The sequence below is a fragment of the Vidua macroura genome, chromosome 37 (assembly GCF_024509145.1).
Source record: "Vidua macroura isolate BioBank_ID:100142 chromosome 37, ASM2450914v1, whole genome shotgun sequence".
Classification (NCBI taxonomy): Eukaryota; Metazoa; Chordata; class Aves; order Passeriformes; family Viduidae; genus Vidua; species Vidua macroura.
The window spans coordinates 355,919-410,944 of NC_071607.1; the positions used below are offsets into that span (position 1 = coordinate 355,919).

Here is a 55,026-nt window from a genome sequence, read left to right on the forward strand (position 1 = left end):
GCCTTTACGTGGAAGGGAGTGCAATACACCTGGAATCGATTGCCCCAGGGGTGGAAGCACAGTCCTACCATCTGCCATGGACTGATCCAGGCTGCACTAGAAAAGGGTGAGGCTCCAGAACATTTACAGTATATCGATGATATTATTGTGTGGGGGAAAACGGCAGCAGAAGTGTTTGAGAAAAGAGAGAAAATAATCCAGATTCTCCTGAAAGCCGGTTTTGCCATCAAGAGGAGCAAAGTCAAGGGACCTGCTCGAGAGATCCAGTTCCTGGGAGTGAAGTGGCAAGATGGGCGGTGTCAGATTCCTACAGATGTCATCAACAAGATCACAGCTATGTCCCCCCCAACCAACAAGAGGGAGATGCAAGCTTTCTTAGGCGCCATAGGCTTTTGGAGAATTCACATTCCTGAGTACAGTCAGATCGTGAGCCCTCTTTACCTGGTCACCCGCAAGAAGAACAATTTCCATTGGGGCCCTGAGCAGCAACAAGCTTTTGCCCAGATTAAGCAGGAAATTGCTCATGCAGTAGCCCTTGGCCCAGTCAGGACGGGACCAGAGGTCAAGAATGTGCTCTACTCTGCAGCCGGGAACCATGGTCTGTCCTGGAGCCTTTGGCAGAAAGTGCCTGATGAGACTCGAGGCCGACCGCTAGGATTTTGGAGTCGGAGCTACAGAGGGTCTGAAGCCAACTACACCCCAACAGACAAGGAAATTTTGGCTGCCTACGAAGGAGTCCAAGCTGCCTCAGAGGTGATTGGTACGGAAGCGCAACTCCTCCTGGCACCCCGACTACCGGTGCTGGGGTGGATGTTCAGAGGAAAGGTTCCTACTACCCACCATGCCACCAGTGCTACATGGAGCAAGTGGATTGCCCTCATCACGCAGCGCGCCCGTATTGGAAACCTGAATCGCCCTGGGATTCTGGAAGTAATTACAAACTGGCCTGAAGGTGAGAATTTTGGTCTCGCTGATGAAGAAGAACAAGAAGTGACACGTGCGGAAGAAGCACCACCATACAACCAACTGCCAGCAGAAGAAACACGTTATGCTCTTTTTACTGATGGTTCTTGCCGCATTGTGGGAATGAAATGAAAGTGGAAAGCAGCCGTATGGAGCCCCACACGACAGGTCGCAGAAGTCACTGAAGGAGAGGGTGGATCAAGTCAACTTGCTGAACTCAAAGCCGTTCAACTGGCCCTAGACATTGCTGAAAGAGAGAAGTGGCCAAAGCTCTACCTCTACACTGATTCGTGGATGGTAGCCAATGCGCTGTGGGGCTGGGTGGAGAGATGGAAAGGGGCTAACTGGCAGTGTAGAGGAAAACCAATTTGGGCTGCTGAAGAATGGAAAGATATTGCCACCAGGTTAGAGAAACTACCTGTGAAGGTTCGCCACATAGATGCCCATGTCCCCAGAAGCAGAGCTAATGAAGAGCAGCAAAACAATCAGCAGGTAGATCAGGCTGCAAGGATAGGGGTGTCAAAGATAGATTTAGATTGGCAACACAAGGGGAGTTGTTCCTAGCGCGATGGGCCCATGATGCCTCAGGCCATCAGGGTAGAGATGCCACCTATAAGTGGGCACGAGACCGAGGGGTGGATTTAACCATGGACAGTGTTTCTCAGGTTATCCATGACTGTGAGATGTGTGCTGCCATCAAACAGGCCAAGCGAGTGAAGTATCTATGGTATGGTGGGTGGTGGTCCAAATACAAGTATGGGGAGGCCTGGCAGATTGACTACATCACACTGCCTCAAACTCGCCAAGGCAAGCGCTACGTGCTCACAATGGTAGGAGCCACCACAGGCTCCTACCATTGTCAATTGCACAGGATTGAATTCAGTTAATTGCACAGGATTGAAGCTGAGCCAGGCTGTTCAGCTTTGCTGCTTTTCAGCATCTCAGCTGCCCTTCTGCTCTGCGACAGCTCTCGAGGTTTCTTGCCTTCGCCAGGCTGCAACGTGCCCGCTAGTACCACGAACTGGGCAGGAGTGGGCAGCGAGCACGGCCATCTGCCGGCAGTTTGTGGCTTGTCCAGGAAAGTGCCGTGTCCTCGGAATGTGCAGCAAATCCAAGTTCTTGGCAAGTCCGGGGGAAGTGAGCAGTGCTGGTACACTTTCTCCTTGAGAAACGGAGTGGGAAAGCTTTTCGCTAAGATGTAGGCGACTAGAGAGGCAGAATACGCAGTTCCGGTGCTGACCGAAAAGAATTGCCGGTTCCCGGCGTCTTTCGGCAAAAGCGGCGCTCTGCAGAGCACCGCTGCCGCTCCAGTCAGCTGTATGCCAAGTAGCTGCTTCTTCGCCTCCGGCAGACAGAGATCGCGGTAGCTTGCAAGAGGCGAAGAACAAAGCTGTGAAGAAGCCGGCTTGTGTGCGAAGCTTGCAGACTGCTCCAGGACGGTGGCTGCCGCTCTCCTGCCTGTTGAATTCACTCTGGGCATGCGAGTGGAAGGTGTTCCAGGACAATTTTCCTGGCTTTTACGTAGTCCTGATGCATCCCTCCTTGGAAATTCTTGCTGCTCCCCAGAGGCTCCGAGATGCAGAGAACACGGTGGCAGCTGCTGAAAAGAAGGGCAACTGTGAGTTGGTCAAGAAGCAAGAACTTAGGCAGCTGCCTGTGCTTGGCAAGGAGCAGCTGCTGGATTCTTGCAATTGCCTTCAGTGCGCACAGAAGCCCGCTGCTCTGCTGCTTCGTTTTCCGCATAAAGTCAATTACACACTGCTGAAGCTGAGGCAGGCAGTTCAGCTTTGCTGCTTTTCAGCATCTCATCTGCCCTTCTGCTCTGTGACAGCTCTCGAGGTTTCTTGCCTTCGCCAGGCTGCAACGTGCCCGCTACTACCGAGAGCTGGGCAAGAGTGGGCAGCGAGTACGCTCATCTGCCAGCAGTTTGCGGCTTGCACAGGAAAATGCAGTGTCTTTTGGATGTGCACCAAATCCAATTTCTTGGCAAGTCCGGGCGAAGTGAGCAGTGCTGGTAGACTTTCTCCTCGAGAACTGGAGTGGAAAAGCTTTTCGCTAAGATGTAGGTGACTAGAGAGGCAGAATACGGAGCTCCGGAGCTGGCCGAAAGCAAGTGCGGCTTCCCGGCGTCTTTCGGCAGAAGCGGCGCTCCGGAGCGCACCGCTACCGCCCCAGTCATCCGTGTGCGGAGTAGCCGCTTCTTGGCCTCCGGCAGCCGGAGATCGCGGTAGCTTGCAAGAGGCGAAGAACGAAGCCGCGAAGAAGCCGGCTTGTGTGCGAAGCTTGCAGACTGCTGCAGGACAGCGATTGCCGCTCTCCTGCCTGTTTTATTTGCTCTGGGCATGCGAGTGGAAGGTGTTCCAGGACAATTTTCCTGGCTTTTGCGTAGTCCTGATGCATCCCTCCTTGGAAATTCTTGCCGCTCCCCAGAGGCTCCGAGATGCAGAGAACACGGTGGCAGCTGCTGAAAAGAAGGGCAGCGGTGAGTTTTTCAAGAGACAAGGAGCTAGACAGCGGACAGGGCTTGTGAAGGTGTCTCTGCTGGATTTTTGCACTTGCCTTCAATGCGCACAGGACCCCTCTGCTCTGATACTTCGTTTGTCTCCTTCTGTGGAGTGCGCAATACTGAAGGCGAGGCAGGCTATTCAGCATTGCTGTTTTTCACCTTCTTTGCTCCACTTATGCACTTCAACCTCTTTCAAGGCTTGTTGCCTTCTCCAGGGTGCAAAGAGACATTATATGCGAAATTGAGTTGAAAAGTTAGTAGCTTAGATGTAGCCAGCAGAGGTCTTGTATCAGTGACTGCGACCTTATCATGCAAATAGAAGATTTTCCAGGACAATTTTTCTCGGTTTTCACATAGAATTGCCAAGTGCTGCCTTGGAAATACTTTCTCCCCCCAAATTCCGCCCTGTGGAGACTGCCTAGTGCCACCTGAAGCCTAGTGGCATTCATTTGACGTCATCAGAGGCCCTGACCGGGGTCGCCTGACGTCAATTGGGGTCACTTGAGAGTGAGGCAATGGCCGGTGTTTTTTGGGGCAGTTTAGGACATTTAAGGTAATTTGAGGACATCAGAATTCCTGACAGCTGTCACTTGAGCTGACCTACTGCCCTGATTGGAGTCACTTAAGGTCATCTGAGGCCCTGACTTGGGTCACTTGAGGTCATTTGGGGTCATTTGGGGTCACCTGATGCCCTGACAAGGGTCACTTCAAGTCATTTGGGGTCATTTACGGTCATCTAAGCCCCTGACTTGAGCAACTTGAGGTCATTTGCGGTGACTTGAGGTCACCTGACTCCTTGGCCGGGGTCACATGAGGTCATTTGGGGTTACTTGCAGTCATCTGAGGCCCTGACCGGTGCTTTTAGGGGGTCACTTGAGGTCATTTAGGGAGGACCTCGGTGGAGGGCTGCAGTACCACACTCTAGCCACAAGGCAGCAGCACTGCCGGATGCCTCAGCCAGGCGCTGCCACCCTCCATGGGGTGTAGGCAGGGAAGGCGGGAAAAGAAAAACAGGTCACATGAGGTCATTTGGGATGACTTGAGGTCATCTGAAGACCTGTCTGTGGTCACTTGAGGTCACCAGAGGTCCTTAGCAGGGTCATCTGTGGTCATTTCGGGTCACTTCAGGCCATCAGAGGCGCTGATTGCGGTCACTTGAGGTTATTTGGTGTCACATGAGATCATCTGAGGCCTTGACCGGGGTCACTTGAGGTCATTTGAGGTCATCTGAGGCGAATTCCCCACCTCTTTTTTTTTTTGCCGCCATTTTGAGAAGGTCAAAAGCGTCCCAGCCGAGGCACTCTGAAGATGGCGGCTGCAGGAAAATCTCGGTGGAGCTCTGCAGTACCGCACTCTGGCCACAAGGCGGCAGCACTGTTGCCCGCCTCAGCCAGACGCTACTACCCGCCATGGGGCTGCAGGCAGGGAAGGCGGGTAAAGAAAAACAGGTCACTTGAGATCATTTGGGGGGCACTGGAGGTCACCAGAGGTCCTTAGCAAGGTCATTTGTGGTCATTTGGGGTCACTTGAGGTCATCTGAGGCCCGGACTGTGGTCACTTGAGGTCAACTGAGGCCCTGACTGTGGTCACTTGAGGTCATTTGAGGTCCTGTCCAGAATAATTTGTGGTCATTTAAGGTAACTTGAGGTAATTCAAGGCCAAGACCGGGGTCACTTGAGGTCATTTTAGGTCACTTGAAGTTCTCTGAAACCCTGACCGAGGTCACTTGAGGTCATTTAGGGTCATTTGGGGTCATTTGAGGCCCTTCCTGGGGTCACAAGAGGTCATTTGGGGTCACTTGATTGCACCTGAGGCAAATATCTGGCCTTTTTTTTTTTTTTTTTCTGCCATTTTGAGAAGGTCAAATGCTTCCCAGCCGAGAGACTCCCAAGATGGCGGCCGCGGGAGGACCTCGGTGGAGGGTTGCAGTACCGCACTCTGGCCACAAGGCAGCAGCAATGTGGCCCGCCTCAGCCAGACGCTACCACTTCCAATGGGGCTGCAGGCAGGGAAGGCAGGCAAAGAAGAATAGGTCAATGGAGGTCATTTGGGGTCACTTGAGGTCACCTGAAGCCCTGACCGGGGTCACTTGAGGACATTTTGGGCCATTTTACGTCATCTGAGGCCCCGACCGGCATTTTTTGGGGTCACTTGAGGTCATCTGAGGCCCTGACCGGCCTTTTCTAGGGTCACGTGAGATCCTTTAGGGTCATTTGTGGACATTTAAGGTCCTGACTGCGGTCACTTGAGCTGACCTGAGGCCCTGACCGGGGTCACAAGAGGTCATGTGGGGTCACTTGAGGTCAGCCGAGGCCCTGAGTAGGGTCGCTTAAGGTCATTTGGGGTCACTTGAGGGCACCTGATGCCCTGAGTGGGGTCACTTGAGGTCATTTAGGATCATTTGAGGTCATTTGAGGCCCTGACAGCGGTCACTAGAGGTCATTTTGTGTCACTTGAGGTCTTCTGAGGCTAGGGCCGGTATTACTTGAGGTTATTTGGGGTCACTTGACATCATCTAAGGCCCTGACCGGAGTAACTTCAGATCATTTGGAATCCCTTCAGGTCACTTGAGGGCCTGAGCAGGGTAATTTGTGGTCATTTGGGGTTACTTGAGGTCATCTGAGGCTCAGACAGGGAGCACTTGAGGTCATTTGGGGTCACTTGGAGTCATCTGGGGACCTGACCTGGATCACTTGAGGTCATATGGAGTCACATGAGGTCATCTGAGGCCCTGACTGGCATTTTCTGTGGTCACATGAGGTCATTTAGGGTCATGTGAGGACATCTTAGGTCCTGGCTGCGGTCACTTGAGCTGACCTGAGGCCCTGACCAGGGTCACTGGAGGTCATGTGGGGTCACTTGAGGTCATCTGATGCCCTTAGTGGGGTCACTTGAGGTCATTTAGGGTGCCCACTACTACCAAGAACTGAGCAGGAGTGGGCAGAGAGCACGCTCATCTGCCAGCAGTTTGCAGCTCGCCCAGGAAAGTGCAGTGTCCTTGGAATGTGCAGCAAATCTTATTTCTTGGCAAGTTCGGGGTACGTGAGCAGTGCTGGTACACTTTCTCCTTGAGAAATGGAGTGGCAAAGCTTTTCACTAAGATGTAGGCAACTAGAGAGGCAGAATAGGGCGCTCCGGACCTGGACGAAGGGAAGCGCCTCTTCCCGGCGTCTTTCGGCAGAAGTGGCGCTCCGGAGCGCACCGCTGCCACTCCAGTCAGCTGTGCTCCAAGTAGCCGCTTCTTCGCCTCCTGCAGCCAGAGATCGCGGTAGCTTGCAAGAGGTGAAGAACAAAGCTGCGAAGAAGAGGGATTGTGTGCGAAGCTTGCAGACTGATGCAGAACGGCGGCTGCCGCTCGCCTGCCTGTTGAATTCACTTTTGGCATGCGAATGGAAGTTGTTCCAGGCAAGATAATTTTCCTGGGTTTTCACTTAGTCCGGATACATCCCTCCTTGGAAATTCTTGCTGCTCCCCTGAGGCTCCGAGATGGAGAGAACATGATGGCAGCTGTTGAAAAGAAAGGCAACAGTGAGTTTGTCAAAAAACAAGAACATAGGCAGCTGACTGTGCTTGGCAAGGAGCAGCTGCTGGATTTTTGCAATTGCTTTCACTGCGCAAAGAAGCCCGCTACTCTGTCACTATGTTCTTTGTATTCAGTCATTGCACACTACTGAAGCTTAGCCAGGCTATTCAGCTTTGGTGCTTTTCAGCATCTCACCTGCCCTCCTTGGAATTGTTGATGTGTCAGGCAGAAAAAAGGGCAGTAGAAGGGGTACGAACAGCTCAGGAGAAAAATAAGGAATATGAACCCTCACTTCTCTCCAGTGAGCCAAACCCTCCGGTTCTCACAAACTTTCCCGTCCCCATCTCTGCTTCTGCAATGCCTGTACCTCCCACAGACACTAGTGGCATTGAGGTGCTACCGTCAGCTCCCCCTTTACCCCCACCGCCGCGTCCCCCTCCAGGCATACAAAACGTTACTGTAGCACCTGCCCTGCAACATCCTCTGTCTCCCGGCCAGGAGCCTGTCCCTGGGGCAGAATCTGACCTCGGGGAGGCCATGGCTAAAGAAAGACGTGAGGTATGGGCTGCTATTGCACAGGAGGGTATGCAGACGGGGGACACTGAGCTCTTCACGACAGCACAGGAAACCCTTGCTTTTCCAGTGATATTTATGCCAAATGCTCAAGGGGGGTACACTGCGCAGGTCCAGAGCCTTGACTGGAAAATTGTAACACAGCTGCGTGCCACTGTGGGGAGCTATGGTATTACCAGTGAGCCCGCTAGGCAAATGCTTGATTTTATTTTTAATGCTCATACCTTATTACCGTCCGATATTAGGGGAATGGCCAAATTGATTTTCACCCCGCATCAACGCTTACTTTTTGAGGCACGCTGGAGAGAAGAAGCGGTAAGAAGCGCCAATTTACCTAGGGCTCAGGGCGACCCTTTAGCAGGGCTTACTGTAGCCAAGCTTCTGGGAGAGGGTGCCCATGTACGTCTGGAACAACAGGCCGCCCTAGGACCTGACAAATTAAGGGAAGCCACAATAGTAGCAAGAAGAGCGATAGACAAGGTCAAAACCCCGGGTGGAGTCCCAATGTATATGGGGATTAAACAGGTAGAGAGGAGCCTCTTGGCACCTTCGTAGATAAGATAATGGAAGCATTGTCCAAAGCAGGGGTGGCCGATCATATGCAGGATGCCCTACTCAAACAGTGTATACTGCAGAATAGCAATTCTACAACCAGAAATTTGATTACTTCCTTTCCTGGGGATTGGACCGTCCAAGCATTGTTAGAGAAGGCTGCTTCAGTGCCAGTTGGGTCTCAGGCGTTAATAGTTAATGCTTTACAAGAAATAGGACAGGGGTTACGGGAACAAGCAATAAGCTCTCAAAATCAGGTTTTAGCAGCCCTTGCTCCCCTTCAAGCTGCAGCTGCGCGCCCCTGTTCTAACACTACTGGAGAGGCATGAACAAGATGCTACCACTGTGGAAACTTAGGTCACATTCGAAAAGAATGCGGAGCGACAGGAGTTTGGTGCCGCAGATGCCAATCAAATACCCACAACTCCAATGCATGCCGAAAGAAGCAGGGAAACTCCCAGAGCAGCGCGAACAGCGGCCGCGCCGGGACACAAATGGCAGCTGCAGGAGCGAAACCTCCCAGCAACTCCAACCTGCCACCTGCGGGAGCCTCGGCTTGGACTTGGCAGCCGCAGTAGAGACTGATCTCTTGACCTCAAAACCATATAAGATTCCAACGGGAATCCATGGCCCCCTACAAATACACGGACAAACTATGGGAGGACTCATTATTGGCCGCTCTTCAGCCGCTATATTAGGCCTCTTTATGGAACCAGGAATCATCGATGCCGATTGTTGCGGCGAAATTATGATCATCGCTCATACGTCATATCCCCCAGTGACAGTACCAAAAGGTCAAAGAATTGCTCAGCTAATCCCACTCCCACAAATGACCAAGGGATTGGAACCTATGTCCCGGGTCCCTAGAACTCCGGAAGGATTTGGTTCGACAGGAGGTCTTGCATTGCTTACCCTAGACCTTAACACCCGCCCCAAAAAATCTTGCCGCCTGATTCATCAAGGACATAGCATTGTGCTTAAAGGACTTTTAGACATGGGTGCAGATACTAGCGTCATCGATCCAGGTCATTGGCCTGCGTCTTGGCCCACTCAGCCTGCAGCAACCACGGTGAGCGGTATTGGTGGGATGACACTTGCGAGCTGTACCCCGGTGCTGACTGTTGAGATTGAAGGGAGACAGGCGTCTGCAACACTTTCTATAACAACTTTACCACCTGCTGTCCAATGTCTAATTGGTCGTGATGTCCTAAGCATTATTGTGATACTTTTACTTGTTTTGCCCTGTGTGTTTACTTGCTTGCAAGGCTTGATACAACAACTTTTGCAGAAAATGCTGAATGCACACCTTGTTGTGCAAAAAGAAAACAGGGGAAGTGTAGAGATCTTGGCAGAAGAATGGTTAAACAGCAAGGGACATGAAACTGTAAAATTGGTGAAAGTATGAGGGGCTACGTGACTGCTGCAACGGTCAGCATGACCCTGGGTATAGAAATCAGGATATGTAGAAATCAGAGTTTGCAAGAATCAGAATGCTGAAAACTGCTTGGTATGTAGAAATAGATAGAGAAGAACCAAAAAGTATCAATCACAAGAACAGCAAGAGCAACCGAACAAGACAGATGCGCAAATCACACAGCAACCAATCATGAGTTTGGCTTTTGCAATATGCATGAACTAATTAACAGGTATATATAAACTTTGTAATTTGTTGCAATAAACTGAGACTTGATGATCATGATATCATGAGTCTTGTCTCCCGCGGCGCTTCTCCGACACTGCTGCTTGGTTTTCCGCATTCAGTCAATTGCACAGGATTGAAGCTGAGGCAGGCTGTTCAGCTTTGCTGCTTTTCAGCATCTCAGCTGCCCTTCTGCTCTGTGACAGCTCTCGAGGTTTCTTGCCTTCGCCAGGCTGCAACGTGCCCGCTAGTACCAAGAACTGGGCAGGAGTGGGCAGAGAGCACGGCCATCTGCCAGCACTTTGCGGCTTGCACAGGAAAGTGCAGTGTCCTTGGAATGTGCAGCAAATCCAATTTCTTGGCAAGTCCGGGGGAAGTGAGCAGTGCTGGTAGACTTTCTCCTTGAGAAAAGGCGTGGCAAAGCTTTTGGCTAAGATGTAGGCGACTAGAGAGGCAGAATACGGAGCTCCGGTGCTGGCCGAAAGCAAGTGCCTCTTCCCGGCGTCTTTCAGCAGAAGCGGCGCTCCGCAGAGGGGTCACTTGAGGTCAGCCAAGGCCCTGACTTGGGTCACTTGAGGTCATTTGGGGTCACTTGAGGGCACCTGATGCCCTGAGTGGGGTCACTTGAGGTCATTTAGGGTCATTTGAGGTCATCTGAGGCCCAGACAGCGGTCTCTAGAGGTCATTTTGTGTCACTTGAGGTCCTCTGAGCCTCGGGCCGGTATCACTTGAGGTTATTTGGGGTCACTTGACATCATCTGAGGCCCTGATCGGAGTCACGTGAGGTCTTTTGGAATCACTTCAGGTCACCTGAGGGCCTGAGCGGGGTAATTTGTGGTCATTTGGGGTTACTTCAGGTCATCTGAGGCTCGGACCGGGAGCACTTTAGGTCATTTGGGGTCACTTGGAGTCATCTGGGGACCTGACCAGACTCACTTGAGGTCATTAGAGGAAACATGAGGTCATCGGAGGCCCTGACTGGGGTCACTTGAGGTCATTTGGGATCACTTGAGGCGGCCTGAGGCCCTGACCAGGGTAATTTGTGGTCATTTAGCGTCACTTGAGCTCATTTGCGGCCCTGACCAGGGTCAGTCGAGTACATTTGGGGTCACCTGAGGTCATCTGAGGCCCTGACCGGCGTTTTATGGGGTCACTTGAGGTCATTTGGGATCACTTGAGGTCATTTGAGGCCCTGGCTTGGGTCACTTGGGGTGACCTGAAGCCCTGACAAGGGTCACTTCAAGTCATTTGGGGTCATTTGAGGTCATCTAAGCCCCTGACTTGAGTCACTTGAGGTCATTTGGAGTGACTTGAGGTCACCTGACCCCTTGTCTGGGGTCACACGAGGTCATTTGGGGTTACTTGAGGTCATCTTAGGCCCTGACCGGTGCTTTTAGGGGTCACTTGAGGTCATTTAGGGAGGACCTCGGTGGAGGGCTGTTGTACCACACTCTGGCCACAAGGCGGCAGCACTGTTGCCCGCCTCAGCCAGGCGCTGCCACCCGCCATGGGGCTGCAGGCAGGGAAGGCGGGTAAAGAAAAACAGGTCACTTGAGATCATTTGGGGGTCACTTGAGCTCACCTGAGGCCCTGATTGTGGTCACTTGAGGTCACCAGAGGTCCTTAGCAGGGTCATTTGTGGTCATTTCGGGTCACTTGAGGTCATCTGAGGCCCTGTCCAGGATAATTTGTGGTCATTTGGGGTCACTTGAGGTCCTCTGAGGCCAAGACCAGGGTCACTTGAGGTCATCTGGAGTCACATGAGGTCATCTGAGGCCCTGACCGGCATTTTCTGGGGTCACGTGAAGTCTTTTAGCGTCATTTGAGGACATCTGAGGTCCTGACCACGGTCACTTGAGCTGACCTGGGGCCCTGACCAGGGTCACTTGAGGTTATTTGGGGGCACTTGAGGTCACCTGAAGCCCTGACCGGGGTCACTTGAGGACATTTTGGGCCATTTTACGCCATCTGAGGCCCCAACTGGCATTTTTTGGGGTCACTTGAGGTCATCTGAGGCCCTGACTGGGGTCAATTGAGGACATTTGGGGTCACTTGAGGTCATCTGAGGCCCTGACTGGGGTCATTGAGGTCATTTGTGGTCACTTGAGGTCATCTGAGGCCCTGCCTGGGGTCACTAGAGGTCATTTTGGGCCACCTGATGTCATGTGAGGCTCTGACTGGGGTCACAAGAGGTTATTTGGGGTCACTGGATGTCATCTGAGGCCCTGACCGGCATTTTCTGTGGTCACATGAGGTCATTTAGGGTCATTTGAGGACATCTTAGGTCCTGGCCACGGTCACTTGAGCTGACCTGAGGCCCTGACCAGGGTCACTGGAGGTCGTTTGGGGTCACTTGAGGCCATCCAAGGGCCTGACCTGGGTCCCCTGAGGTCATTTGGGGTCAATTGAGGGCAGCTGATGCCCTGAGTGGGGTTATTTGAGGTCATTTAGGGTCATTTGAGGTCATCTGAGTCCCTGACCAGCATTTTCTGGGGTCACGCAAAGACTTTTAGGGTCATTTGAGGACATCTGAGGTCCTGACCATGGTCACTTGAGCTGACCTGGGGCCATGACCAGGGTCACTTGAGGTTATTTGGGGTCACTTGACATCATCTGAGGCCCTGACCGGAGTCACTTGACGTCATTTGGAATCACTTTAGGTCACATGAGGCCCTGATGGGGGTGACTTGACGTCATTTGAGGTCGCTTGAGGTCACCTGAGGCCCTGACTGGGGTCACCACAGGTCATTTGGGGTCTGTTTAAGTCACGTGAGACACTGACTGTGGTCACTTGAGGTCACCTGAGGCTCTGATGTGGGTCACTTGAGGTCATTTGGGGTAATTTGAGGTCATGTGAGGCTCTGACTGGGGTCACTTGAGGTAAGTTGGGGTCACTTGAGGTCATTTTGGGTCACTTGAGGTCACGTGAGTCCCTGACTGTGGCCACTTGAGGTCAATTTGGGTCTCTTGAGGTCACCGGAGGCCTTGACTGGGGTCACTTGATGTCATTTTGGGTTGCTTGAGGTGATCTGAGGCCCTGACTGGTGTCTCTTGAGGTCATTTGGGGTCCCTTGACGTCATCTGAGGTCATGACCTGGGTCACTTGAGGTCATCTGAGGCACTGACCGGGGTCACTTGAGGTCATTTGGGGTCACTTGAAGTCATCTGAGGCCCTTACTGGGATCACTTGAGGTCACTTGGGGTCAGTTGAAGTCACCTGAGGCCCCGAGTGGGGTCACTTGAGGTCATTTTGCATCACTTTATGTTACTGACGCCTTGACCGGGGTCACTGGAGGTAATTTTGAGTCACTTGAGGTTGTCTCTGGTCCGGACCAGGGTCACTTGAGGTCATTTGGGGTCGCTTGAAGTCACCTGAGGTCCTGACTGTGGTCACTTGCGGTCACTTCAGGCCCTGAGCAGGATCATTTGTGTTCATTTGGGGTAATTTGAGGTCATGTGAGGCTCTGACTGGGGTCACTTGAGGACATTTGGGGTCACTTGAGGTCATTTTGGGTCACTTGAGGTCATTTGAGTCCCTGACTGTGGTCACTTGCGGTCATTTTGGGTCTGTTGAGGTCACCTGAGGCCTTTACCGGGGTCACTTGATGTCTTTTGGGGTCACTTGAGCTCAACTGAATCCCTGACTGAGGTCACTTGAGGTCATTTAGTGTCTTTTTCAGTCATCTGAGGCTCTGACTGGGGTCATTAGAGGTCATTTGAGGTCACTTGATTTCACCTGAGGTGAATTTCCCAACCTTTTTTTTTTGCCGCCATTTTGAGAAAGTCAAAAGCTTCCCAGACGAAGCACTCCCAAGATGGCAGCTGCGGGAGGATTTCGGTGGAGGGCTGCAGTACCGCACTCCGGCTAAAAGGCAGCAGCACTGCTGGCCGCCTCAGCCAGGCGCTGCCGCCCACCTGCGGCTGCAGGCAGGGAAGGCAGGCAAAGAAGAACAGGTTACTTGAGGTCATTTGGGATCACTTGAGGTCCCCTGAGGCCCTGTCTGGGGTCACTTGAGGTCATTTGGGGTCACTTGAGGTCGTCTGAGGTCCGGATGGGATCAATTGAGGTCATTTGGGATCACTGGAGATCACCTGAGGCCCTGACTGTGGTCACTTGAGATCACCTGAGGCCTTTACTGGGGTCATTTGAAGTCATTTGGCGTAATTTGAGGTCATCTGTGGCCCTGACTGGGGTCACTTGAGGTCATTTGGGGACACTTGAAGTCATCTGAGGCCCAGACTGGGTGTCGCTTGAGGACATTTATGGTCACTTGTGGTCATCTGAGGCCCTGACCGGGTTTACTTCAGGTCATTTTGGGTCACTTGATGTCACCTGAGGCCTTGACTGGGGTCATTTGAGGTAATATTAAGTCACTTGAGGTCATCTGAGGTCTGGACTGGGGTCACTTGAGGTCACCTAAGGTCACTTGAGGTCACCAGAGGCCCTGACTGTGGTCAATTGAAGTCACCTGAGGTCCTGACCAGAGTCAATTGAGGACATTTGGGGTCACTTGAAGTCCTCTGAGGCCCTGATCCGGGTCACTTGAGGTCATTTGGGGTCACTTGAGGTCATCTGAGTCCCTGACTGTGGTCACTTGCAGTCATTTTGGGTCTGTTGAGGTAACCTGAGGCCTTCAGTGGGGTCACTTGAGGTCATTTGGGGTCACTTGAGGTCATCTGAGGCCCTGACCGGGGTTACTTGAGGTCGTTTTGGGTCACTTCAGGTCACCTGAGGCCTTGACCGGGGTCACTTGAAGTCTTTTGGGGTCACTTGAAGTCATCTGAGGCCCTGACCGGGTTTACTGGGGGTCATTTGGGGTCACGTGATGTCATCTGGGACCCCGACTGGGGTCACTTGAGGTCACCTGAGGCCTTGACCGGGGTCACTTGAGGTCATTTTGGGTCACTTGATGTCACCTGAGGCCTTGACCGGGGTCACTTGAGGTCACCTGAGGCCCTGACAGGGGTCATTTGAAGTCTTTTGGCGTAATTTACGGTCATCTGAGGTCCTGATCGGGGTCAGTTGAGGTCATTTGGTGTCACCGGAGGTCATATTGGGTCACTTGAGATGACCTGACGTCCTCACCGGGGTCACTTGAGGCAATCAGGGGTCACTTGAGGTCATTTGGGGTCACTTGAAGTCGTCTGAGGCCTTGATCGGGGTCACTTGAGGTCATTTGGTGTCACTTGAGTTTACCTGAGGCCTTGACCGTGGTCACTTGAGTTCATTTGTGGTCACTTGCGGTCATCTGAGGCCCTAATAGGGTCATTTGAAGTCATTTGGCATAATTTGAGGCCATCTGAGGCCCTGATTGGGGCCACTTGAGGCCATTTGGAGTCACATGAGGTCATTTGGGGTCACTTGACATGACCTAGGGCCCTGATTGTGGTCATATGAGGTCATATTGTTTCACATGAGATGACTTGACGCCCTGACTGGGTCACTTGAGGATCATTTGGGGTCACTTGAGGTCATCTGAGGCCCTGACCAGGGTCACTTGTGGTCATTTGTGGTCACATGAGGGCATGTGTGGCCCCAGCTGGGGTCACTTGAGGTCATTTTTGGTCACTTGATGTCACTGAGGCCGTGGGAGGGGTCACTTGAGGGCATTTGGGGTCACTTGAGGTCATCTGAGGCCCTGACCTGGGTCACTTCGGCCATTTGGGGTCACTTGAAGTCACCTGAGGCCCTGACTGTGGTCACTTGAGGTCACCTCAGGCCATGAGCAGGATAATTTGTGGTCATTTGGGGTAATTTGAGGTCACGTGAGGCTCTGACTGGGGTCACTTGAGGTCATTTGGAGTCACTTGAGGTAATTTTGGGTCACTTTATGTCATCTGAGGCCCTTACCAGGGTCACTTGAGGTCATTTTGTGTCTGTTGAGGTCACCTGAGGCCTTGACCAGGGTCACTTGAGGTCTTTTGAGTCTCTGCCTGGGGTCACTTGAGGTCTTTTGGGGTCACTTGAGATCACCTGAGGCCCTGACTGGGATCACTTGAGGTCATTTAGGGTCACTTGAGGTCGTCTGAGGCCTTGAGCAGGGTAATTTGTGGTCATTTGGGGTAATTTGAGGTCATCTGAGGTCCTGAGTGGGGTCAATTGAGGCCATTTTGGGGCAGTTGAGGTTATTTGGTGTCCCTTGAGATGACCTGACGCCCTGACTGCGGTCACTTGAAGTCATTTTGGGTCACTTTATGTCATCTGATGCCCTGACCGGGGTCACTTGCAGATATTTGGGGACACTTGACATCATTTGGTGTCACTTGAAGTCATTTTGGGTCACTTTTTGTCATCTGAGGCCCTGACTGGGGTCACTAGAGGTCATTTGGGGTCACTTGATTTCACCTCAAGCGAAGTTCCCGCCTTTTTTTTTTTTTGCCACCATTTTGAGACGGTCAAAAGCATCCCAGCCAAGACACTCCCAAGATAGCGGCCGTGGGAGGACCTCGCTGCAAGGCTGCAGTACAGCACTCTGTACACAAGGCGGCAGCACTGCCGCCCACCTGACCTGGGCACTGCCACGTGCATTGGGGCTGCAAACAGGAAAGGCAGGCAAAGAAGAATAGGTCACATGAGGTCATTTGGGATCACGTGAGGTCCCCTGACGCTCTGACCGGGATTACATGAGGTAATTTGGGGTCACTTGAGGTCACCTGAGGCCCTGACCAGGGTCATTTGAGGTCATTTGGGATAATTAGATGTCATCTGAAGCCCTGAGTTGGGTCACTTGAGGTCATTTGGGGTCACTTGAGGTCATTTGGGGTCATTGAGATGACCTGACACCCTGACTGGGGTCACTTGAGGTCATTTTGGGCTACTTGAGATGACCTGACGCCCTGGCTGGGGTCCCTTGAGGTCAACTGCGGCCTTGCCCGGGGTCACTTGATGTCATTTGTGGTCACTTGAAGTCACCTGTGGCCATGACCTGAGTCACTTGAGGTCACCTGAGTCCCTGAGCTCGGTCACATGAGGTAATTTGGGGAAATTTGAGGTCAGGTGTGGCTCTGACTGGGGCTACTTGAGGTCATTTGGGGTCACTTGAGGTCATTTGGGGTCACTCAAGGTCATCCGAGGTCCTGATCGTGGTCACTAGAGGTCATTTGTGGTCTCTTGAGGTCACCTGAGGCCTTGATCGGGGTCACTTTATGTCATTTAGGGTTACTTGAGGTCACCTGATGCCCTGACCGGGGTCACTTGAGAACATTTGGGGTCACTTGAGATCACCTGAGGCCCTGACAGAGGTCATTTGAGGTCACCAGAGGCCCTGACCAGGGCCACTTGAAGACATTTTGGGTCACTTGAAATCATCGGAGTTCCTGACTGGGGTCACCTGAGGTAATTTTGGGCCACGTGAGGTCATTTGGGGTCACTAGATGTCATCAGCAGCCTGGACCGGGTTACTTGAGGTCATTTGGAGTCACATGAGGTCACCTGAGGTCTTGAGCGGGGTCACTTGAGGTAATTTGGGGTCACTTGAGATCATTTGTGGTCACTTGAGTTCACCTAAGGCCCTGACTGGTTTCACTTTATGTCATTTTTGGTAACTTGAAGTCACCTGAGGCCTTGAGTGGGGTCACTTGAGGTCATTTGGGGTCTGTTGAGATCACCTGATACTCTTACTTGTATCATTTGACGTAATTTTTTGGTCTCTTGAGGTCACCTGAGGCCTTGAGCAAGGTGACTTGAGGTTATTTGGGGTCACTTAAAGTCATTCGTGGTCACTTGAGGTCACCTGAGTCCTTTAGCGGGGTCACTTGATGTCATTTAGGGTAGCTTGCCGTGACCTGAGGCCCTGACCAGGGCCACCTGAGGTCATTTGGGGCCACTTGAGGTCATTTGGGGTCACTTGAGGTCACCTGAGGCCCTGACCGGGGGCACTTGAGGTTATTTTGCATCAAATGCCGACAACTGAGGCCCTGACCGTGGTAACCTGAGGTCATTTGGGACCACTTGAGGTCATTTGGGGTCTCTTGCGGTCATCTGAGTCCAGGAGCAAGGTCACTTGATGTCATTTGGGGTCACTTGCAGTCACCTGACGCCCTGACCGGAGTCACTTGAGGTCATTTCGCGTTCTTGAGGTCACCTTCGGCCCTGACTGGGGTCACTTAATATCACCTGCGGCCCCGACTGGGGTCACTTCAGGTCATTTGGGGTCAGTTGATGCCACATGACACCCAGACCGGGGTCACTTGAGATAACTTGTGGTCACTTGATGTGACCTGATGCTCTTACTGGGGTCGCTTGCGGTCACCTGAGGCCCTGACCGGGGTCACTTGAGGTCGTTTGGGGTCATTTGAGGTCTCCTGAGGCCCTGACTGTGGTTGTTTGAGGTCATTTGGGGTCACCTGAGGTCATCCTGAGGCGCTTACCGAGGTCACTTGAAGTCATTTGTGGTCACTTGAAGTCACCTGAGGCCTTGACTGGGGTCACTTGAAGTTACCTGAGGCCCTGAGCGGGGTCACTTGAGGTCATTTGAGGAAATTGGAGGTCATGTGAAGTTCTGACTGGGGTCACTTATAGTCATTCGGGGACACTTGAGGTAATTTGGCGTCAGTTGAGGTCATCTGAGGCCCTGACCGTTGCCGAGCCGTGGGGGCTTTTAGCCACTCGGCACGAAGCTCGGATAGCTGGTACATCTGAGGGTCCACCAGAAGAACGGGAGGGACACTCGGGCTGCTGAAATCCTGCTCGTTGATTGAAGGGTCGCAGAAGGGGCAAACAGGGAGACAACGAAGCAGAAGGGAGGCAGATTCCGAGAGCCCCGAAGGGCGGGCTGAGGATTCTTTGACTGCGTAGGGGTAGGAGGGTTTAGCATTTGAGGGTACAATCGGGAGAAGGCTAAAGGGAGGGGAAATATAACATTAACCAGTGGGGAAAAGGGAAAGGAGTGTTCTTGGTGGAAGAACCAAAGGGAAAACGTGGAACAGAGAAGATTCTAGGCTAAGGGGCAGACTTGAACAATAACTGACAGGACAGGGGGAGGGTACAATTCTCTTCCAAAAGGGGGTGGAGAACTCATACAACTGCTGTTTCCCATGGCAACCCTAGACTGACTTCCCCAACCCCTCCTCCTACATCTCCCCCGTTTTTATTTATTAAATAAGTACTTCCCAACGTTTTAAGCAACATACGTTTAAACAAAAATAAAGCAACCGAGATAATGAACATTATCAGAAAGATCCAAAAGAGTCCCCTGAGGATGATCGCAACCCACCCTGGGACACCCCATTGAGATAGCAGTTTATTCACAGGATCTACAGTCGAGGTCTCAGTCTTGAGGTCGTCAACTTGCTCTTGGATCTGCTGGATATTAGCTTGGATGGATGTGCTCTTTGATGCCAGATTGAAGCAGCACATTCCTTCAAAGTCCTCACAGCCGTGGCCATGGGTGAGCAGTAAGAAGTCAATAGCAGCCCTATTTTGCAGTGTGACGTGCCTGGTGACTTCTTCGTCCGCTAGCAAGTCGGAAAGGGCAGCGGACGTGGCGTTGGCCTGCTTACTGAGCCAACACTCGAGGTGAGAAAGCTCACCGAGGGCCTTTGCTGCGGCATACCACGGTAAAAATATGGATACCGTGACTCTCTTCGTCTTTCCCCAATTGTAAATTTTTGAATCACAATTTTCGTCGAATTGGTTATAGGATCTCTTTTTGCGAGCCAATTTATTTTCATTTTTCCAATTTAAAATTTGGATTTTGTTCGGTGTCAGTGTGGTAAGCTGCCCAAGGCTGCAGGGGCCTCCCTGGATTTGGGAGGGAATCCCTGCCCACACCCTGTCGCCGCAGATGAGAAAAACCCCCCTGCGGAGCACCCTGGGAACTGAGGAGGACCTAGATACGATGGTCGAGGTGTAATTGCACCAATTTGCTGCATGGTATCTCCGATCGTGGGGAGATACATCGTGTCTTTTTACTTCTTGGGTACCAGCAGGGTGGAGTTTAGCCATTTGATCCCAGTCTTTCTGGGAGGGCTGGTACCTAAACCTGACACAATATGTTGCCTGAGAGGAGCCCAATAGGTCCAATTCTTGGGGCTCCTGTGGTGCATGTGGCAGAATCCTCGTCCACTCATCCCAGGTGTCCACAGGATTAGGTTTTTTCCTGCATATGGATAGTTGTTTGGCAACAGGGGGACTCCTACCAGGCACGTGGATAACGGATTGTCTACACTTCCCATGGCCATACAGAAGTTGTCCTGCTTCAAGGACTTCGCCAGCGTGACCCATATGTTTTCTCTCAGCTGTGGGACTATCCAGCTCCTGACCGGTGACAGCCAGATGATGACGATCAGGAGCATCAGATGTTTCAGAGGTGTCCTCAAGGCGGCAGTCATCCTCAGTGTCTTGTGATAAAAGAAAGCAGAACTTGAATGATAAATTTTCCTCAGTGGTCCCTCCCCAACCTCCCCCGTTTTTATTTATTAAATAAGCACTAAATAAAATTAGAGAAAAGGGATAAGGATTGAGGGAAAGGGGAGGTTAGGGGAAAGGAAAGGGCACAGGGGGCGATGGGGTAATTGGGTACGTAGAGTTCAGCTCGGGCAGGTAGAAACAATGGCTCTTGCCTGTGCTATCGAGATCTTAAATTGTCGCACAAGAGCCGGGGCATTCTGATGGTAAAATGCATGGCTGAGCCGTGCTTGCCGGAGTATGTCTGGTAAGGTGGTTGAAGTGGTTGTGGATATTTGTGTTGACATGGCTAGGAGGTCTGCTTTCCGATTACCCTCAGTGATCTCTCCGGGTAAATCGGTGTGTGCCCTTACGTGCATGATATGATAAGGTTGCTCTCTATGGGAAAGTAGCCAAATGAGATCAGAGAGTAAGCTGTATAAATTTTTGTTTGAAACTTCTTTGAGGAGGGCACCTTCGGCCCTTTCTGCTACCCCAGCGACATAGGCCGAATCAGTCACCACATTCAGAGGCTGTTGAAATTTTTTGAATGCTCTCACGACTGCGGCAAGTTCCACGATCTGGGGGGAACCCTCAACCAGTTGGACGTCAGACTCCCACTTCTGACTGTCCGGGTCCTTCCAAGTGATCACCGATTTGTGGGATCTGCCCGACCCATCGGTGAACACCGTGAGAGCACCTGGAATTGGTGTTTTACTTTTAAACATTCTTGGGGCCAAATGCAATGTATCCTTAAACAATTTATGCTTAGGATAGTCAACCGAAATTTGTCCAGGGAAGCTGTCCAGAGCAATGAGCAAAGTTTCATTAGTTTGCAACAACGAGTCCAATTGATCTAATGTAACAGGTAAGTAAATGCACGCAGGATCACACCCTGCGAGGGTTTGGAGGCGGTGTCGTGCCTTCATTATTAAAGTGGCTAGCAATTCTGCAGGGGTCGTGATCGTCCTAGAGGGCTGGTGTGGTAGGAAGAGCCACTCTAAGATGACCAGGGGATCAGATGCTCTGTTATCCCACTGGAAGAGAAGTCCATGGAGGTGGGGGCACTTACCCAACACCGTGAAGTTCACGGGAAGGGTCCGGACCACGCGGTGTGCCTGGCGAGACTTCAGAGCAACAGCAACCCGTTGCAGGGCTTCCCGCGCGGCAGGTGTCAGCTCGCGCGGTGAGGCGAGGTCTCCGTCGCCTCGAAGCAGACAGAAGAGAGGTGACAGCTCCTCAGTCATCAGTCCCAGGAGGAGGCGGATCCAGGTGATCGTTCCGCACAGCTGCTGAAGGTCTCGCAGAGTCTTCGGATCCTCGTTGATGGTCAGTGTCTGTGGTGTCACTGTCCTTCCCGTGATGAGGAATCCGAGGTACCTCCATGGTGCTGAGAATTGGATCTTCTCTTCCGCTATCTGGAGCCCTGCAGCTTTGATAGCCTTAATAGTCTTGTCCAGTGTTGCCTTTAGGTATGTTGAGTCGGAAGCACAAACTAGCACATCATCCATGTAATGCAGGATGATGGCCTCAGGGAAAAGCTGACGCACAGGTGACAAAATCTGCGCTACAAAAGTTTGACAGAGCACAGGGGAATTTTTCATCCCCTGAGGCAGGGATGTCCAATGATATCTTTTAAAAGGTTCAGCCCTATTCAATGATGGTACAGAAAAGGCGAACCTGGGAGCATCCCCGGGGTAGAGTGGAATGTTAAAAAAACAGTCTTTGATGTCTATCACTGCTAGCTGCCAGTCTCTGGGGAGCATAGAAGGTGACGGAAGGCCTGGTTGAATGGGACCCATATCTTCTATCACATCATTAACCCTTCGCAGGTCTTGGAGCAGGCGCCACCTGTCTGTGCCAGGTTTTCTAATTACAAAGACAGGGGTATTCCAAGGGCTGGTAGAAGGTGTTAAATGCCCAAGTTTCACCTGCTCCTCTACTAATTTATGAAGTGCACTCAATTTTTCTGATGGAAGGGGCCACTGATCCACCCAGACCGGTGTGTTGGTTTTCCAGGTCAGGGGTGGGGAAGTGCGCTCTGCAGTGGCCCACACTAAAAATCCCACAAAGGGCTAGGGATGTCGAGGCGGGCTCCCCATTGGCATAAAACATCCCTTCCTAATAATAGTATGTTTGAAGAGACAACAAAAGGTCTCACCGTTGCCAGTTGTCCTTCCGGACCTTCCACGCACACAAGATGCCTACTCCTCAGAGAGTGGACCGCTCCGCCCACACCGGAGATCCTGCCGCAAGGGGGCACAAGCTCCCAGTCGCTGGGCCACCTTGCCTGGGGGATGATGGTCACGTCAGCTCCTGTCTGTGTCTGCCATGAGCCGCATCTGCACCGACTTTCCCTGGAAAGAAAGTTTGGCATCAATTAATGGTCTTTCTTTACATACATTTTGGGTGAAGAAAACATGTCTCTCTGTGTCTGGGTCATCGTGGGTGTCCAGTACGTAAAGCAAAGCAAAAGGATCTCCTTTCCTTAAAGTAAATGGCGGGTGGTTACAAATGACGGAGACGGTGATCTCCTCTCCTGGTGGAAAACACACTACCTCAGGTAAGATGGTGATTTCATTCGGCGTGTTGAAGGAGTCTTCTAAGATGAGCACGGTGGTGTCCCGACAGTTGTGGAGGGGGCCCAGGAACCCAGCAGGAACTCTCGTCAGGTCCTCATCCTGGAGAGAGATGGTGACGCTGCTGCGGAGGACCCGACGATTGCCCTGATTTAGGGTACCTGTCCGGCGGAAGAGGCGGAGTCCGTCCTCGTGGCTGCGCTGAACTGCTGGACTTGGCCGCGAGGCCACTCGTCCTCCCTGATGGTCGGAAGGCTGGGATGCTGAGAAGGGCCACTTGGTGTCGTCGCGCGGCCCTTCCTCGCGCTTCGCCGCCAGTTTCCCGCTGGCTGGTACCCTTGTTGCTGTAGATGAAACTGGTGATCTTGATAAAATGGGTTCCTAGGATATGGTCTTGGGGGGGGCAAGATAGGTTGTTGAATCTGTGGCCAGTGGGGACAGTTCACCTGGATGTGACCCAGCTGACCACAGTTAAAACAGCAACTGTTTCCCATGGCAACCCTAGACTGACTTCCCCAACCCCTCCTCCTACAGACCGTGGTCACGTGATGTCATTTTGTGTCACTTGAGGTCACCTGAGGCCCTGACCGTGGTCACTTGAGGTCATCTGAGGCCCACTCCGGGTCACTTGAGGTCATTTGGGGTCACGTGAAGTCACCTGAGGCCCTGACTAAGGTAATTTGAGGTCATTTGGGGTAATTTGAGGTCACCTGAGGCCCTTACCAGGGTCACTTGAGGACATTTGCGGTCTCTTGAGGTCATCTGGGGCCCTGGGTGGTGTCACTTGAGGTCATTTGAGGTCACTTGAGGTCACCTGAGGCCCTGACCGGGGTCACTTGAGGTCATTTTGGGTCACTGGAAATCATCTGAGTTCCTGACTGGGGTCACCTGAGGTAATTTTGGGCCATGTGATGACATTTGGGGTCACTAGAGATAATCAGCTGGCCAGGCCAGGGTCACTTGAGGTCATTTGGTGTTACATGAAGTCACCTGAGGCCTTGAGCGGGGTCACTTGAGGTCATTTGGGGTCTGTTGAGGTCACCTGAGGCTCTTATTGTACCATTTGATGTCATTTTTTGGTCTCTTGAGGTCACCTGAGGCCTTGAGCAAGGTGACTTGAGGTCATTTGGGGTCACTTGAAGTAATTTGGGGTCACTTGAGGTCACCTGAGTTCTTCAGCGGGGTCACTTGAGGTCATTTGGGGTCACTTGATGCCATCAGATGCCGGGACTGGGGACACTTGAGGTCATTTGGGGTCACTTGAGGTCTCCTGAGGCCCTGACCAGGGTCACTTGAGGTCACTTGGGGTCAGCTGAGGCCCTGCCCGGGGTCACTTGAGGCTGTTTGGGGTCATTTGAGGCCTCCTGAGGCCCTGAACGGGGTCACTTGAGGTCATTTGGGGTCACTTGAGGTCACAAGAGACCCTGACTGGGGTCAGGTGAGGTCACCTGAGGCCCTGACTGGGGTCACTTGAGGTCAATTGGGGTCACTTGAAGTCATTCCGGGTCACTTGAGGTCACCTGAGGCCCTGTCTGATGTCACTTGATGTTATTTTTCGTCGCTTGACGTCGCCTGAGTCCTCCAGCGGGGTCACTTGAGGTCACCTGAGTCCCAGAGCGGGGTCACTTGAGGACATTTAGGGTCACTTCCCATCACCTGAGGCCCTGACTTGAGTCACCTGTGGTAATTTGGGGCCACTTGAGGCCATTTGGGGTCACTTGAGGTCTTCTGAGTCCCAGAGAGGGATCACTTGAGGTCAATTGGGGTCACTTGCGGTGACCTTAGGCCCTGACCGGGGTCACTTGAGATCATTTGGTGTCACTTGAGGTCACCTTAGGCCCTGACTGGGGTCACTTGAGGTCACCAGAGGCCCTGACCAGGGTCACTTGATGTCATTTGGGGTCCGCTGAGGTAATTTAAAGTCATTTGAGGTCATCTGAGGCTCTGTCTGGCGCCAGTTGAAGTCATTTGAGGTCACTTGATTTCACCTAATGCGAATTTCCCGCTTTATTTTTTTTAACACCATTTTGAGAAGATCAAAAGCGTCCCAGCCGAGACACTTCCAGGATGGTGGCCGTGGGAGGGCCTTGGTGAAGGGCTGCAGTATCGCACTCTGGGCACAAGGCGGCAGCACTGCCGCCCGTGTCAGCCAGGCGCTGCCACCCACCTTTGGGCTGCAGGCAGGGAAGGCGGACAAAGAAGAACAGGTCACATGAGGTCATTTGGGATCACTTGAGGTAGCCTGAGGCCCTGACCGGGGTCAGCTGAGGTAATTTGGGGTGACTTGAAGCCAACTGAGGCCTTGACTGGGGTCACTTTAGGTCACCTGAGGCCCTGACCAGGGTCACTTGAGAACATTTGCGGTCACTTGAAGTCACCTGAGGCCTTGACCGATGTCACTTGAGGGCACCTGAGGCCCTGACCGGGGTCACTTGAGGTCATTTTGGGTCACTTGAGGTCATCTGAGTTCCTGACTGGGGTCACCTGAGGTAATTTTGGGCCACGTGAGGTCATTTGGGGTCACTAGAGGTCATCCGCAGCCCAGACCGGGGTCACTTGAGGTAATTTGGAGTCACTTGAGGTCACCTGAGGCTTTGAGCGGGTTCACTTGAGGTAATTTGGGGTCACTTGAGATCATTTGTGGTCACTTGAGTTCACCTAAGGCCCTGACTGGTTTCACTTTATGTCATTTTTGGTAACTTGAAGTCACCTGAGGCCTTGAGCGGGGTCACTTGAGGTCATTTGGGGCCACTTGAGGTCACCTGAGGCTCTTATTGTACCATTTGACGCCATTTTTTGGTCTCTTGATGTCACCTGAGGCCTTGAGCAAGTTGACTTGAGGTAATTTGGGGTCACTTGAAGTCATTTCGGGTCACTTGAGCTCACCTGAGGCCCTGACTGGTGTCACTTGATGTCATTTTTGGTCCCTTGAGGTCACCTGAGTCCTTCAACGGGGTCACTTGAGGTCATTTGGTGTTACATGAAGTCACCTGAGGCTCTGACCAGGGTCACCTGAGGCCATTTGGGGCCACTTGAGGTCATTTGGGGACATGTGAGGTCAGCTGAGGCCCTGACCGGAATCACTTGAGGTCACCTGAGTCCCTGATTGGCATCACCTGAGGTCATTTGGGGTCACTTGAGGTCTCCTGAGGCCCTGACCTTGGTCACTCCAGGTCATTTGGGATCACTTGAGATCACCTCAGTCCCAGAGTGGCGTCACTTGAGGTCACCTGAGACCCTCTCCGAGCCACTTGAGGTCTTTTGAGGTCACTTGCCGACACCTGAGGTCCTGACCATGGTAATCTGAGGTCATTTGGGACCACTTGAGGTCATTTGGGGTCTCTTGCGGTCATCTGAGTCAGGAGCGGGGTCACTTGAGGTCACTTGGCGTCACTTGAGGTCACTTTAGGCCCTGACTGGGGTCACTTGAAATCACCTGTGGCCCCGACTGAGGTCACTTGAGGTCATTTGGGGTCACTTGATGCCGTATGACGCCTGCACCGGGGTCACTTGAGGTCATTTGGGGTCACTTGAGATGTCTTGAGGCCCTGACCGGGGTCGCTTGAGGTCATTTGAGGTCACATGAGGTCACCTGAGGCCCTGACTGGGGTCACTTGAGGTCACCTCAGGCCCTGACCGGGGTCACAAATGGTCATTTGGGGTCACTTGAGATCACCTGACGCCCTGACCGGGGTCACTTCAGGTCATTTGGGGTTACTTGAGATCACCTAAGGCCCTGACTGCTGTCATTTTATGTCATTTTTGGTAACTTGAATTCACCTAAGGCTTTCGGCAGGGTCACTTGACGTCATTTTTGGTCACTTGAGACACCTGAGGTCCTGACTGGTGTCACTCGATGTCATTTTTGGCCACTTGAGGTCACCTGAGCCCTTCAGCAGGGTCACTTGAGGTCTTTTGTGGTCACTTGCCGTGGTCACACCCCCTGAACGGGTCACCTGAGGTCATTTGGGGCCACTTGAGGTCATTTGGGGTCACTTGAGGTCATCTGAGGCCCGGAGCGGGGACATTTGAGGTCATTTGGCATCATTTCTGGTCAACTGAGGTCCTGACTGGGGTCAATTGAGGTCACCTGAGTCCCTGACCGTTGTCACCTGAGGTCATTTGGGGTCACTTGAGGTCTCCTGAGACCCTGACCTTGGTCACTCTAGGTCATTTGGGGTCACTAGAGGTCACCTGAGTCCGCGACTGGGGTCAGTTGAGGTCATTTGGGTTCAGTTGATGCTGTCTGACACCCAGACCGGGGTCACGTGAGGTCATTTGGGATCACTTGAGGTCACCTGAGGCTCTGACCGGGGTCACTTGAGGTAACTTCTGGTCACTTGAGTTCACCTGAGGCCTTGACATGGGTCACCTGAGGTCTTCTGGGGTCAGTTGAGGTCACAAGAGGCTGTTACTGGGGTCACATGAGGTCATTTGAGGTCACTTGAGATCACCTGAGGCCATAACTGTCATCACTTGAGGTCATTTGGGGTTCCTTGAGGTCATCTGAGGCCCTGACCGAGGTCAATTGAAGTCTTTTGTGGTCACTTGAACTCACCTGAGGCCTTGACCGGGATCACTTGAGATCGCCTGATGCCCTGATTGGGGTCACTTGAGGTCATTTGGGGTCCCTTGAGGTCATCTGAGGCCCTGACCGAGGTCAATTGAAGTCTTTTGTGGTCACTTGAACTCACCTGAGGCCTTGACCGGGATCACTTGAGATCACCTGATGCCCTGATTGGGGTCACTTGAGGTCATATTGGGTCACTTCAGATGACCTGACGTCCTGACTGGGGTCACTTGAGGTCATTTTAAGTCACTTGAGGTCATCTGAGGCCCTGACCAGGGTCACTTGATGTCATTTGGGGTCCGCTGAGGTAATTTAAAGTCATTTGAGGTCATCTGAGGCTCTGTCTGGCGCCAGTTGAAGTCATTTGAGGTCACTTGATTTCACCTAATGCGAATTTCCCGCTTTATTTTTTTTAACACCATTTTGAGAAGATCAAAAGCGTCCCAGCCGAGACACTTCCAGGATGGTGGCCGTGGGTGGGCCTTGGTGAAGGGCTGCAGTATCGCACTCTGGGCACAAGGCGGCAGCACTGCCGCCCGTGTCAGCCAGGCGCTGCCACCCACCTTTGGGCTGCAGGCAGGGAAGGCGGACAAAGAAGAACAGGTCACATGAGGTCATTTGGGACCACTTGAGGTCACCTGAGGCCTTGACTGGGGTCACTTGAGGTCATTCGCGGTAATTTGAGGTCATCAGAAGCCCTGAGTGGGGTCACTTGAGGTCATTTGGGGTCACTTGAGGTCATTTGGGGTCACTTGAGATGACCTGACGCCCTGAATGGGGTCACTTGACGTCATTTTGGGTTACTTGAGATGACCTGACGCCCTGACTGGGGTCACTTGAGGTCATTTGAGGTTACTTAAGGTCATCTGAGGCCATGACCAGGGTCACTTGAGGTAATTTGGGGTCACTTGAGGTCATTTGTCGTCACTTGAGTTCACCTAAGGCCCTGACTGGTTTCACTTTATGTCATTTTTGGTAACCTGAAGTCACCTGAGGCCTTGAGCGGGTTCACTTGAGGTCATTTGGGGTCTGTTGAGGTCACCTGAGGCTCTTATTGCATCATTTGACATCATTTTTTGGTCTCTTGAGGTCACCTGAGGCCTTGAGCAAGGTGACTTGAGGTCATTTGGGGTCACTTGAAGTAATTTGTAGCCACTTGAGTTCAACTGAGGCCCTGACTGGTGTCACTTGATGTCATTTTTGGTCCCTTGAGGTCACCTTAGGCCCTGACTGGGGTGACTTGAAATCACCTGCGGCCCCGACTGGGGTCACTTGAGGTCATTTGGGGTCACTTGCTGCCGTCTGATGCCCGGACCGGGGTCATCTGAGGTCATTTGGGGCCACTTGAGGTCATTTGGGGTCACTTGAGGTCATCTGAGTCCCATTGTGGGGTAACTTGAGGCAATTTTGGGTCCCTCCCCGTCACCTGAGGCCCTGACCGGAGTCACCTGAAGTCATCTGGGGCCACTTGAGGTCATTTGGGGTCACTTGAGGTCTTCTGATTCCGCAGAGGGATCACTTGAGGTCAATTGGGGTCACTTGCGGTCACCTGATGCCCTGACCGGGGTCACTTGAGGTCACCTGAGGCCCTGACCGAGGTTACCTGAGGTCATATGGGGTCACTTGAGGTCTCCTGAGGCCCTGCCTGGGGTCACTTGAGGCCTTTTGGGGTCACTTGAGATCACCTGAGGCCCTGACTGGGATCACTTGAGTTCATTTGGGGTCACTTGAGGTCATCTGAGGCCCTGACCAGGGTCAGTTGAGGTCATTTGGCGTCACTCAAGGCCATCTGAGATTTTGATTGGGGTCATTTGAAGACATTTGGCATCACTCAAGGTCATCTGATGTTTTTACAGGGTCACTTGAAGTCCTTTGGGGTCGCTCGAAATCACCTGATGTCCTGACCGGGGTCCTTTGACGTCGTTTGGTGTCATTTGAGGTTACCTGAGGCCTTGATGTGGGTCACCTGAGGTCTTTTTGGGTCAGTTGAGGTCACAAGAGGCCCTTACTGCGGTCATGTGAGGTCATTTGAGGTCACTTGAGATCACCTGAGGCCCTGACTGTGGTCACTTGAGGTCATTTTGGGTCAATTTATGTCATCTGAGGCCCTGACCGGAGTCACTAGAGGTCATTTTGGGTCATGTCAGTCAATCTGAGGCCTTGACTGGGGTCACTTTAGGTCACCTGACGTCCTGACCGGGGTCATTTGTGGTCATTTGGGGTAATATGAGGCCATCTGAGGTCCTGAGTGGGGTCACTTGAGGTCATTTATGGTCGCTTGAGGTCATTTGGGTCACTTAAGAAGACCTGATGCCCTGATTGGGGTCACTTCAGGTCATATTGGGTCACTTCTAATGACCTGATGTCCTGACAGGGGTCACTTGAGGTCATTTTAAGTCACTTGAGGTCATCTGAGGCACTGACCAGGGTCACTTGACGTCATTTAAGGTCACTTGAGGTCATTTAAAGTTATTTGAGGTCTCCTGAGGCCCTGACCGGGGTCGCTTGAAATTATTTGTGTTCACTTGAGGTCATCTGAGGCCCTGACTGTGGTCACTTGTGGTCACCTGAAGCCTTGACCGGGGTCTCTTGAGGTCATTTGGTGTCACTGGTGGTCATCTGGGGCCCTGACCAAGGTCATTTGAGGTCATTTGGGGTTATTTCACTTGATTTCACCTGAGGCGAATTTCCTGCCTTTTTTTTTTTTCTGCCATTTTGAGAAAGTCAAAAGCGTATTGGCCGAGACACTCCCAAGATGGTGGCCGAGGAAGGACCTCAGTAGAGGGCTGCAATATCGCACTCTGGCCACAAGGCGTCAGCACTGCTGACCGCCTGGCCTGGGCGCTGCCGCCTACATTGGGGCTGCAAACAGGAAAGGTGGGCAAAGAAGAGGTCACTTGAGCTCATTTGGGATCACTTGAGGTCACCTGACACTCTGTCTGGGGTCACTTGAGGTCATTTGGGGTTACTTGAGGTCACCTAAGGCCCTGATTGCTGTCACTTTATGTCATTTTTGGTAACTTGAATTCACCTGAGGCCTTGAGCAGGGTCACTTGACGTCATTTTTGGTCACTTGAGACACCTGAGGCCCTGACTGGTGTCACTTGATGTAATTTTTGGCCATTTGAGGTCACCTGAGTCCTGTAGCGTGGTCACTTGAGGTTATTTGGGGTCACTTGCCATCACCTGAGGCCCTGACTGGGGTCACCTCCGGTCACTGGGGGCACTTGAGGTCATTTGGGATCACTTGAGGTCATATGAGTCCCTGACTGGCGTCACCTGAGGTCGTTTGGGGTCACTTAAGGTCTCCTGAGGCCCTGACCTTGGTCACTATAGGCTCTGGGGATTTACTTAGAGCTGGGGTTTGCGGCTTTAAGGTCACACAGGTCCCCAGTTGCTGACATCTGTAGTCTTGGAGAAATACTGAAAAGTTTGCAAATTTCGAGGTCAGGATGCCAGTGTGGGCCAGTGCGAGTGGCTGCAAATAGAGGCCATTTTCCAGGGGAAAAAGAAGACATTTCCCCAGGCTCTGGGGATCTACATAGAGCTGGGGTTAGGGGCTTTAAGACCACACCGGTTACTAGTGTCTGACATCTGTAATTTTTGAGAAATCCTGCAAAGTTTAGAAATGTTGAGGTCAGGATGCCACTGTAGGCCAGTGAGAGTGGATGCAAAGAGAGGCCATTTTCCATGGGAAAAAAAGTCATGTCCTGAGGCTCTCTGAATCTACTTAGAGCTGGGGTTTGGGGCTCTAAGATCACACAGGTTCCTAGTTGCTGACATCTGTAGTTATGGAGAAATCCTGCTAAGTTTGGAAATGTTGAGGTCAGGATGCCACTGTGGGCCAGTGGAATTGGCTGCAAATAGAGGCCATTTTCCATGGGAAAAAGAAGACATTTCCCCAGGCGCTGAGGATCTACTTCGAGCTAGGGTTTGCGGCTCGATGATCACATAGGTTCCTAGTGACTGACATCTGTAGTTGCGGAGAAATCCTGAAAAGTTTGGAAATGTTGAGGTCAGCATTCCACTGTGGGCCAGTGCGAGTGGCCACAATGAGAGGCCATTTTTCATGGGAAAAAATGTCATTTCCCCATGCTCTCGGTACCTATTTCGAGCTCGTGTTCGTAGCTTTCAGGTCACAGAGGTTCCTACTTGCTGACATCTGTAGTTTTGGAGAAATCCTGCAAAGTTCGCAAATGTTGCGGTCAGGATGCCTGTGTGGGCCAATGGGATTGGCCTCAAATAGAGACCGTTTTCCCTGGAAGAAGAAGACATTTCCCCAGGCTCTGGGGATGTACTTAGAGTTGGGGTTGGGGCTCTAAGATCACACAGGTTCTTTCTGGCTGACATCTGTACTTTTGGAGAAATCCTGCAAAGTTTGGCAATGTTGAGGTCAGGATGCCAGAGTGGGCCTGTGCGGGTGGCCGCAAAGAGAGGCCATTTTCCATGGGAAAAAGAAGTCATTTCCCCAGGCTCTGTATCTACTTGAAGCTGGGGTTTGGGGCTCTATGATCACACAGATTCTTTGTGGCTGACATCTGTACTTTTGGAGAAGTCCTGCAAAGTTTGGAAATGTTAAGGTCAGGATGCCAGTGCGGGCCAGTGCGAGTGGCCACAAAGAGAGGCCATTTTCCATGGGAAAAAATGTCATTTCCCCATGCTCTGGGTACCTATTTTGAGATCGTGTTCGTAGCTTTCAGGTCACAGAAGTTCATAGTTCCTGACATCTGTAGTTTTGGAGAAATCCTGCAAAGTTCGCAAATGCTGTGGTCAGGATGCCTGTGTGGGCCAATGGGATTGGCCTCAAATAGAGGCCGTTTTACCTGGAAGAAGAAGACATTTCCCCAGGCTCTGGGGATCTACTTAGAGTTGGGGTTGGGGCTCTAAGATCACACAGGTTCTTTCTGGCTGACTGTCATGGTTTGACACTGGCACAATGCCAGCGCCCCCATGAAAATGCATCTTCCCCAAATAAATGCTGTGAGATGTTATCAGGAACAGAGCAGAGCAGGCCCAAGCTTAATAACAAAGGGAAAAAAAAAACTTTATTAAACTACTACTAACACAAAAAACACATAAACTAAATCCAGGATGAAGACCTTTTAAAACACCCCTCCTCCACCCAATTTCCAAAACCACCCACTATGAAACATCACCGGGATTCCTGATCAAATTACCACCCTTCAGATAATCAATACTCAAACTATCAAGGAGAGAGAAGTCTCTCTTGCACCACAGACCCCCCAGGAAACACAGTTGCCACACCCTGTGTTTCCCTGTCACACATGGCAACCGCCCGGAGAAAATCTGCCAGTGTGACACTCTCCATTCCATGTCACAGTGCTCTCACCACCGTGCATGGACAGACTGCTCATAGGGCTCCTTTAAGGATGCTTTGCCACGGACCCAAAGATACAACAGTTCAGCTTCTCATCTTGGGACTACAGTCCCCCCCATTTTCCTCTGGGGCCGAGGGTCCAAGAACAGAAATCATCTTCTTTCCCGAAGACAGAGGGCATCACCATTCCCTCCTCAGCTTTCTTCTGTTCTTGCCATTCCTGTGCGGTTAGAAGCTGAAGCAGGTCTCCTTGGGTCACCACTGCATCCCCCTAAAATGCAGTCTCTATTGCAGGAGATTTTGGTTCAGTCCGTGGCTACCAAGAAAAGTCCAGCCAAAAGCTACTTCATCATCTCCTCCCACCTAAATATTTCTTCTTCTAACATCTCAGGTCCCAGACTGTCTCTCTTCCACTACAAATCAAGGAGGAGTAATATTTTACAAAGCCCTCATTTCCTGGAAAGGGTTAAAAGTTCAGACTCCCTGGATGGCTGATATCTCGGTCCAGCGTTCCGTCTCCCACGCTGGACATCATCCCCCCCCCTTCTCCTTCTCCTCTGCCAGCAAATTTCCAGGTGCCGCCAGGCTCTCTGTCACTTTCGCTCTGTGGGGGGGGGGGGGGAACAAAGGCATCTCCACTTCTCTCCACCCTTCCGTCCAGGAGCTGTCTCGGTTCCAGACCTTCCGCCCCCTCGGCCTACCTGGACAAGTCCGCATGGCTTCCCCTCACCCAGCCAGCCTGAGGCTGGGCAGGAGAGAGTCTGCACTCTCTGACGACCAGAACCAAAGAGACAGTTCCCTTGGGAGTTCTTGCTTTTAACCCCCTGTGTTCTCAGAGGCGTGTCCATACTTTCAGTGGTCACTCCAAATGCCAATATCCAAACCTGACCACTGATTGGTTTGACCCAACTTCCTGGAAAAAATTCACTTCCATGTCAAACCACGACACTGACATCTGTACTTTCAGAGAAATCCTGCAAAGTTTGGAAATGTTGAGGTCAGGATGCCAGAGTGGGCCTGTGCGGGTGGCCTCAAAGAGAGGCCATTTTACATGGGAAAAAGAAGTCATTTCCCCAGGCTCTCTGTATCTACTTGAAGCTGGGGTTTGGGGCTCTATGATCACACAGATTCTTTGTGGCTGACATGTGTAGCTTTGGAGAAGTCCTGCAAAGTTTGGAAATGTTAAGGTCAGTGCGGGCCAGTGCGGGCCAGTGCGAGTGGCTTCAAAAAGAGGCCATTTTCCAGGGGAAAAAGAAGACATTTCCCCAGGCTCTGGGGATCTACATAGAGCTGGGGTGTGGGGCCCTATGATCACATAGGTTCCCAGTTGCTGACATCTGCAGTTTTGGAGAAATCCTGCAAAGTTGGGAAATGTTGAGGTCAGCATTCCACGGTGGGCCAGTGCGAGTGGCCACAAAGAGGCCATTTTCCATGGGAAAAAGAAGTCATTTCCCCAGGCCCTCTGTATCTACTTAGAGCTGGGGTTTGGGGCTCGAAGATCACACAGGTTCCTAGTGTCTGACATCTGTACTTTTGGAGAAATCATGCAAAGTTTGAAATTTGGAGGTCAGGATCCCAGTGTGGGCCAGTGTGAATTGCCACAAAGAGAGGCCATTTTCCATGGGAAAAAGAAGTCATGTCCCTAGGCACTGGGTACCTATTTAGAGGTGGTAGGTGGGGCTGTAAGGGAATGCTTGGGTCTCTGTTCTTTAAGATTTAGTTTTGGAGAAAACCTTCAAAGTTTGGAAATGTTGAGGTCAGGATGCCAGTGTAGGCCAGTGCGGGTGGCCGCAAGAGAGGCCATTTTCCAGGGGAAAATGAGGACATTTCCCCAGGCTCTCTGTATCTACTTAGAACTGGGGTTTGCAGCTTTAAGGTCACACAGGTTCCTAATGTCTGACATCTGTAGTTTTGGAGAAATCCTGCAAAGTTTGGAAATGCTGAGGTCAGGAGGCCACTGTGGGCCAGTGCTAGTGGCCGCAAAGAGAGGCCATTTTCCATGGGAAAAAGAAGTCATGTCCCCAGGCTCTGGGGATCTACTTAGAGCTGGTGTTTGGGGTTCTAAGATCACACAGGTTCTTTGGGGCTGACATCTGTAGTTTTGTTGAAATCCTGCAAAGTTGGGGAATGTTGAGGTCAGCATTCCACAGTGGGCCAGTGGGAGTGGACGCAAAGAGGCCATTTTCAATGGGAAAAAGAAGACATTTCCCCAGGCTCTGGGGATCTACATAGAGCTGGGATTTGGGGCTGTAAGATCACACCAGTTCCTACGTGCTGACATCTGTAGTTTTGGAGAAATCCTGCAAAGTTTGCAAATTTGGAATTCAGGATGCCAGTGTGGGCCAGTGCGATTTGCCGCAATGAGAGCCCATTTTCCATGGGAAAAAGAAGACATTTCCCCAGGCTCTGGGTATCTGCTTAGAGCTGGGGTTTGGGGCTCAAAGATCACACAGGTTCCTAGTGTCTGACTTCTCTAGTCTTGGAGAAATCCTGCAAAGTTTGGAAATGTTCAGGTGAGGATTCCACTATGGGCCAGTGCGAATGGCCGCAAGAGAGGCCATTTTCCCTGGTAAAAAAAAAAAGTCATTTCCCCAGGCTCGGGGGTTCTACTCCAGAGCTGGGATTTGTGGCTTTAAGGTTATACAGCTTCCTGTTGTCTGACATCGGTAGTTTTGGAGAAATCCTGCAAAGTTTGGAAATGTTGAGGTCAGGTTGCCAGTGCAGGCCTGTGAGAGTTGTCACAAAGAGAGGCCATTTCCCATGGGAAAAAGAAGTCATTTCCCCAGGCTCTGGGGATCTACTTAGAGGTGGTGTTTGTGCCTTAAGATCACACAGTTTCCTAGTGTCTGACATCTGTAGTTGTGGAGAAATACTGAAAAGTTTGAAATTTGGAGGTCAGGATGCCAGCGTGGGCCAGAGCGAGTGGCCTCCAAGAGAGCCCATTTTCCAGGGGAAAAAAGAAGACATTTCCCCAGGCTCTGGGGATCTACATAGAGCTGGGGTGTGGGGCCCTATGATCACATAGGTTCCCAGTTGCTGACATCTGCAGTTTTGGAGAAATCCTGCAAAGTTGGGAAATGTTGAGGTCAGCATTCCACGGTGGGCCAGTGCGAGTGGCCACAAAGAGAGGCCATTTTCCATGGGAAAAAGAAGTCATTTCCCCAGGCCCTCTGTATCTACTTAGAGCTGGGGTTTGGGGCTCGAAGATCACACAGGTTCCTAGTGTCTGACATCTGTACTTTTGGAGAAATCATGCAAAGTTTGAAATTTGGAGGTCAGGATCCCAGTGTGGGCCAGTGTGAATTGCCACAAAGAGAGGCCATTTTCCATGGGAAAAAGAAGTCATGTCCCTAGGCACTGGGTACCTATTTAGAGGTGGTACGTGGGGCTGTAAGGGAATGTTTGGGTCTCTGTTCTTTAAGATTTAGTTTTGGAGAAAACCTTCAAAGTTTGGAAATGTTGAGGTCAGGATGCCAGTGTAGGCCAGTGCGAGTGGCTGCAAAGAGAGGCCATTTTCCAGGGGAAAAAGAAGTTATTTTCCCAGGCTCTGTGTATCTGCTTAGGTGGCATTTAGGGCTGTAAGGGAATGATTGGCCCTCCATTCTGCAGGCTTTAGTTTTCGAGAAATCCTGCAAACTTTGAAATTTGGAGGTCAGGAGTCCACCGTGGGCCACTGTGAATGGCCGCAAAGAGAGACCATTTTCCATGGGAAAAAGAAGTCATTACCCCAGGCTCTGGGTATCATCTTAGAGGTGGCATATGGGTCTGTAGGGGAATGCTTTTTCCTCAGTCCTGTAAGATTTAGTTTTGGAGATATCCTGAAAAGTTTGCAAATTTTGAGGTCAGTATGCCACTATGGGCCAGTGTGAGTGGCTGAGAAGAGAAGCCATTTTCTATGGGAAAAAGAAGACATTTCCCCAGGCTCTCTCAATCAGCTCGTAGGGGCATTTGTGTCTCTACCATAACACAGGTTCCTAGTCTCTGACATCTGTAGTTTTGGTGAAATCCTGCAAAGTTCTAAAATTTTGCGGTCAGGATACCTCGGTTGCCCAGTGCGAGTGGCTGCAATGAGAGGCCATTTTCCATGGGAAACAGAAGTCATGCCCCCAGGCTCTGGGTATCAGCTCGGAGGTGGTATTTGGGGCTCTAAGATCACACGGGTTCCTTGTTTCTGACCTCTCTAGTTTTCGAGAAATCCAGGAAAGTTTGGAAATTTTGAGGGCAGGACGTCCCTGAGGACCTGTGTGAGTGTCCGCAAAGACAGGCGGTTTTCCGTGGGAAAAAGAAGTCATTTCCCCAGGCTCTTGGTATCAACTCAGAGGTGGCATTTGTGGCTCTAAGATCGCACAAGTTCGTAGTCACTGACCCAGTGCTCCCAGTGGGAGCACTGGGATGGACTAGGACGCTTTGGATGGTTACTGGGAGGCGCCGGGGACTGGGGGGTGGGAGGAGCGGTCTCCGGGCTCGGCCGCTTCCATTCCCGCGGAGGGGGAGGAAGGGAGTGTTGTTCCCTAACCATTTCCTCTGTTCGGCGCGGGGGTCCGGGACCTGCGGGCGACGCCACGGCTCAGAGGGCTGCCGGAGGAGCCCCGCGGATCCCGGGGCCTTTCCGGTGATCCCGGTACCGGCGAGATCCCCCCCGCCCCGACTCCCTGACCCACCAGAGCAGCGGCGGCTGCTGAGGGCGGTGCGGGGGCTGCCGGGAAAGGCGGCGCCGCGGGACGTGATGGGACGCGTCGAGAGCCGCCGCCGCCGCCGCTCTCCGTTCTCCACGGCAGGCCTCTGTGTTCGCGTGGGGCAGCGCAGGACGAGGGAGGTGATGAGGTTGGGGATGTGTGTGGGGATGTGTGTGTGTGTGTGTTTGAAATTAATCCACGATGTCAGAGGTTTATGTCCAATAAGGAGACAGAGGAGTCCTGTGACTTTATTCGAATAAAGGGAGAGGCCATGGGGCATTTCCCGTGGAGTCTCTCAAATGGTTGGAGGATGCAGCCTCTCTTTTATCTTAAGGTCCCTTCTGCATCACCCTCTTCCTTTTTCCCACGGCTGAGGTAATCAGAAGGTACAGACTTCCCGAATCGCCTGCTCTATGCCACTTCCCCCCCCCCCCCCCCCCAGTATGCACCTCCCTTTCATTATATAAAAGAAAGACAAACCTGTTAATTATTTGACTAATTCTTTGTTCTCTTGCTCTAGGTTCAGGAATTTAACACGGTCTTGGCTGAGCAACCGTCTGTGTTGATCAGTAACATTCTCTAGAAGTAATAGCTTCTTGTGTTACCTCCCTATCTCTGAGTTCATGGCCTTATCCCCAGGCAGATTCACACGGTCTGTTTGTAAAGACACATTCATCTTATTTCTTTCAATCCCTCCTCTTTTATTTTCTTAGTAATTGTCTTTACAAACCCTAATTACCATTGATTTTATCTTTTCTTCCTGGGTCTTCTTTGACCCAATGACATAATTCTCTGTCCTTGAGTAGTTTAATTTTCCATAAACATCTCCTTTTTTATGCTAATAGATAATGTAATACCATCTGATGTTGAAATATTCCATTTCTCATCTGCCTCAATATTTGCAACAATCATAAGGAAGGCAGTTGGGGGTCCAACAGTCTAAACCCAAAGGTAAGGTTTATTCACAAATGCTTTTTCATGCATCTACACCCTCTGTCCTTTTTAGGCAATAAATAGCTCTTTCAGAACAGTGAAGCTGCCCTGAACTTCCTTCCTCATCCCAAAATCCCGTTCCATTATGGAACTCACTCAGACTGCTGACCCACCATTTAGGTTTGACTTGGCTGGCCACCCATGGCCACTCTTGAGATCCTCCTGCCCCAACAATTGCTAAGGTTAAAAACTTTTGCTACTTCTTCTCCTAAGGCTGCAAATTGATTCTCCCACCTCTGGCCCAACCCTAAGCGACAATGTAAAATATTAAGGAAGATATTCTAATAGTGTAATCTAATTATTTTGTCAAATTCTCACGTTGTCTTCCCCAGCACCTATTCTGACTGAAGGCACAGAAACAACTTAACATAAAGAAAACAATGACGACAAGGATTGGCCCCCGTAGCTGGAGATGCCAAAGGAGGGTGCTCAGGCGGAGGATTTGAGCAGAGGATGTGTGGGCAGGCCCAGGGCCTTGCCCCGCTGTGGAGCCCTGGGTGCTGCTGCGCTGCCTTCAGTGCAGGCTCAGTGGGGGCCTCCCATCCTCCTGCTGCAGGCGGGAAGTGCAAATCTCCAGGGCTTCAGAGCCCTGGAGCCGAGGCTGAGGGGTCCCCCCGTGTTCAGCTGTGCTGGCGGCTGTTTCTGGCCTCAGGGCCACTTGGCACGGGCCACGCCACTTGGCCACCAGTGGTGCTGCTTTGCAGTCCTTAGGCAGGGCCCGATGTCCTGCTTGGATGCTGGGAACAGCAAAGTGCCAAGGCAGGCTCTGTGCCAGCCCAGCTTCCTGTGGGAGAGATTTCACAGGAGACAGGATTCTGGCCGCAGACTGCTTTTACATCCCTTCTCTCCATCTGCACTAGGTGGAGAATTACCAGGGTAAGGAATTCATGTCTGGAATTCCTTACCAGGGTAAGGAATTCCAGACATCAATTCCATGGGAGATAATTGAATATCTGCCCTGGGTCTGGCTCTTTTTCTTGCCAAATCCAGTGGCAAAAGCCATGCCCATGGCATCTTGGTTTCTATTTCTAGCTTCAAAAGGTGTTTCTTTATTTCTTCACTCATTTTTTTTTTTTTCTACCTGCTCTGTGGTGCCAGGGGTTATGGAGGTTCCATTGTATTCCTAAAGCTGCCATAATCCCTTGAAGAATTTTTCCTGTAAAATATGTTCCTCTGTCTGAGTCTATTGCTCCCATAATCCCATATCTTCAAATTATTTGTTCCAAAAATACTTTAATGACTGGTCCTGTAGTTGCTGAAGGAGTTGGAAATGCTTCTGGGCACCTTGTTAGCTGACATGCTATTACCAGAAGATATTTAAGCCTTCCCACTTGGGGCATTCCGGTAAAATCCACCTGGCATTTTTGGAAGGGACATACAGCCCATAGCCTCCCTCCTCTTGCAAGTTTCTTTTTAACTTGGTGTCTTGGGGATGGTTTTTTATCCCATATAGTTTTTTTGGGTTCATTGTTTTGTTTTGTGTCCGGGGTGGTTGCTGCTCTGGGTGTATTGCAATGAGTGGGAGCCAGGCTGGGGTTTCCAGAGAGAGTTGGGGGCAGGATGTGGGGCAGCCCCTTTCCTTCCAGGCCAGCTGTTGGAGTGGTCACACCACTGGTGTCTCTGACCAGGGATCCTGCTGCTTCTGTGGGTTCTCTCTGTTTCTTTTTGTTTCTTTTCCTTTGGCACTATGACTGGGCTCGCTGGCTTGTTTCTCTGCTTCTCTGCTGCTTGGGAGCCCAGAGCTGGTGTGTGCTGTACCAGGAGTGGGAACACCCCGTTCCCTGCCGGGGGCTGCCTTCTCTGCACAAGTCTGGACCCAAGGACCAGCCATTGCTGGTGAGAAATCGCGGGGAGCGATTCCCTGTCCAGCCCCACTGTTCTCTGCTGCTGCTTCAGAGCTTCTTGACAGATTGTAACCCGACACCCGGACACCTCACAGCTTCGGGCAGGACCCTGGAGTTTCTGCTGCCTCTCTCTTGCTGCCCTGGTGAGCCTGCCCTGCTATTCCAGCTTGCTGCTCCTGAGGTTCTGGCTATAGTTCCTGTCACTATTCAGAGGGGGCACTGGGACCGGCTGCCCTGGGGGGTTTGTAAAGGAAATCCCTTTTCCATCCCTTAATTTCAAAATTATAATAATTATGAGGGAAGGGGGTCATATTCTCCATTCCAAGGGAGGTTCCAGCCTTCCTTGGCCAACACCTGTCTTTCAAACCTTGGTCTTAGCACAAATCAAGCAACCTTCAGGAGCTTGTTTTGCCATACCAAAAAGACCCAAGGCAGGGCATCTTGAGGAAGGCTTCTGCCAATCCTCAGGAGCTCCAAGGACTCTGCATGGAGTTGTTTCAATATTTGTAAGGCCGGAGGTTTTTGGTATCCATTGTTTGCCATCCCCTGGCAGCCTGGAGGAGTGGGGGAGCCTGGAGATGAGCAGGGTCCAGGAGATGAAAGGGGTGCCAGGAGAGTGGTGAGTCCCAAGTGCCTGGAGTGGGAGGAGCCTGGGACCCCTGGGAGCCAAAGCAAAATCAAGAGAGAAGGGACTTGTGTGACCTGCAAAACCCCCCAGGCATCCCAAAGCAGAACCCCAGTGTGAGGGAAACCTCCAGCAGCCCCGAGAAGGGGGACCTCAGAACCTCAAAGTGAGGAGATTAGAAAGGGAGAGGCTTTTTTGGGATTCACTCTTGATTATTAGAGGTTTCATGGACACCAGACACCTGGTGACTTCTAGAGATGGACTTGGGCAGGAGGAACACCCAACCCAAGGCACTCACACCTTGTTTACCCCCAAAATCAGGTTTTCTCATTCCCAAAGCTTGGCCAGATGGAGAAGGAGGCTGCGAGGAAGAGGAAGATGCCCTTGGACCCCCTGGCAGGTAAGGAGGAAGTCACTGCCCCTTTTCCCCTCTCTCCTGCTCCATCTCCCAGCCCAGCACAGCACCCGGCTGCAGGACAGCCCTGCTACTGATGCTGTCCTGCCAGGGACACATTGGGAGTATCTCTTGCCCCTTCCCTGTGGCACAGAGGCAAATCCCATCCTCTCCTTGTCCTTCCTCCCACAGACAAGGAGCACAGGATGGAGACCAGGGAGGACAAATCCCCATGGCAGGACCTTGTGGAAGAGGCCATTTTGAGCAGCTCCACAGCGCAGGAATCCAACGGGGAGGAAAAGCCCCAGAGATCCCACATGAGAAGGGGCTCCAAACCCAGCCCAGGGTGCTCGGAGGAAGAAAGACTCACCCTATGCAAGGAAGGTGGACATAGCTTCAGCCAGAGCTTGGACCTGGTGGTCCCTGAGCACCATCAAAGCAGGGAGAAGTCCTACAAGTGTGGGGAATGTGGGAGGAGCTTCAGCCACAGCTCCAACCTGATCCGCCACCAGAGGATCCACACTGGGGAGAGGCCCTATGAGTGTGGGGAATGTGGGAAAAGCTTCAGCCGTAGCAACAACCTGGCCCGTCACGAGATGATCCACGATGATGAAAGGCTTTGCAAGCACTCTGAATGTGGGAAGAGCTTCAGAGAGACATCCAAACTGATCAGGCATGAGATAAACTGCACTGGGGAACGGCCCTATGGGTGTGAGGAATGTGGGAAGAACTTCAGCCGGAGATCTAACCTGATCCGCCACAAGAGGATCCACACTGGGGAGAAGCCCTACAAATGTCCCGATTGTGGGAAGAGCTTCAGCCAGCATTCCCACTTGAATGTCCACCATTGCACTGACACCAGGGAACAGCCCAGCAAGTGTGAGAAATGTGGGAAGAGCTTCAGGAAGATTCACAACCACCAGTGTGTGGAAACCAGGGTATATGACAGCTACAGGTGCTGGGAATGTGAGAAGAGCTTCAACCAGAGGTCCCATCTGACAGTCCACATGCGCATTCACACTAGGCAACGGCCCTACAGGTGTGAGGAATGTGGGAAGAGCTTCAGCGATCGCTCCAACCTGAACCACCACCGGAGAATCCACACTGAGGAACGGCCCTACCTATGTGAGGAATGTGGGAAGAGCTTCTCCAGGAGGTCTCACTTGGCCCAGCACCAACAGAGGCAATGGTAAGGGAAGCTCCACAAGTGCCCCAACTGCAGGAAGAGCTTTGTCTGATGCTCCAACTTCATCACCTAAAACCTCACCATTTTACTGCCATTTACCCTCTATTTACTGGTAGGGGAATTTGGTGTTTGGGAGATATTCTAGAGGATTTGATGGCTCTGGGGTATTTGGAAGAATTTTCTCCATCATTTTATGTTTGAAAAGCCAAGAAGGATAGATCTATCATCTCAAAACCACTCAATCTCACTTAAAACTATTCAATCCTATCCCAAAATGGCTCAATCCCAGCCCAAAACTATTCCATTCCACAGCTCCTCAGGGTGGGATGGGGTTGGAAGGGGATTGGGAAGGATGGATTGGGGGAAGTAGGTCTTGGGAAGGGGCTCCTGATATCCAGGAGGAATGGGGTGGGTTTGTATGGAGATAGGAGGGTGGGGCACGGTCTGGAATGAGACAGCCAAAGGTTGGGGGTGATGAAAGAAGGAGGAACCCTGGGGTATTCCACGTTCCTGAAGGGATCTTGGGTCATCCCACATTTTGGAAGTGGTTTTGGGGTACTCTCCAATTCTTGGGGGGTTCCTGAGAGCAGCTCCATGGAGCCCCATTGCCAGGGGTGGTTGCCATGGGCACAAGCTCTGAGCTGTAGCCAGAGTCCATTGCCTCAGTGTTGGAGAGCAGAGAAATGATGAATGGCCCCAAACATCTCCAGTGTGAACTGGGGGGACAGAGCAAGTTCTGCATAGGTGGGGTGGTTGCTGCCTCACCCCCAGCCACTGCAGCCTCTGGTCCAGCCCCACCAAAGTGGCTGTCAAGCCCCTGGCACCCCAAAAATCCCACTTGTGAGAGGGACCAGAGCAGGTATAGGCCATGCATGACACGGGTGTGACACTGACACATCCCACAGCAGCTGAGATGGCACTAGGTCCAAGGCCATGGCTGTGAATAGTTCTCTCCTCTCTCTCTCTCTTGCTCCTGTCTCTCCCTCTCTCTCTTCTCCTGATTTCTTCTCAAAATCTGTCTAACTTGAAGTTGGACAGGTTAGTTTTCTGAGTCAGTGCTTTGTGAAGAGCCTTACCATAATTCCAGGTTTAATATAAGTTATATGCTAAATTAAATACTATCCCTCTGTAAATTGTTAAGTCATAACTGAGGTTAAATACTGTTAAGTGCTGTTCCTTTGCTAATTGTTACGTTTAAGGTATAAGTTAAGGTTAAGGTATAAGTTAAGTCCTGTTGAGTGCTGTTAAGCTTTTGGGCTGTATTACTTTTGTCCTTGCCATTACTGTCCTTTTGTCACATGCACCTAAACTCACACAGACAGTTCTTGGTTCATTTCTGGTTTGATTGCCTGGATTTTTGATTGGTTTTGTTGTTGCTTTGTTTCTTTCATGTGCCTGAAGTCTCCAGTCACAGGTAGAGTGACTCTTGCCAACAAACTTTTGTCGTGCCTCACCACCTGTGCTTCTAATTGGTGATTTTTGTCAAATATGCTAATTTGCTAAACTTAAAAAACTGTGTTTACCCCATGGTGGGGTGGGCATTTTGTGGACATCTTCCATACCTGCCACTTTGAGGCTTCCAATAAAGACCAGCCTTTATATTACCTCCTATACTAATATTATCTCCAAATGGTGTTATTTCATTTCTAAGGCCTTTAAGGCATCAGTTTTTCTGGCACCTCAGATGGGACTGGACCCGGCAGCCTCCCTCTGGACCAGAAACATCTTGCAAGGAATTCTTTCTTGCTGAAGACTTTTAAGAATTTCCCTGCAGTGGCCTTAGGGGTGAGGAACCATGGTCCCGGGACTCCACAGAAGGTAGCATAAAGGCAGCTCTTTTTGTTGGGTAGTGTGAAATTGTGTATTTGTGTGTTTTCAGGAAAATCAGGGCTCTTAGAAACCAAGTTGTGACATTTTATAGGATCCCACCTGTTTCATAAGGTTTGTTAGGCCACTTACTCTGTCCTGGCATGGTGTGGAGAGGGAATTTGCTTTTGGGGTTGTTTCTCAAGGTTTTTTTTTTTTTTTCTCTTTCATCGCTTTTTCCAGCTCTTCTACAGCCAAGGTGGACGAAGGCAGAGGTGGAGTCCAAAAGCTGATGTCACCTTTGTAGCTGAAAGCTGAGACCTTTCTTCCAACCTTTAAAATATTAATTAGGAAAACACTGGGTGATTCATCAGTCACTCTATTTGCCACACTCTTCTAAGAAGGATCTATTGGACTTTTGCAAAGTGTGGAGAATAACAGATAGTTTAAGATGGTTTACTGAATAAGAAAGGCCAAGGACTGAGCGAAGGAAAGAAGGTAAACATATGGACTAATTCTGAATATGCATTTAATGTTGTTGGTGAAGTCATCTGGAAAGAAAGAGGACTGGCAACTGTTCAAGGTCATGGAATTGAACACACTGAAGAGATGCACTGCTACAGAGTATTTAGAAGTCTAGAGAAGCAGCCTTTATACATTGCAAGATTCATCAAAATGGGGAAGCAACTCTTGAATTAGAGAATCTTTTTGCTGATAAAATAGTAAAAGCAGCAAGAAAAGGCATCTTAACAGTGGTGCCACAGAAGGAAATCAATTTGTCAATATTTGCCCCAAAATTTGATCAAAAGAACCATCAGTTTTCTGGCACAAAGTTTGAAATCAAGGAATGTGAATGGACTGTTACACCAGAGGGACAGATTGTAGTCCCACCTTAGCGAGATCATAAAAGACACTTAAAGGGGAACAAGAAACCTTTTGAAACATCTGAAGAAAGCAGTAATAGAAAGAGAAATAACTGATATTGTACAATCTGTAACAAACAGATGAGAAATCTTCTCTAGAACCCACCCAAACATGAGCAAAAGAGTTGTGTTAGCAATAACAGAAGCAGGGGATTCTCCTGGACATTGTTGGCAAATAAATCCTACTGAGTTACCAGCCAAAAAGGATGCAGGCATGTATTAGTGTTAGTTGACACCTTTAGTGGACGGTCTGAGGCTTACCCCTGTCACACCAACACAACAAAAGGAGGTGGTGGATATTTTACTAAATCATATAATTCCAGTGTTTGGGATTCCTTTGGAGTTGGTCAAATGTTAGTCAAATGTTGGGAATTGTTCGGGATCTATAAATTCCCTACACACCCCAGATAAGTGGTAAGACTGTTTGTATGACTGGAACTCTCAAAACACAGATTAATAAAATTTGTTGGAAACATCCATGACATGAGTTCAAGTCTTACCCATAGCCTTACTGAGAATCCACATACAACCGAAGTGTTGCAGTAAAGTAGAAAAAATTATAAAAAAAGGCCTCATAAAATCAGGCCTGCTCTGTTAGATCAGTGGCAGACCTTGTCAAGCTAGCACTTTGCAAGTTCCCATGTAAAAGCAATCCTAGTGTGAACAGTTCATTAACATAATAATTTATTCCTGGGTGAAAAACAACTAGCACCTGCATAAACATTAAATCTATCCCATGAGAACCAGTGAAGAAAATATGTAAACGATTTAAGAGTAGAGAGATTTGATGGACAAGTAAAATATTTCTTACTAACCAATAAAGTAATTGGCAAGAAAGCTACTAACCAATTGGAGTCACACATAAGGTCTGTAAAACTGTATAAAAATGAGTTACTTGAATAAAGAATAAGCTTTTTCACCATGAAGAAAATGAAGTCTCATGTGATTTATTGCAATACCAAAGCAAAAAGACAACATAAGTCTAAATGAAATATGGCATGGCAGGCCATATCAAATTGTATATATTATATATATATATGTGTGTGTGTGTGTGTGTGTATGTATGTATATATAAAAATTTTATATATATATTCTTCACAGGAGGAATTCATATATGAGGGGAAAAATTAACTTACAGAGGGATTTTATTGTTTGAAGTCCCACTTTGCAGAAGCTCCAGAGATTTGTCATGTTATCTAGAGAAATCTCTGCTCCTGAAACAACTGGAAAACAGAGACTGACACAAATCAGGATGATGTGGTTTAAACTGTTCTTTTTGTGCTTGTTAATTGCAGAGTTTCCTACTAGCCACAGAATTATTAACACTGTAGTTCTTATGTAGATCAGAGTGAAAGAATTATTAAAGATTTGGTTGAATTTGAAAGCTAACTCAAATTTTACACCAGGTAGCTTCCAAAAGGCTTGTTGAACTTTGAATATACCTTCAGTACACTCACTTCATGGTTACTGAATTGGGCCTGAATAAAAAGTGTGTAGTTGACATCTGTATTATACAATGGTGTGGTTAAATACGGAGTAAACTAGACAACATAGTCTCTAAAAAGGGGGAATTATGCAGAATTTCTGCCTTTTTTTCTTTTATATAGTCTCTGCATTCTTTACACATTTACAATAACAGACTACAGAGCTACATTTGTAGCTCTGTAGTCTGTTATTGTAGCTTAGCTTCATTATTTCCCTACACAAAAAGACAAAACACATTTCAAAGCCCCTATCCTATCCTGGTTCTCCTTAGAAACCAAGGTGAAAACCAGCTCTTCAGGACAAATTTTCATAAGCAAAGTACAGTCCTGTTGGAGGGGGGGAAGGCTTAAAAGACCGGGGAGAATTGCATCACCACTTGCACTCTTAATTAGTGATTTTTGTCAATTATGCTAATCTGCTGAACTTGTAAAACTGTATTCACCCCATGAGGGGGGTGGGCATTTTGTGGACATTTTTCATATCTACCCCTGAAGGTCTCCAATAAAGACCAGCTTTTATATTACCTCCTATTCAAATATTATCTCCAAAAGGTGTTGCTTTATTTCTAGGTTCTTTAAGGCATCAACACAGTGGGGCCTCATGGCATGCAGGAGACCATTGTGACACAATGACATCTTGGGGAACCAAGTGTCAACTGCAAATACAGCAGGGCCTCATGGAACACAGGTGCCACTTGGATATTGGCAGGGCAGGTGGAACTCAGTGTCCATTGTGACACAGCACAGCCTCATGGAATTCAGCAGAGCCTTGTGACAACATGGAATCTCATGGACCCAAAGCTCTGCTTTGACAAAGTGGGGCCTCCTGGGACACAGGTGCCACTGGGATGTTGCCAGTGCTGGTATAACCCAGTGCCTATTGTGACACAGCACAGTCGCATGGAACTGTTGTGGATGGTCCATATCCCATAACCATTTTGGGGTTTTTTTGTTTTGTGTTCAGCATGGTCACTACCTCCCCTTCCCCAGCTCTGGGAATATCACAATGGGTGGAGGTGCAGCCGGGGATCCTGTGGGGGCTGGGGGCCAGAGGCTGCTCTTCCTTCAGGTTAGGGTGATTGACTCAGCAGCCATGCAGCACAGTGCATCTGATTTGAGATGCTGTTGCCCTGCAGTTTTGGCCTTTTGCTTTTTTCCTCTTGTTTTTTTTTCTCCTTTGGCACTGTGACTAGGGTTGCCAGCTTGCTTCTCTGCTCCTCTGCCACTTGGGAGCCCAGGACTGGTGTGTGGTGGGACTTGGGTGCCCAGGGCTGGGAGCACCCCGTCTCCTACCAGGCTGCTGCCTTTGCATGGCAACCCAGCCTCAGGACCAGCCTTCACCAGTGAACTGTGCAAAGGAGAAATCTCCCACCCAGCCTCTGCTGTTTTCTGCCGCTGCTTAAGGGGTTTTTGCTACACTTTAGTCCAACACCCTGCATCCACCAGGACGCCCCGCAGCTTCTGCTTCTGCTTCTGCTTCTGCTTCTGCTTCTGCTTCTGCTTCTGCTTCTGCTTCAGGGTTAGTGCTACGCTTTTATTCACCACCCCCAGGGATCTGCTCCCCACTGTTCCAGCTGCCACTCCGAGATTCCTGCTACAGTCCAGGCTGCCTCTGGAGTGGCACTGAGACCGGCTGCTCCCCGTGGGTTTGGAAAAGGAGCCCCTTTTCTCTCTACCGCTGCCAGAGCTGCCACTGCCATTGGAGAGGCTGCCGCCTCCCTGCAGCCACAGGGCAATCATTACCCCTGCCCTGCCCGGTCGGGAGCCACCAGTGCCTGTGCCAGCTGTGACTGGAACTGCACCAGTGAGGAAGTTGCTTGACAGCTGAGAGAGGGCTTTTACTGGTATTCTGGTTTTGTTGTTGTTTGTTTGTCTTGTTATTTATGTATCTATTAGTAAATAATTGTTATTCCTTTTCCTATATCTTTGCCTGAAAGCCCAGTAATTTCAAAGTTAAAATAATTTGGAAGAAGTAAGGCATGAACCTATTGCAGGATATCATGCCTTATTTGGCACATACTTGTCTTTTGAACCAAGACAGGAACCCAGGAGACTATTGTGACTCATGGAATTTCATGGAACCAAGGGTCAACTGAGACACAGTCAGGCCTCATGGAAGCCAGGAAAACATTGTGATGCAATGGAATCTCATGGAACCAAGGGTCAATTGTGAACATGGCATGGTGTCGTGGAACCCAGATGCCACTGAGATGGTGCCATGGCTCGTGAAAGTGAGGGGCCAGTGTGACACAGCAAGGCCTCATTGAATCTGGAAGAACATTGTGGGGAAATGGAATGTCATTGAACCAAGTGTCAATTGTCAACACAGTGGGGCCTTATGGAACACATGAGACCACTGTGACACAATGGAATGTCATGGAACAAACTGTCAGTTTAACACAACAGGGCCTTATGGAACCCAAATACCACTGGGACATTGCCACTGCTCATGGAACCAAGTGTCCTTTATGACAGAGCCAGGCCTAATGGAACACAGGAGACCATTGTGATGCAATGGAATTTCAAGACACCAAGACTCCATTGTGACACAGCACGGGCTCCTGGCACCCACGAGACCACTGTGAAGCAATGGAACGTCATGGAACCAAGTGTCAGTTTTGGCCCTTCGCGGCCTCATGGAACCAAGAGCCAGAGGGACATTGCCAGGGTTCTTCTAACCCACTGTCCATAGTGACAATGCTTTGACTCATGGAACAGAGGAGACCATTGTGACACAAAGGATTCTTATGAGACAAACTGTCAGTTTAACACAGTGGAGCCTCAGGGAACCACGTGCCACTGGGACATTGCCACTGCTTGTGGAACTCTGTGTCCATTATGACATAGCCAGGCCTAATGGAACACAGGAGACCATTGTGTCAGAATGGAATTTCATGGAACCAAGGGTCAATTCTGACAAAAAGGGGCCTTATTGAACCCACGGACTGCTTCAATATTTCCAGGTCCAGTGGAAAGAAGACTTCATCGTGGCACAGTAAGGCCTCATGGGACCTAGGAGACCACTGTGTTGCAATGGAACGTCATGGAACCAAGGGTCAGTTGTGACCCAGGAGGCCTCGTGGATCCCAGGAGACCATTGTGGGGCCATGGAATCCCATGGAATGAATGGACAACAGCAGGGCTTTGTGGAACCCAGGTGCCACTGGGACATTGCCAGGCCTCGTCCTATCAAGGTGGCATTATTGCACAGCAAGGCCTCAGGGATCCTGTGAGACCATTGTAGGGCAATGGAATCTCATGGAACCAAGGCTCCTTTGTGACAAAACACAGTCTTGTGGAACTCAGGGGCCACTGGGACAGATGCACGGTTCATGGAAGCAAGTGTCCATTGTGAAAAATTTCAGGCTCATGAAACCCCAGAGACCACTGTGATGCAATGGAATCTTGGTGAACGAAGTGTCAATTGTAAACATAGTGGGGCCTGATGGAAGCCAGGTGCCACTTGGATATTGCCTGAGCATGTGTCCATTGTGATGTAGCACAGCCCTGTGGAACTTAGCTGAGCATTGGGACAACATGGAATCTTATGGATACTTTGACAAGGTGAGGCCTCATAGGACACAGGTGCCACTGGGACATTGCCAGAGCTTCTGGAACCCGGTGTCCATTATGGCATGGCACAGCTCATGGAAACCTGAAGATCATTGTGATGCAATGGAGTCCCACGGAACTAAGTGTCAGTTGAGAACCCAGCACAACCTCATAAAATGCAGGAGATCATTGTGACCCAATACAATCTCATGGAAGCAAGTGTGAAGTTACACTACAGAGCCTCGTGGAACCCGGAGGCCACTGGTACGTTGCCAAAGTTCACTCGAGCCAAGAGCAATTGTGACAAAGTGGGGTCTCATGAATGCCAGGAGACTATTGTAACACCATGGAATCTCATGGAAACAAGTGTCCACTGTTTCACAGTGTGGCCTCATAGAGGACTGGAGACCATTGGGACGAAATGGAAACACAGGGAACAAAGTCTCCATTTTGACACTGTGGGGCCTCATGCTACCAAGGAAACCATTGTGATGCGGCGGAATCTCATGGAACCACGTCTCAATTGCATCAAAGAGGGGCCTTATGGAACCCAGGACACCATTGTAACACTGTGGAATCTCATGGAACTCAGTGTTCACCCTTTGACGGCAAAGGCTCATAGAATGCTGGAGACCATTGTGATCCAATTGAAACACATGGAACCAACTGTCCACTTTTTTACAACAGGGCCACATGGAACACTGGAGACAGTTGTGATGCAATGGAGTCCCATGTAACCAAGTCTCTATTGTGATGCAGTGAGGCCTCATGGAACCAAGGAGACCATTTTGACACAATGGTATCTCAGGGAACTGTCAATTGTTAAAAGAGCACGACCTCATGGACCCCAGGAGACATTGTGATGCAATAGAATCTCATGGAACAAAGTTTTAATTTTCAAGCTGCAGGACCTCATGGAACTCAGAAGAACATCGTGACACAATGGAATCTTATGGTACCAAGGCTCCATTGTGACACAGCAGGGCCTTCATGAATCCAGGGCCCACTGAGACATTGATATGGCTTGTGGAACCAAGGCTCCACTGTGGCACGGCAATGCTTCATGGCACCCAGGTGACCGTTGTGACAGAATGAAATCTAATGGAATGAAGTTTCAATTCGGACACATGACTCCTCTTTGGACCCACTAGACCATTCAGTCACAACTGGAAGTCATGTAACCAAGTTTCAGTTGTGACACGGGGGGGGACTCATGGAACCCAGGGCACCATTGTGACATAACGGAATTTCATGGAACCAAGTTTCATTTTTGAACACAGCAGGGACTTGTGGAACCCATGTGCCAATGGGACATCGCCAGGGCTCTTGATACCCTGTGTCCATTGTGACACAGCAGGGCCTAATAGAACCTAGGAGACCATTGTGACACAATGAAATCTCAAGGAATCAAGGCGCCATTGTGACACAGAAGGAACTCACGAAATCTAAGAGACCATTGTGACTCCATGCAATGTCATGGAAACAAGGCTCCATTGTGAGAAGCAGGGACCTCATGGAACACAAGAGCCAATGCGTCATTGCCAGGTCTAGTGGAAACAAAGCCCTATTGTGGCACAGCAAGGACTGATGGGACCTGGGAGGCCACTGTGTCACAATGGAATCTCAAGGAAACAATGGTCAGTTGTGACACAGGAGGTCTCATGGAACCCAGGTGCCACTGGGACATTGCCAGGTCATTTGGAACCCAGTGTCCATAGTGAAGCAGTGCAGCTCACAGAAACCTGGAGATCATTGTGATGCAGTGGTATCTCATGGAAAAAATTGTCAATTGAGACACAGCAGGGCCTCTTGGAACTCAGACACCATTGGGATCTTGAAATAGCTTCTGGAAACAAGGGGTCGTTGTGACACAGCAGAGCCTCAAGGAACCCAGGACACCATTGGGATGCAATGGAATCAAGTGTCTACTGTGACAAAGCAGGGCCTCATAGTACATCAGAGACCATAGGATGCAATGTAATCTCACAGAACCAAAGCTCCCTTTTGAAGAAACGGGGCCTCATGGAACACAGGCACTGGGACATTGCCGATGTTTGTGGAACTGAGTTTCTATTGTGACAAAGTGTGGCTCATGGAACTCAGTGGACACTTGAGAGAACATGGAATTTCATGTTCTCTTAAGGCCTTACGTTGACAAAGTGGGGCCTTGTAGGACACAGGTGCCACTGGGACATTGCAAGGTCTTGTGAACCCATTGTCCATTGTGACACAGCCCAGCTCATGGAACCAGGAGACTGTGGAGTGCTCCCACCCCAGGAGGTGGGGATTCTACCTAGACAGACAGCATCAGGTGAGGGGCATGACTTAAAGAAGATTCCACCCCTCCACCCTGTGGGGTGTGCCCCCGCAAGCCTGGGAAAAGACACTCCTTCCCATTTTGTCAGATAAGGAATGGCCCCAGAATGTTCTCCTTTTCCTGCACCCTAATTGGTTTAAATTCTACTGCAGTGTTCCCGCCTTAGTTTTTCCCATTGGTTGTTGCCCTAGGGTGACGTTATGGTGCTTGTATCCCCAGTCATGTGTTCTGTTTATGCCTGATATTATGTTTAGTGCCTTCAGGACTGACTCTGAAAAGTGAAGGATTGGATTGTTTTGTCTTATTATCAGCCAGCTTACCTCCCCCCATGGTCTGTGTCTAGGAGAGGCTTGGCTTGCTTGCTTGCTTGCTTGCTGGCTTGCTTGCTTTTGCTTTGCTTTTTCTTTTTCTTTTTCTTATGTCCTGGCTTGTAAGATAAGCATATATTCTCTTTGCCATCTGTCGGAGATGGGGCAGGTATCTTCTGTTGGGCAGTTTTCTTATCTCTTCCAAGAAAAATGTCTCCCTCCGGAGAGATATCTTCTGTTAATGGGCCATTGAATGACTCACTGCATGACTGAGAAAGTTACATCATCCCATTGTGAGATGCTCCACCCAGAGGGAGGAGCCAAGCATCCCTACCTGCATAAAATCAGCATTTTTTGGGACATCAGCACAGCCTCTTCACTAGATTCCCAGAGGAAGACTAAGCCCATCTACTCTATCACCAGACCTTCAGAGAAAACTACACCCTTCTACAGGTTCACCGCTTCAGCCGCATTTCATCTGCCACTCCAGGAGGAGCAGCCATCATTTAACCGGACTATCACCAACACCCTGACTCCTCAGGGTGTCAGGTTTCTGACTCTATCAGTAGTTTTGTTTATACTAAATACTTTTTTTTTTAATCTAGTTTTTCTTTCCTAGTAAAGAACTGTTATTCCCATTCCCATATCTTTGCCTGAGAGCCTTTTTATTTTGAAATTGTGGTAATTCAGAGGGAGGGGTTTACCTCCATTTCACAGGAGGCCCTTGTCTTCCTTCACAGACTCCTGTCTTTTCAAACCGAAACAGCTTATTAGTTAGTTTAGCTAGGCAGTCCAATTTTTACCCTGGACTGTTTTTTTTCCCCTTCCATTTCCCTTCCCTGAATATAATCTGAACCTGCTCTGGGCTGGGACCTGGGAAACATCAAGAAACACTGAGAGCCTGCATTTTGTGACCTGCAGCAGCCATTCCCAGCGCTGGAGACTGATAGCTGGGCAACCACTCCCAAGAGAGACTTTCTGAATTTGTCATCTCTTCAGAACGGTGAAAGAGTTTTGTCATCTGGTGTTGTTTTTTGTATTGGGGAGTGTTTTGCTTGTTAAATAAACGGGTTTTTTTCCACTTCTCTCCGACGAAATTCTTCCTGAACCAGGTGGGGGAGGGGCCGTGGGGAGTTTGCTTTCTGGGGGCTCCTTCCGGAGGTCTTCTCCCAAATTTGCCCTAATCTAGGACAGTTGTCCTCCTTGATCTACCCCTTTGCAGTCCCCTGCTCCTCTCGCTATTGAACCCCGACCTAAACTCCACCCCTACCGTGGCATATAAAACCCATGACTCTACCCTCAATCTTGTCTTGGTCCCTGGTTCAATAAACCATCCTGGATTTTGTTAAACCCAGACCCATCCTGTTGTTGTCTTTTCCTTTGATCATTAGGGGTTGCCTGAGGTCCAAGACTCCAGAGCCCAGGGTGCTACAACACTAAGGGCCCTAAAGCCCTGACAATATGATGGTTGCCAGAGTACCAGACAGTCACTACTCTGTAGGATAAAGGAGACGAGCTAAGCTTCAGAGGCGGCAGAGAACAACAGCTCAAGACCAACAGTGCCATAAGTCATTTTTTGAAAAGCGCCATTGGGGTAGGTCACATACGTATATAAAGAAGATGGGGTCTCAAGCCCCAAGAGCTTTTAGGCTGAGCTTGTGGGAAGCCCCAGTCCTAGTGCTGAGTGGGGGGAAGCTTATGGGGACATGGATAAAGAAGAAATAAGGATAAGTTCCATGGGAACATTTACAAAGAAGCAACAGGACATTTATAAATGTTTAAAGTTATAAATGTTTGAAGTTTATAAAACTCTCTCCTATAGGAGAGAGTTTTCGAAAAGGAATCTGAAAAAGATCATTCAGTGGCTTTACAATACCTTTCTCAGCCATGTCTGTAGACTCTATGTTTAATATCAACTTTTGGGACTTAGTTTATGTGACCATATGTGATTTAATAATCAAGAAGGACCCTATAGTGCTTCAATTAGTGCCCATTTCTTCTAACATCTGAGAAACACTATACCACCATACAACGCATCAAGGTCTCCTGCCATCAGTCACCTGTCCCATAAACCTCCTTCTAACTTCTGTGAAACTCCCCTTATTCTCTTCCCCTCTGATTTTCCCACACACTCCCCAGTTCCCAGTCTGGAGTGGTGTTGGCTACACCACCCCAGACCCTCCTTTCCAAGATGGCGACAGCCACAACACTTGAAACCTCTTTTCCTGCTCTTCACCTTCTCTTCCTCCCCCCGATTCTGCCTCTGGCCTGCCTTTTCCCCCAAATGC

General features: G+C 50.3%; 2 protein-coding genes across 2 annotated transcripts; one reads left to right on the plus strand and one right to left on the minus strand.

Annotated features, from left to right (window-relative positions):
• Positions 1-20,713: 20,713 nt before the first annotated feature.
• Positions 20,714-25,588, minus strand: LOC128821235 (uncharacterized). Its single transcript, XM_054002175.1, has 5 exons — positions 25,503-25,588; positions 24,711-24,896; positions 22,702-23,086; positions 21,431-21,609; positions 20,714-21,350 (listed from the first exon to the last, which is right to left on the minus strand). Exons 1-5 carry the CDS (start codon positions 25,586-25,588, stop codon positions 21,212-21,214), a joined length of 975 nt encoding a protein of 324 aa, XP_053858150.1. The 3' UTR covers positions 20,714-21,211.
• Positions 25,589-37,170: 11,582 nt separating this feature from the next.
• LOC128821253 (zinc finger protein OZF-like) lies at positions 37,171-46,026 on the plus strand. The gene is made up of 4 exons (XM_054002201.1): positions 37,171-37,446; positions 41,090-41,168; positions 41,355-42,351; positions 44,398-46,026. The coding sequence occupies exons 1-4, from the start codon at positions 37,357-37,359 to the stop codon at positions 44,459-44,461; spliced, it is 1,230 nt and encodes a 409-aa protein (XP_053858176.1). The 5' UTR covers positions 37,171-37,356; the 3' UTR covers positions 44,462-46,026.
• Positions 46,027-55,026: the final 9,000 nt, after the last annotated feature.

Coding starts and splice junctions, on each gene's coding strand:
- LOC128821235 (XM_054002175.1), bottom strand. CDS start 25,588: ATGACTTCAAGTGACCCCAAATTACCTCAAGTCAACTTGCTCAAGGCC. Junction 24,897..25,502: donor CCAAAAAATGGCGTCAAATG/GTACAATAAGAG, acceptor CCCTGCCTGCAG/CCCAAAGGTGGGTGGCAGCG. Junction 21,610..22,701: donor AAATCACCATCTTACCTGAG/GTAGTGTGTTTT, acceptor ACATACCTAAAG/GCAACACTGGACAAGACTAT.
- LOC128821253 (XM_054002201.1), top strand. CDS start 37,357: ATGGGACGCGTCGAGAGCCGCCGCCGCCGCCGCTCTCCGTTCTCCACG. Junction 37,447..41,089: donor GGCAGCGCAGGACGAGGGAG/GTGATGAGGTTG, acceptor CCCCAAAATCAG/GTTTTCTCATTCCCAAAGCT. Junction 41,169..41,354: donor GCCCTTGGACCCCCTGGCAG/GTAAGGAGGAAG, acceptor TTCCTCCCACAG/ACAAGGAGCACAGGATGGAG.